Genomic DNA, 70,035 nt, shown 5'->3' on the forward strand with positions numbered 1-70,035 from the left:
GGCCACATCCTCTCCAGCATCCATTACTGTTTGTTTACTTGATAATTGCCATTCTAACTGGGATGAGATGAAATCTCAATGTGACCCTTAGCAGAATAAACAATTCTGGAGCTATAACAATACCAAATTTCAAACTACTACAGAGCAATTGTAATGAAAACAGCTTAATACTGGCTTAAAACAAGAAATTGGCCCAGGACAAATGGAACAGATGGAAGACCCAGAAATAAACCCACAGACCTATGGCCATTTAATATTTGAAAAGAGAATCAAAAACATAGGCTGAAAGATAGCCTCTTCAACAAATGGTTCAGGAAAAACTGGATATCCACATGGAGAAAACTGAAACTAGATCCTTGCAACAGTACAGATCATCTTGCAATATCACCTTGCAACAGTATAGATTCAAAATGGATCAAAGACCTCAATGTAAGACCTGACACCATAAAATGACTATAGGAAGGAGTAGGAGAAACAATAGAACTCCTGGTCACAAGAAAGGGCTTTCTTAGAAAAGATTCAGAAGCACAACAAATGAAAGAAGGACTTGATAAATGGACTACATTTCTACTATGACAAACAACTGAAACTCTGGACTTGCTAACTCTGACTGACACTTTTATTCCTACTTGCTTAGTTATTGCTTGAATTTGTTCATTGAGAAGAAAACCACAAGAATGGACCCTGGTCTTTATGCTTTCTCAGCACCTATTTCCATTGCAGGTCACAGTCAAAGCTTGCTGAACCAATGGGCAAGCCCTACACCACACTCCCCTCTAGAGAGAGGAGTTGCCAAAAAGTTCTGTGGCTGCCCACTCATGGATCTACAGATTCCTAGGGGTTTGGTTTCAAGGGCTCAGAATTCTAATGTTCTGCTTTCCTTTCTGCTGAATTCATTAAGTTTAATGGTTGATATTTAATCTTTTTTCATGCTACAGTAAACAATAAGTTGGATATGCAACTCCATCCCTCTCTTTCTCAGTCACCACACACACACACAGACACAGACACACACACAGATACACACACACACACACACACACAGATACACACACACACACACACACAGATGCCCAAGGCCCTTTGTATTATATGTAAAATACATGACTGAAGTTGGTGGAAGGCAGTGAAGGACTTTTACCTCACAGCAATGCCTAAAACTTCCCAATGAAGTCAACAACCAAGTTTTAACTTTCTCTGGCCACTATGCTCCACTACCCAGGTCATTTTGCCACCATTTCCTCCCATATAGCTCCAGGTGCAAGCTGTCATTCTGTTCCTCCTTTTCCTTCTCCACCTCCCCTCCACCTCCTTGAAGCAAACTGCTCTATTTCTAAGATGGTTATGTTTGTGGTCCATCTTTCACATTCTTCTACCATGTGACCCTGCCACTCTGCTCTCAAGAGAAGGGAGTCTCTGTTCCCTTCCAATGACTCTAGGCTGTCTGGCTTATCTAAATAAGGTATGGCAGAAAGCATGTCCATATTTTCCTCCATTCTGCCATGGATGAGACATCACAACAGCCTTCACAAGATTCATTGCCTGACTTTGGACTTCCTAGTCTTCAGCATAACTATAAGAAATAAACGACTGTTTAAAAAATAACAATACATTATTCAGTGTCAAGTATTCTGTTATAGAAGGACAAAACACATTGAAATACTTGCTTTTGGAAACCTGAGCTGACACATCAGGGTCCAACTCAGCTGAGGCCATGGTACTGAAAGGATGCCCTGACCCCACCCAGGGTCATGAGGATGCCAGGTCCATCCTCCTCAGCTGAAGCCACATCTACAGAAGGTGCAGAGGGAAGGCACAGATTGATGGCCCCAGCAACCCTCGTTTGAGTCTTCCCAGCGGAGGCCAGTCATTGGTGACTAGGGAAGAGGCCCCTTCTGGGCCCTGTCCAACTTTCTGACTCACAGGTTTTTGGGAGCATGATAAAACTGTTGCTTCTTGTTTCTGGGCTTTGGAGCATTTTGCTTTACAGTAATACAGAAACCTACACTTTCTTGCCTGGCCCTTCCAGGCAGTGAATACCCCCATCCCCACCCCACTTCCCTAAGCAGAGCCGTGTGGTCACTCTTTTTATCATCTGCCTTGCCTTCCAGTCTCATATTTTTGCCCCAGGAGACTCTTGGCAATATTTCCCTAAACAAAACCCTCTCTGAGGTCCTCTGATGCCAGCAATTAAAATGGCTAAAGAGTTTTGTCTCTGCCAAGTCTTGAAGCCCTTGGCACATTGAGATGTTCAATTAATGTTAGTTTAATTCCTTTCTTCTTTGAACCCCCTGGGGAGCAGGAAGATGAATGGAAGGCTGAAGAGAAAGCATAAACAAAGTCAGGATTCTAGAAATCTTCCATTGGCTTAGACTGGGCCCAGCATCTCGGTCAAACAAGACTTAGCAGTTGGCTCCTACCAGGAAGCAGAGCAGAGGAAGATCGGTACTGAGAACTAGGTACTAGTACTGAGAACTAGGTACCATGGGTCTGGAAGAGATGGAAAGTCTTATGTGCAGGGTTGCCAGCTACAATATAAGATTGCAAGTTAAATTTTCATTCCAGACAAGCAATGATTTATTTTCATGTCAGTGCACGTCTCATGCAAATGTGGAGATAACTAGACTCAAAATTCTTTGCTGCTTATCTAGAATGCTAACATAAGTGGGCTTCCTGTGTTTTTATTTTCTAATTCAGGGATCCTTACACAAGGCATCTCCTCCTCCAAGCCAGAGCACCAGGATGCTTCCTTTCCTCACTAGTGGGCGCACCTGAGGTAAGGAACTGAGGCTGCCCTGTCATGTGAACCCTGCTGGCTGGCATGGCCAGGTCCAGGAGGAGATGTGGCAAACCCCACAATACCACCTGGCTTATCAAGATGGGTGCAGTTTCCAGAAGGCCTTCCAACTTCCTGTCTTCTTATCTCCCTCGGCCTCTTCCTTCCCATCAAGAGTCCGTGGTAATTGTTTTGTTGTTGTTACGTATTTGTTGGTTTGTTGCCCTAAGGAAAAAACTTGCTGGATGAAAATCTAGGTTAGAAAAAAAATCTATAACCAGCTTGTGTTTTCATCCTACTCTGTGAATTTTTTTTCTTAAGGGTGGGAAAAAAAAAGAAAAAAATACTATGACTAGCCAAGAGCCATCGGTAAGGAAGCCTGCATAATATAGTTGGTAGAAGTCAGAACTGAGAGACAAAGGCAAGACAGTACAAGAGTGAAGTGTCCGCACTATAAACCTTCTTATTTAAGAAAAAATACACCATTGGATGTCTACCACCACTTTTTAAGTCTACATGATGTTTCTGGAAATGCAGACAGTGATCTTGACTTCTTCTTTCCAGTTCTCCACGTTCTACAAATGAGTATATCAAGGTTTAGACAGGTTAAACAATCTGCCCCCAAGTCACATAAGGATGGGACAGGGTCACTTCCTTGCTATACCAGTAGGAGCACCTCAGCTCTGCAGCAGGTGAGAGGAAGGACAGAAGTCAGGAAATCACTTGTGGGCACATCCATCACAAAGGATGAGTCTGGAATAGGTGCCATCTTGATCCACGCCCAAGTGACTGGGCTCACACTACACGGGAAATGCCTTCTCCTTCCACTCTTCCTAAAAACATCAAGCTCATTCACTCAGTCAACCACACATGTTGGTATCCAAATACAGAAAGATGGATAAGAACTCCAGCTCTGGAGTCTGATGCCAGTTGCAATCCTGAGACTGTTGTTTATTGTCTGTAGATGTGAGGCCAGCTAAGGCCACTTTGTCTTCATCTATGCAATGGAGATAGTGATAAGGACGATGATGATGATGATGATGATGATGATGATGATGAAGATGGTGATGATGGTGATGAGGAGGAGGAGGGGGATGTCTACTTTACAGGCCATGCCCCACACATATCTGCTACTGCTCACTGTTCTAGGTCACCTGCATGTAAAGGGCCAGCAGCCATCTGGCCCATGAATGTGAAGGCCAATGGATCCTTCCTTGGGAACCTTCAGCACAGTGCTAGGTACATAGTCTGTGCCTTAAAGATGTTGGTTCCCATTATCAGGAAGTGGTCTTTTTTTTTTTTTTTTTTGCCAGTCCTGGGGCCTGAATTCTGGGCCTGGGAGCTGTCCCTCAGCTCTTCAGCTCAAGGCTAACACTGTACCACTTGAGCCACAGTGCCACTTCCAGCTCTTTCTGTTTATGTGGTGCTGAGGAATCAAACTCAGGGCCTCATGCATGCGAGGCAAGCACTCTACCTTTGAGCTACCTTCCCAGCCCCAGGCAATGGTCTTGATTAGCTGTCATTCCAGGTTCTTGGTGTCTTGAAGAACTGTCCATACATAATGAGAGAAGTGCAGGTTTATTGGGTGAAAGTAAAGTAAAAGTAAAATGGGAATATAATTTATAGTGTGGGAATGGGCTTAAGCCAGAGAGTTCCAAGGCCATGAGAATGGTCTGGCACATGTTAAGGCTGGCTTAGGTTAAGAGGAGGCTGGAGGTCCCGTGCCTCAGGAAGGTTCTTCATGATGGATGGTTTTGAGCGGCAGGTAGTAGTTCTACAACAACATCTTCACTTTGCATGCCCATTCCCACAATGCCTTGTGTTGTAAAGACATGAATGATATTTGGTGCATAAACAAGAGTCTTCTGAAAGTTTGTTTAATAACATTTAAGTACAGGATTGCACATATACCACTAAGGGGGATTTTATTTTACTGAGCAATTGTCTTTGTTATTGGGACATGACAGTCCTTTGCCTGGACATCTCTCAGTACTTTTTGATGGTCATGGATTGAGGAGTTAGGAGGGGATCTTGTGGGGTGCTCCAGACAGGGGTGGAGAAGGAGGTCAGTCCTACAAGAGGCTTACGGTAACCTTGGACCCCGTTTTGTCTTCCTGCTTCAGTTTCTGTTATACATGTTCCTTAGGGTACAAAGCTGAAAATCCCTGTGTACCGTGTCATGGGGGAGTGAGAGGTGCAGGGACTGCAGCATTCGAGCTTGTTTTCCTGAGCACTGATTTGCCTCCTGTCATTAGCCCCAGGGCAGGCAGAGGCTGCCAGTCTGGCCGGCAGAGAGGTCAGCACTCTTCTTAGACCAGTGGACATCTGGTCTTGTAGAGTAGTAAAAGAGAAGGGCCTCAGAGGTGAGGAACAGCCCTGCAGAGGTGAGTGAGGAGCAGGGGAAGATATGGGGTTCAGTGAGAGCAAGAGGAGAAAGGGGCTGGTGCGGGCATGGAGACTGGGGTCAGCAGGCAGCAGATGTGGGCCCGGCCCGTGAGGAGCTGGCTCGTCCTTAGTGCTGGGCTGTAGTTTGTGTGGAGTTGATTCCAGGTCACTTACCGTGGCAAGGAGGGCAGGAGATTGCAAGCTGACTCTTCTGTCCATCGCAGACCCCAGCCTCTCCTCTGACCCCTTACTCCCTCCCTCATAGCACCCAGATGTGGAGAGTGCTGCATTCCAGAGCTCCTGCCCAGTCTAACGCCTCCAGAGCAGATTCCACCTCTGTCCCTCACCCTCCACACCCTGCCAGGGGCCCTGGCTGGGCTGGTTCACAAGGAGTTCTTGGCCTTCTGACCTGCTCCGCTCCTTCACCCATGTCGGTTTTGTGTGTGAACCCAGAGACCTTTGAAGTCTAAGGAAGGACATCAGTGCTGCTCAGGAACTCTGCATGGACCTCTTCCCCCACCCCTGACCCCTGACCCAAGGTGGAGCAGTGGCCTCTTCTCTAGAACTCTCTGCAACACACAAATATGACTGCAGAGGCCCCAGCCCAGGAGAAAGTCATGTTTGTGAGAACTTGAATTCAGCATGAAGGAATTGCCTGTGGCAGACTGAGCCTGATCTAGGCTGATCTCCCTTCTCAGGTAGACTCTGCCATGTCCATAGTCCCGGCCTGAGCACTTAGACTCTGGGATGTTCTTCATCCACTCAAGGATGGGGGAGCGAGACCACCAGAGGACAGAGCAGGAAAGGCCTCGGGAAGCATTCCACCCAAACCAGGCTGTAGTTTGTCCTCCAAAACCCATACACTAGTGGCTTTGTCTGGCTGTAGTGTGAGGGGACATGCAGGAACTATTTTTTTTTCATTTCTACAAATATTATTTTGCATGATCAGAGGCACAGAAGCATTGCACCATTTGATTCCTCCCCCAAGAATATCCTCCTTTGGTCTTACTGTGTGTGAATTCCTCTAGAGGCCTGAGTATTTTATTTATTCCTGTGGTATTTTAGATCTAGCTTCTGCACATGAGAGAAAACATGCACCATTGGTTTCTCTGAGCCTGGCTTAACTCATTTACCATGACTTTCTCTAGGTCCATCCATTTCCCTACAAATGACATAATATTGTTCTTTCTGATATCTGTGTAAAATTCCATTGTGTATGGGTACCACACTTTTGGGATTCACTTGTCTATTGTACGGGGCTGTTTGCATAAGTTGGCTGTTGTGCAGCAATGAACATGTATGTGTAAGCATCTTTCATGGTATCCTGGCTCATTTTATTCTAGGTAGATGCCCAGGAGCGGTATGGCTAGGTTGTAGGGAAGAGCTATGGTTGCTGCTGTTCATAATGGTTGTATTAGTTACATTCCTACCAACAGTGCACTAGGGTTCCACATCCCCATCAACATTTGCTGTGAAAATTCACAACGCTGGCCGATCTAACTGGAGTGAGGTGGAATCTCAGAGTTGTTTTGACTGAGACGCAGGAACTCTTAAGAGGTGGTCCTAGGGGGAGGAAGTTAGGTAGCTGAGCAAATGCTGTTGAAGGGGGGTGGGGACTGGCTCTGGTTTTCCCTGTGCTTCCTGGACACCATGAGGCAGGCAGTTACTTCTGCCAGGAGCTCCACCACAGTGCTGGGCCTCTTCAAAGCCCCAGAGCAACGGGACAGGAGACAATGGACTGAACCTGTGAACCCAAAGTAAATATTTCCTCCTGGTAACTTGCTCATCTCAGGCACTTTGACACAGTAATGGAAGGCTAACACACCGCTCACCTTAGCCCTGAGGTTCAGGGGTCAGAGGCGGTGTATGCGACCCTGTAGCACTGCTATGGTTAAGGACGGAGTCCCTGGTCCTCTGACTCCACATCCACTTTCCATTGACCTGTCCACCTGTGCAATGGACTTTTGAAAAGGCTCCTTTCCCCCTCCAGCCAGTCCTGGCTGAGCACCTGCTGGACACCAGGCATGAGACTCCAGCCAGAGAAAGCCAGAGAGACAGTCTCCTGATGAAGAGGTCCTCAAGGGAGGAGGCAGACAAGCAGCAAAGACACAATGCTCAGAATACGAGGTGTTTCGCTGAAGGCTGGGGATGTCCTGGGCTGGAGGGCTGGTGGGGGTTGGGAGGAGGTGTCTAACGCTCCGGCCATGATTGGAGAAGGTCATGGGTGACTTTCTAGAAGACTAGAAAGCTACTCCCAGGGAGCCACCACAGCTACCGGGTCCAGGACTGGTGACAAGGGGCTGGAGTGGGAGCATGGGTTTTCAGGAGCCCTGGGAAGTATCTGGGGAGAAAGACAACCCCCAACCATCACAGCTGCTCTAACGCCCCGCCACCCCGGGCCTGCCTCATCCGGACCTCAAGGTATCTGCCCGGAACCCAGTTGTGGCCCAGGACAGCTGTGACTCTGCACTTCCCACTTCGATGCAGAAAGTTCCGCTGGTAGAGGGAAGCCCGTTCATGTAACAAGAAGTCTGATTTCCAGGACGTGCAATGCACACTGCTCTATTTTTGGAAGGATTCTAAAGGCTTCGATTTCCTTAGAAACACACGAAACCTCTGTGGGTTGAGGGGCAATGAGAGGCTCGGCCTTCCTCTCCCATTGCTCCTGATTCTGATCCTCCCTCCCCTGCAATCCTAAAGACTTGCTGTCCAGAATGTGTAACCTGTACCCCTTAATCGTGGCTTCTGGAAGAATCCCCACCCATGGAACATGGTCCCCAGCAGCTCAGGGCCTTGGCCTCTGGCCAGAGGCCCAGCAGCACAGACGGCTCTTCCTGGATTGTCCTTCAACGCAGGGCAGTGAAGAATCCTGGTCTCACCTTTCCACTGCTACAGATGCTTGAGACGTTGAGCAAATCTTGTAATGAACTAGGCCTCGCCTATCAGCATCTAAGAGGAGAGTTGAGCCCATTCAACCCACATCCCAGGCCTCCTTTGACCAGATTTTGCCAGTGTGTGCCAGTGACTCATGCCTATAATCCCAGCTTCTTAGAGGATCATGGTTTGAAACCAGTCTAGACAGAAAAGTCTGTCAGATTCCAATTATCCAGTGAAAAGCTGGTCTGGAGACCTGGCTCAAGTGGTAGAGCACCAGCCTAGAAATCATGGGCCCCTGAGTTCAAACACCAGCGTTGCCAAAAACAAAAGATGTGCTTGTTTGTTACTTCATAGATTGTTAAAACAGATGTGAAATTCTGACAACACACAGTTAACCATGTGGACACACACTAGTTGTTGGCAAAAATACATCTATGATGTGTGACCACCGTATCTACCTAGTCTCAGAAGTATTTTCATCAACTCCAATTGTAACCCCTTATCTGTTAAGCAGCTACTTTTCACCCCCACTACCCCACCCTGAGGCCCCTCCCTACCCAGTCTCAGGACATTACTAATCTGCTTTTCGTCTTAGAGATTTATGCATGGACATTTCACGGACATGGATCCTGACCGCCTGTGGCTCTCTCTGTCTTCTTTCACCCCGTCATGTTTTGTGCGTTTGATCCACATCCACGTGAACCCGGGCTGTCGCTTCGATGGCTGAGTGCTATTTCCTTGGGTGAACGGCCCTGTGGCCTGCTGCTCTGTCTTCCTGTCGGACATGAGTTCTGTGTTCCCGTCCTGGCTGTCACAGACTGGGCTGAGCAGAACGGAACTGGGATCAGTGCCCTGCCTTCCACTACCCGCGGGTTATGCATCCAGGAGCAGGCTGCTGGGTCATGCTGGCGTCTCCATGTTTAACTTTTTGAGGATCTGCCAAACCGTGTTCTGCAGCAGCTGGGCCTTTCTTCATTCCCAGCACCCATGCACAGGGTTCCAAGTTCCCCCTGTCCCCGCCAACACCTGCAGCTTTTCATTGATGGCTTGATTACCACCATCCTGGTCACTGTTACCTCCGGGTAGTTTCCTGATGAGTCACGGTGTCAGGCTCTTTTCATTGTTGTCTGCTTGTATGTCTTCTTTGGAGAAATGTCTATTTTAGTTTTTAGTGGAGATTTGAACTCAGGATCCAAGCTAGCTAGGGTGGCACAATACCGTGAAGCCATGCCTCCTGCTTTATTTTTCCCTGGTTAATTTTAGGATAGGGACTCATTTCTCATCCCGATATGTGCCAGAGCCACAATCTGCCCACTCTTGTCTTCCTGTGACCTCTGAGATCACAGGCGAGTGCTCCCACCCCTGGCTTCCTGTGACCCCTGAGATCACAGGTGAGTGCTCCCACCCCTGGCTTCCTGTGACCCCTGGGATCACAGGTGAGTGCTCCCACCCCTGGCTTCCTGTGACCCCTGGGATCACAGGAGAGTGCTCCCACCCCTTCCTGTGACCCCTGAGATCACAGGAGAGTGCTCCCACCCCTCGCTTCCTGTGACCCCCGAGATCACAGGCGAGCGCTCCAACCCCGGTTTCCCTCCGTGGAGATGGAGTCAGTCTCTCGGTCTTTTATTCCCAAACTGTGAATCTCGCAATCTCAGGCTCTCCTGTAATTCAGAACAGAAGAGCTCTCTCTCTATTCTGATAGTAGACCATTTTCTGTAGGATTACATTACCTGCACATGTTTTATCCTCTTGTCTTTTAAATGGGTTTGTTTTTGATGCTCATTAGAAATAATTCAGATGAAGCCAGGACCGCATCCTCCACCCCCAAGGGGCTGGGGTGCCGCCCCGCCCCCATCCTGATGTCGCACGGTCCTGCACGCCAGCGGGCTCTCAGTGTGCCCTGCTGCGTGTCTGCCACATCTTCCCTGTCCATGCACCAGCTGAAGGACTCATAGGCCGACCCCATTTCCTGACATGGTGAATAGTGTGGAAAAGACCTGGGGGTTCCAAGACTTCGCATCCACACACTGATTTCGTTTTCCTGGCCACATGCCTGGAGGTGGAGTAGCCGGGTCCCATGGCCGTTCTAACTGTAGAGTTCTGAAGCTGTTTCCCATCATGGCTGCACTATCTTACCTTCCTACCAAGGACCAAGAGTTGGTGCTCCTCTTGATGCAAAATCCTGGAAAGGTTTAACCATAGAGACAGTGCCATCACAGGACCGTGCGGGTGGTCCTGGGTCTGAGTCCTTGGTGAGTGCCTTCAGCTGCTAGGCTGTGGCATCTCCTGATTCCTTCTTGGCTTTGCACCCAGCTGTCTATTCTGGTTGTCTCTGGTTATGACACATGGGCCCCAAGATGGATCCAGCTCACAAGCCTACCACAGAGTAGGCAGGTCCTCACGGGGTGGCACAGCCCTGCTCCACGTGATGTAGTCTGGGCAGCTCCACTGGCGCTGGAGAATGCCCTTCTAACATGGCCCACTCACAAGGCCAACAAGTTGTATTGGCCTAAGTTCCTGTCCACATAGCCATCTCCAGGGAACTTCTTGAGCTTCCTTATGCTATGGTGGCTCCTGAGTAAGTCTTCTGGGAGATGGGAACTGAAAGCTTCCAGACTCTTGAGGTCTGGCACAGGTAGCACAATTACATCTACCATTTTGTATCAGCCAAAGAGTTCCAGTGCTTGACCAGGTTCAAGGAGGGTGGACGCCCTAACCACAGCAACGTCGAAGAGGCTGGAGCTGCCTTTAATCCTCCTCCTCGTGTTTCAGAGGAGATGACCAAAGCCAAGTTTTCAATGTGCTTTGTTGGCGGGTTTTGCCCCCTTCCACATGTATGCTGGGCCAAGAAATGTCAGACACAATAGAGAAGTCCTGGATTGCTGAGGCCTGACGCAAGGTGGAGTAAGTGGAAGCCTGATGCAGAGACCTGCCGAGTTTGTTATAGATGTATGGGTTGTTACGCAGCAGCTGACGGATGCATTGACGCTTGGAATTAGGTAGATTAATTAGTAGTATTACTAATTATTAATTAGTAAAATACCAGCAACATATATTTCAAATTAGTAATTTATATGACGTTGATATTACCCGATTGAAATGTAAGGGCCAAATCTAGGTTGAGGGGGAAAGGCCTGGTGGAGGTGGGTGGGTCTGGGGGGAGGGAGGTTCCTGGAGGAAGGGTAGAAAGAGTGGAGGGGAAGGGCTAGGGGAGAAAGGCTGCCAGGAGAAGGGCTGATGAGAGTAAGCTGCTGGAATCTGAGGCTTATTTGTTATTGCAGCATTAGCTTGCTTCATGCTGACTGATACAGAGTCAACTGTGACCCCACAGACAGAAAGGACTCAGGACCCAGTACCGAGACTTTGCTCAGTATCTTCCATGTCTCTTAATACCATTTTACAGATTCAGACTGTATGGTTCAGAGAGGCCGCGACTCCCCCTCAGGTCACACAGCAAAGAAATAACAGGAGTGTCAAGGAGAATGGATGCAGATGGAAGGCCAGGAGAAACCCTCAGGCCTCAGTTCCTACATGTCAGCAAACAGTGTGCCACACGGCGTTACCAGACAGGCCACAGAGCCAGCCAGCCCAGCCATGCTGGCTTGGCATTTGGAGCTTCTCCAGTTGGGCCCAGACCACTTCTTTCAACCTGTTTACTGAGCTGAATGGCAGAGAGGCCGTCCTTATCTGGGAGGCGTTAGGTTTGTTAGAACTACAGCAGAGGCAAAGTCCTTTCAAGTCCTGACCTTGCACCTGAGCCCGTGCTGTCTGTTCCTAGGCCAGACTGCTGCCGGCTCTCCGTGGCCGGCCTCCAGCTGCCAGCCTTGCATGAGCTCCCGCTGCAGGTGGCTCATGGCGCCCTCTGGTGGTCACCAGCACCAGGTGCTCTGCACAGCTGCCTCGCCTAGAAGACTTCAGCCCTGAAACAAGCCAGCTCTACCAGCCGAACTAGCCTGTGGGGCTCACATGCAAGGGACCTTAACCTGAGGCATCCCTGCGCGTCTGCTTGTCTCCCCAGGGGACAGGGCTCTTATACCCCTCGCTGAGCACTCAGCCCTCACTGCTGAAGTCTTGCTGCACCCTCCACTCACCTCTCAGCAGCTCCCCTCCTGACCCAGGGTTTCCATCTGCTGTCTGCCCAGGCCCCCACTCTGCCACCAGTGTCACCGGGCTGCAGGCATCCCCAGGGCTCCAGTCCCCTCCCTGCCTGGCATCAGGGTGTATGGAGATGCTGATTATGGAGACAGTGAAATGTTTGTAAACCCTGGGTAGAGGCGAATTGGAGCCAGTGTACGCAGGGGGTGAATGAGCATCCTAGAGGCCTGTCTTCAGCCCCAGGCACTTTCCTGGGTTAACTCTTTGCCAGAGACTCTGGCTGAGGCCCAGGTGCCACTCAAAGCACAGGACCAAGGGTGACTGGGTGACCTGCTGACCTATGGGCCGCAGGGAAAACACTGGTGTGCTTCCACCTAGTGGCCACTTGTGCACATTGCAGCTATGAAATGCGCCAACCTATATTAAGTCTGGGGAAAGAAATCAGGGTGGGAGCTGTTAACAACAGAGCAAGCAAGCCTGGGAGTGGAGACAGGGCCTTCATAGAGAACTGCTAGAGGAAAGAAAATTCTAGACATTAAGAAACCACTTGGAGTGCTGGCAGCTTCCTGGGTGCCAGAGGCCCTGCCAAGTCCATGGCCAAGGCAAACTCCTAGTATCCTCAGGAAAAGTGTTCATGTAAGCGTTGAGGCACCCCAACTTTACCTGATGAGGAAGCTGGGCCCAGACAGGCTCCACAGCCTGCTCCACTTCACCCCCAGCTCATCAGCCTGGGCCCATGATACAAACGGATCTGCACACTTTGCTCCTGGATTTGCACACTTTGCTCCTGGCTTTGCACATTTTTGCTGCAGGGAGACCTCCCGAGTGGGCCGTAGGAACACTGCGGGCTGCGTACAGTAACTAGGAGGCAGCTGGGTAGACAGGAAGCCTAAACCCCACCTCTACTCACCACCAGTCTCTAGCCTTGAGAATTCAAGTTCCTGCCCAACAAGGTGGTATGCAAGCTAGAAAGCACCACACATACCATGGACACCAACACCAACTTTATCCCAGACTTGTGCTTTGTTTTGGTTTTTGTTCCAGTAGTGGTTTTAGGCCTCAGGGCCTGCATGCTGTCCTTTAGGTGTTTTTTTTCTCAAGCTTGGTGCTCTGCCATTTGAGCCATAGCTCCACTTCTGGCTTTTTAACACGTTAACTGGGGATACCATCTCATGGACTTTCCTTCCCATGTCAACCTCAAATAGAGATCCTCAGATCTCAGCCTCCTGAGAAGCTAGGCTTACCCTATGTGAGCTACTGGTGCCTGGCTTTTTTCCTCTTCTTTTAAAATGAGAGATTCATGCCAACTTTGAACCTGACCTGTATGTCCTTCCCCGGGTGCAGTGATCTGTCACGAGTGAACTCTTCCTCTGTACATTACTCTGTCTGGCCAAGCAAATACTCAGAGCAGCTGAGCATCCTGAGCTTTTGCTGGTGATTTCACTCTGCTCTGTTGGTTCTCATTTGACCTGAGACTCAGAGAGGTCAGGGGACTCACCAGTCACACATCAAGGAGCAGCACGGCTGCACCTGGAATGCTCTGCTCCTCCCAGAATTCCCTGTGGGCACTTGGTGGGGGAGGACCCTGCCCCAGGGACTCTGGGGAGATGGAATGTGGCGCCATTTCTCCACTCAACCCATCAGCCCATTGAAACATCCTATGTAGAACCAACCACACCCAGAGCCCTGGCTAGAAAAAAAAACACCAAACACACCTGAACAATAAAATAGCTCTGTTTTAATTCACTTTGATTCGGATCATTGTAAATATTCAACAATAAATAAGACAGCGGGGGCGGAAGGCGGCAAACTAGCTAATGTCATTCAAAAATACACCCAGAGCAACTGACACGCGGCTGCAAAATGAACAAAATGAACATGGGGAGAGAAAGCAAATTTCATATCACTACCAACCAACCAGAGGACATGGCAGAGAAAGAAGAAAAAGTGCTCAAGTACGTTTGGCTTTGGAGGGAGTTGTGATGAAGAGGACCACACCCTCCCTAGCCTGTGAGGGGAGGGGACAACACACTCAGGTTGAAAGCTTAGCCCTGCTCTGGGCCCTTGACAGGGAGCAGCCAATGGGGGAGGGGGGGTAAGAATCCTGACCCTTAACCTGGAAGGAAAAAGTGGCTTTGAAGCAGGCTGGCTGCTTTGTTACGGGGTCACCTAGGCCTCAGCTCAGGGGCCCTAGATGGACACGATGACATCTAGAGCTCATGAGGGCAGGAGCTGGCCACTGAGAGCACATGGCCAGCGTCCAGCCTCACAGCTGCTCCAGGGCCACTCTGGGCTCGGCTCCCGGGATGGCCATCATGGCCAGGTAAGGGAAGCTACTTCCTATGCTCCTTGTTTCGGGGGCTCCTGGAGCAAATGTCACCATCTGAAAAGTTCTTGTGGGTTCCAACCCCTCCCACTGCCCCATCCCAGCTGCTACGGCCCTAAGACACTCCCAGACTTTCGTGGTCCTGTCTTAACGCTGCCCATGAATCCTTGGTCAACAAACTCCTGGTTTGGGACTTGGATTTTTGGATGTAGCTCTTCCTGTCAAGCCCTGCCCATGTTCTCCCAGCCTGCCTCGGGGTGCTTCCTGTCCCACCTCCTGGGCCGCCGGAGCCCCTCTGTCTCCCCTCCACGGCAGGGCAGGGCCGAGGCGCAACCTGTCAAAACTGACTCCTGCTTCACTGGGAAACGAGGCTGGGACAGAGGCTGCTGATTGGCCCCAGGATCCTGGGCTGCCCCTGCGTTGGGGGCTTCTGGTCTGGCTCCTTGAGGAGGGCATGCTGTTCTCTGCCCTGCAGGCCGCCCTGTGGGGTATCACCCCTTCCTCCTTCAGCCAACCAACTAAGCTTATAGGTGTATCTAATTCTGGCCACCCAGACTGGTTTTTATTCAGCTCAGCACCCGTTGCTACAGCGATGAGACACACAGGTGGGACCTGGTTAAGAGATGTTGGCTTGGCTGCCAGAGGGTGGATGGACTGAGCCGGGCATGCGCAGTGTCCTGGGAGGGCCTGAGGATGGAGCCAAGAGCCCCTGGGCGATTTAAACAGAGCCAACTCTGTCCTGCTTTGGCTCAAGCTCTTTGAGCTGTCCATGAGCACAGGGTCTCAGAACAAGCCCTGTTGCCTGTCTGGGCCCTTGTTTCTCATAGTAAGGTGGACAGTGGGCTCGTGGGCTGGAGGGGTCACCCTGGCGCATCCTCCTGGGGAGGCACGGGAGGGGGGCAGGCAAGCAACACAGCAGCATGAGCTCAGGGCAGCTGATCTGCCTCTGGGGCCCGTCCTCCCATGGTACAACCCAAGGAGCCACAGCCTGGCCTGAGCCGGTCCCTGCTGCCCTCTCCCCTCACCCGGCCCGTGGCAGGAGGGAGGGCTGGGGCTCACACAGCCCTGGAACCCCAGAGGTATGGTCCAGATCCAAGGCCTCACTGTGACTCATCCACCTCTTAGTCTGAAATCTGAAAAGATTGCAAGGCTGAAGCAGGTTTGTATTTAAGAAAACAAAAACCATTGGGTTATGAATCTTCGAGAATCTACTAAAAGCTCTAATAAAAATGCTCTGATAGCGGGGCGCTGGTGGCTGATACCTGTCATCCTAGCTACTCAGGAGGCTGAGGTCTGAGGATCAAGGTTCAAAGCCAGCCTGGACAGGAAAGTCCATGAGACTCTCATCTCCAATGAACCACCAGAAAACCAGAAGTGGTGCTGTGGCTCAAGTGGTAGAGCACTGGCCTGAAGCTGAAGAGCTGAGGGACAGTGCCCATGACTGACCAAAAAAAAAAAAAAAAACCCACAAAAAATGGCTCTGATACAGACTCAGGAAGAGCACACAACCTTGGTGTGCACTTTCTGGAGACTCTCACCTATGACCTAAAGCCATGTGTGGCCCCTGACCAACGCGCCTTCCAAGGCGGTCATCTTTCCCGGGGATCTGCAGAGGGGGCGTGGCGAGGGCAGAGCCCGCAGATGCAGATGCGCGGCTCCGCTGCCCAGTGCCTGCCTCCGCCTCCCCCAGCCCCGCGAGCAGCTGCCTGGACGCAGGAGATTCCCAGCCTGCAGGAGGCAGAAAGAAGTAAGGGCACAGCTCATGTCTGTCATCGAAGCCACTCGGAAGGCTGAGCTCTGAGGAGGTGGCTCAAAGCCAGCCCGGGCAGGACAGCCTGCCAGACTCCCATTTCCAAAAAAGAATTTAAAAAAAGCCAGCAGTAGAGCTGTGGCTCAAGCAGTAAAGCACTAGCCTTGAGCAAAAAGGCTAAGGGTCAGTGCCTAGGCCCTGAGTTCACGCCCCAATACTGGCAGAAAGAGAGAGATGGGCAGAGGCGGGGAAGGAAGGAAAGTAGGGAAGAATGAAGGAAGGAAAAAAGGGAGGGAGGGAGCACAAGCTCATGCACAGATCATTTCCCGAACCCCGGGGCTGCACCCCCTCACACCCCGAAGCCCCCGTGAGGACTAGGGGAGGGGCCTCCTTCAGCTCCCCGCTCCGAGCTCTGACGCTTAACGCAACACCGGGAGCAGCAGAGCCAGCGCATGCGCGCCGTGTCAGCTGAACTTGCTTAAAATACCAATAAATAACCAGGAAGGCAACGAGGCGAGGCGAGGAGCGCAGACAGGACGGAGGGAGACGAGGTATGTAGAGAGCCGGTCGCCATTTCGTGGGTGTCCCCACTCCGGCCCCCAGGAGACCACAGAGGTGGCCCCTACTTGGCCCAGACCTGAGGCCCCCGGGGGCAAGGCTGGCTGCCGGGGGGTCCTCGTGTGGCTTTCGAGGGTCACAGACACCAGGCTGGACGGTGTGTCCAGCCCGCGGACCCCGCCATCCTAGCTTCATTCCAACTCCAGAGCTGGCTCAGAACACTGGGGGGAGCAAAGGACGCCGGCTATGCAGCAAAAGTCGGGGTGCTGGTGGAGCCCCCCCTTTCTGGAGTTGGAGCTTTGGCCTCCTTTCAGCCAACGCATGCGTGTCTCCCCGAGTTCAAAGGCACATGACGCGGGCAGGCCCCTCCGGGAGCTTTGGAAACAGAGGGGGACCGAGGGGTGGTCACACCAAGCAAGAGGCCAGGCTTCGTGCAAAGGGCATCATGGTCGCCCTGTGCCTGGATGGCCCAGCGTGGCTGTCCTGGAGGTAACGGTCACTTACAAGCATCCCGGCGCGAGCTGGGTGCTGAGTGTGCACTGCAGCTCTCCCCGGGAGTCAGCCTCTGCCCACTTTCCTCCTGGGAGACTGCCTGGCCTTTGGAATAGGGGAGTCCACTGTGTTTTGTGCCCTGAAATCCAAAAGCCCCAATGATTGTCCTCTTTGAAGCTTGTGTCCTTCCCAGCATCTTCCCACCTTGCCCCGGCCTGGGGACCGCTGCAGGGGAGGGGCCGGGGCCTTCTTTGCGGCCCTGGCACACAATGGGGCGACTTTGATGTCAAAGGTGGAGATGCGAGAGGCCAGGAGCACGCTGGAGCATACCCAAGGCCGGCCCTGGAAGCTTCCAGAACGGATTGGCTCCAGCAAGATGCTGTGGTTGTGAGCAGAGAGAGGTGCGAGGTGGTGCAGGACACCCCCAGCCCCCCCTGGGCGTCATCTCCCCTTGAAGATGCGGATTTTGTTGATGGCCGCCAGGGCGGCGGTGACGTTGGACTCGAAGTCCGCGTCGTGCACCCCTGTCTTCCGGAAAGCCCCCGCCGATGGGTTGTTCTCCCAGTAGTGGTGCCAGTTCCCTTTGCTGTCTGCCCCAAAGCCGTACAAGTCCACCTGCAGGAAAATCGGATGTCAGAGACAGACAGCAAGGAAGAAGAGCCTGAAGGAACCATGGGAACGGGCCCCAACTCCTGCACAGTGACTCCCCAAAATGCCTGCTGAACATTTTAGCGTCAGAGCTCAGGAAGAGGTGGGGACACAGAGGCTGAGTTCTCGGGGGAAGCAGCCCCCGAGTGAGCCCCTCTCCACCTCGCCAGCACACTCACGCATGCACGCACGCACGCACGCACGCACCTCGTCACAGACGTGCATGGAGAAGATGACCGAGAGGATGCCGGTGGACGGGTACCGCCCGTGGCCCTGCAGCCAGTTATCGAAGACGTACTTGATGAAGGCCGGGTGGTAGATCAGGATCTGGGGACAAAGATGGGGCCTTGGGTGAGTTCAAGTCAGCAAGGAAAGGGGTCAGGGGTCACTAATGGGGTACCCTGGCCACGGCAGTACGGCTGTAGAGGATCCTGATGAACACCCTCCTCCACAGTGGGTTGGGGCAAGGCACACAGCTCCATTCCTGAGAGGTGAGGAGAGAGCTAAGCGCGACACAGAGAACTGTGGCCACAACTCCTAGAAAGAGAGTCCCCCAGGGATGGTGACACTGAAATAGAAATCCCAGGAAACTCAAGAATGAGACCTGAGATCCCCAAACCAGGGGTTTCCCTGGGGAAGAGAGCGATGAGGAAGGATTGGTGGGTCTGCCCGGGAGAACTTGCTGCACCCAGGAGTGATGGTCAAACTACAGCCTGGAGGGCAGGCGGAAGGCGCTGGATCACTGGGTGGCCCGCCCAGGGTGGGCTGTGGGCGGGCGTCTGTGTGGTTGGACCGAGGACTTGAATCTGTGTAAGTTTCCCCTGCTTTGTGGGTCTCTCCCCTGCAGCGAGGCCATGCTGGGTGCCCCTGCTTGAAGACAGTCTCAGACTCTCTGTAGCCCAATGGGAGGCTGGGAGGAGGCAGCTGGGAGAAGGCAGGTTGAGCCCCACGCACCTTATCCTGCTTCACTTTGATCTTCGGGGGGACGGGGACGTAGGTGCTGCGGTTGGGGAGAGAAAAGATGGTTAGTGTGGGAGAGGCCACCTGGGGACCCTCTGGACAGTGAGGCCGGACCCGGAGAGCCTCTCCAGCCTCCACTCCTGCTTTCTGAGCCACCCTCCTGCAGCAGCCATGGAGGACGCCAGGGGGCGATCTTGGCTGGTTTCGGGATGCTCTGCAGTTACAAAGTTAGATGAGGATTTGCTCCAGGCACCGTGTGAAGAGTACAACACCTGTGCCCAGCTGCAGAGGAGCTGGGTGATGGGTGACTCAGTCCCCGGTGCTCACCCAAGACGTCTATGAAATTAGACTTACTGGTGCCATCCAGGCTGCCAAGCACCCTGAGGGACCAGGCTGGAGAAGATGGCCACTCAGAAGGCTGCCTGGCCGGCTCCTCCCTGCCAGGTTCTTCCCTCACTCCCAGGAGGCACTGCCCTACGCAGTTCCAGGAACACAAGGTCCTGGGTCTGACTGTGTTCCCAGGAAACCTGGCCTAGGACCAGGAAGGCCTGAGGACCTCTGGCGAATGGAAGCCAAGACTCACTGAGAAGAGTTAGCTAAGACCTTAAGAATTAGATCCAGATGGCCACATGGGCTCTGGATCAAGTGGTTTGGTGGAGACTAGTGCTAAAGACAGTGAGGATTTGGTGACAGATAAATCTCATGGACTGGGTGTGGTGCATGATGGGAAAAGTGCTTGCACTCTTAGGGGACAAGCACTTACCAGAGCCGGGCATTAGAGGCACAGGCCTGGAGGCCTCCTTGCCTCTGATCCTTCCCTGCAGAACTACCACACGTGGAGCCCCTTCTAGTACATTCTAACCAAGAGTGCCCTGGGAGTCTGGGCAGCAAGGCCCTGGCAGAATGCTCTGGGGCCTGAGGGCACCGTGGTCAGGCCGGGCCCCCGCAAGGTGGCCGGGCTTGTATGTGGTCAGGGGACAGCACGGTGGGACACGGGCCGTGAGGCCGCGCGGAGGGACTCACTGGGTGATGGTGCCCGTGGTGGTGGCGCTGATCACCCACTGCAGGTCTGTGGTCTTGAAGGGGACCAGGACCATGCTGACGTTCTCTCCCAGCTCCCGGAAGCTCTCGGGGTACACGAGATGGTGGGTGGTCTTGCTCCCCACGTCGGCCTCAAACCCCATGGTGGGTGCCTTGTTCATCCTGGGGGTACAGAGGAGACAGCGAGGTGGCCCTTAGTGGGGCCCGGAGCTTCAGCTCTGCGGTGACCTCGGGTGAGCAACCTGCCTCCGTCTCCTCATGTGAACAAGGGGACCCCAGCCTTCTTGTTTGGCTCTTAGGAGCTCTAGTTGAGCTGACCTATCTCTTTCACAGCTCACCGGTCACTAGCAACCACGCCCAGTAGACATCGTACAGTCCTTCTGTGTGACCCAGGAGACCTGAGCTCAGAACGCACATCCCAGGCCTCGGGGCCCACAATAGCGGCCTTGAACTTAGTTCTCTGTGAATCTGACTCTCCTCCTCAAGGGGACCTTCCCTTGGACACTAGGAGAGGGTCTGAAGATAGGGTACCGGATGAATAGAAACACAAGACTTTTCTAGAAGGCGGGTGGGCGACAGGCTGCCCCTCCTTGACCTGGGACTCGATCTTGGGAGTGGTGTGGTGAGGAATGTGTGACCTCCTAGGGTAGACTCGGGGTCTCTTCCAGGGGTGTTTACTTGGGGACATGGGAAACACATGACATTAAAAGCATATTGGTTCTGGGATGGCCTAGGCTGTGAAATGGGGGTGAATTCCAATGATTGCCAGCTTGAGTTGATTTGGAGGAGTCAGGGGGTCATGGAGCTTGAACTCTGGGCCTGCGCACTGTCCCTGAGATCTTCAGCTCAAGGCAAGCACTCTACCACTTGAGCCACAGCGCCACTTCCGGTTTTCTGGTGGTTAATTGGAGATAAGTCTCATGGATTTTCCTGCCTACCCTGGCTTTGAACTATGATCCTCAGATCTCAGCCTCCTGAGTAGTTAGGATGACAGGCCTGAGCCACTGGCGCCCGGCTCTTGCTTGAGTTTTTGTGTGGTCTCCACACCCAGAGGTGTTTCTCCATCTTTCGACAGTGAGGGGACACTGAGGCCCAGAGTGTGCAGGGAGTCCAGGGAGGGAGCCTTGGCATTCTGACCTGAGCTAGGACCTGGGCGTGGGGAGGGGCGGCCTGCGCAGGGCACCCACCTGAGCACGAAGTCATGGCTGTCTATCTCAGCCCCGTAGAAGGACTCCCGCAGGTTGCCCGAGTTGCCCACGACGGCACAGCGCCGGCAGCCCACCACCCTCTTCTCCAGCACCGGGTCCACGTCCCCGGGCACTATGCTGAACAGCTCCTGCACGAGGTCGCTCAGGTTTCTGGGCTTCCGCTCCCGCTGCAGCCTCTGTGGCGAAAGTCGGGAGACACCGTGAGGGGAGTGCTGTGCTGACCGCCTGGTGCGTTGTGCAGCCGGACACCGAGTCCCCAGGCCACCAGCCGTGGATGGCTGGGTCCCCTGGAGACCCCAGGAGTCCACACGGGAGACCCGGGGAAGAGCTCACACGTTCACTCTGCATGGGTTTGTTGTGTACCTACTAAGCGTGAGGACCTGCGCTAGCCACGAGACAAGGACGCTGACCAACCTGTGTCAGGTGCCTGCTCTGGCAAAAGGCAAGCCTCTCACCAAAAGGGGTGTCACTGCCATCCTGCTCCTGATCTCCCCACCCCCCCAGCAGACTCTAGAGCCTGGGCTGCAGGGCTTGTTTATTATGCCTTTCAACAGAGTAGCAGCAGTAGACTGGTGGTGTTGGCTCACGTCTGTAATCCCAGCTACTCAAGAAGAAGCTGAGATCTGAGCATCTCAGACCAGGCAGGAAAGTCTGTGAGACTCTTATCTCCACTTAACCACCAACATGCCACAAGGGGAGGTGTGGATCAGGTGGTAGAGTGCTAGCTTTGAGTGATTTGAGGGTCAGTGCTGGGGGCGGTGCATGATATGAAGACACCCCTGTACTGCTACACCCCTTCTCTCGCCAGGGCCGGGCCGGGGCCAGGGGATTATCATGACACTGAGGCTGGACCAAAGCCACCACCGCAAAGATGGTGCAAGAAGAAGCAGGACTCGGTGAATGGGGAGACTGAGGTCCAAGAAGGGACTCGGCCGAGGTCACCTGGGGGAAGCCACCATGGCAGAGCTGGGAGCACCTGGTGTCTTTCTACAGGCTAGCTCCCCAGGTTTCCCACACATGGCGGGGCAAGCTCCAGGGGATTTTCTCTGTAGTACCCCATCGGCTTCCCCGGAAGGAATGTTCCACGGAATAGAAGTTACAAGAGAGGGAGGTGGACGTGGCAGAAGATGCCCAATTCAGAGACCCCGCCTCCTGCCATCCTGACTAGCTTTGCATACCATCGGTGTGCAGTAACTGATGTCTGCTGCTGGTGATTCCAGCTCCTTGAAAACGCAGGGTGGCCTGGGCTGTGGTGCTGGGCCAGGGAGGCAAGCGTTCAGAATGCATGTGGGGCATGAGCCGGGGAAGGCATGCAAGGGGTGCTGTCTCCATGGGGTGCAAGGGGCCGCAGCCTTGACTCCAGGAAAAGGTGGGGGGAGGTGTCAAGTGCATCACCCCACAGGGCAGCCCTCTCCAAGTACCACCTGAGAAGCGGCATTCCACATCTCCTGGCCTTGATTACACCCAGATCCAAGGGCACGCATCTCAAAGAGGAGAAGGAGGCTGGGCACAGCCCGGAGAGCCAAGGAAGGAGGCTCATGCAGGGCAGAGGCAGAGCAAGACACAGAGAAGCCCCGGAAGTTGGGGGCATCACGGAGGAATGGATGCACTCCAAGGGTCTCCAGAAAGAATCACCCTTGCCAACGCCTCCCCCACTTCAGACCACTGGCCTCTGGAATTGTGAGACCAATCATTTCTGTCATCTCAAGCCACAGGCAACTCATCAAGAACAATTTGCTCGGACTTCCAAGCTACAGCTACTCAATAGTACTGAGTGAGTGAATGAGGGAACACACTGCGATCTTCTACCTCCCGCCCAATGCCTGGCAGCACCCGGGGGGGGGGGGTGCCCACAGATCTGAGCACGTGACTCTGTGCCCCGCCCCACCCCGCCCCTCAGCTCCCCACCCCGCTCACCAGCCACCACTGGTAGGTGTCCTGGGGCATGAGGGCGTTGTGGGCATTCATCAGCGGCTGCATGGTCTGGTTGAAGCGCTGGTCGAACCAGGCTGAGACCCCGTGCTGGCTGAGGCAGCTGGCACAGGTGCACGGCTGGAATTTGATGAGTTTCCTGAAGTTTGCTGAGAGCTCCAGGACCATCTGCTTGGGGAACCAGGTGGTGGGCACCCCGGTGTGGGAGTAGTTGAGGAAGAAGGAGGTGAGGAAGATGAAGAGCACGAGGAAGGTGAGCAATTTGAGGGTTCGCTTCCTCATGGCCATCGCCGTGGCTTTCCGGGGGGCGTCCCTGCGAAGGTGGGAGGAAATCCCACCCAGCTGAGTGGAAATGGGAAGCAATTCCCAGAGTCACCGTGCGATCCAAGTGGCCAGGGGTCCACAGAGGCCGCGGGGGAGGGGGACTGCTCAGGCTGACGTCAGTGTCGTGGAGAGGTGGCCAGCCTGCGTCCGACGTCCCGTATGTCATCCAAAGGCCATTAGAGGTGTGCTGGCTGGCTTCTGTCTCTGTCCTTTAGGAAAAGCCCAAGATAATGCCTCTCAGTGAATCGTGATGACAGTGACTTCCTTTCTCACTCCAAGGGGTTCAGGGGTTGTTAATCCTTATGGCAGGCCAGGGACCCTCGGGGAAGGAAGCCAGGAGGACAACTCTTGGGATGGGGTGCAGAGCCACCAGCTTGGCCACCGTCCTGTGTGAAGTGGGGCTGGCAACGGTCCTTACTTACTCAGAGCTTTACCTGTTCCGGAAGGTGGGGGTTAAGCAGGCATCTTAGTGAAGAGACACAACCTGTCTTCTGCAAAGAAAAGAAGAAAGAGACGTGAGAAAGGCGGGCACTGGTGACTCATGCCTGTCATCCTAGCTATTCAAGAGGCTGAGGTCTGAGGATTGCAATGGGAAGCCAGCCAGGGCAGAAAACCCAGGCAGATTCTTATCTCCAGAAGAAAAAACAAACACAAAAGGAGAGCTGTGGGTCCCGTGGTAGAGTGTCATCCTTGAGGAAAAAAATCCAAGCAAGAATGAAAGGCCCACACCTATAATCCTAGCTTATGTAGGAGGCTGAGATCTGAAGACTGTGGTTCAAAGCCAGCCCAGGCAGGAAAAGCTGTGAAACTCTTGTCTCCAATTAAAAACTGGAAGTGGCGCTGTGGCTCAAAAAGTGCTAGTCCTGAGCAAGAGAGCTCAGGGATACACCTAGGCCCTGAGTTCAAGCCCCAGGACCACCACCACCAACAACAAAAAGAGTGAAAAGCCTTAAGTTCAAGCCCCAGTGCTGACACAAACAACAACAACGAGATATGCATGCTGTGATCTCTCCCAACCTTCCACCAGGGCCTGCCCTGGCTTCCTCCTGCAGAGACCAGCCTGGCAGGGGCTGTGGATGGCTTATCGGCTTCCAGTCTGAGTTTTCAGTTGCATAAGAGAATAAATTGCTTGTATTATATAAAGCAGACTGTTTTATTTGTGACTAGGAGCAACATGACGGAACCCAGGCCACAGTTGCTCCTGCCTCTGGTTCCTGTCCAGAAAACACAGCTCCCTGGCCCCCAGGACTGGACCTGGGGAAGACTGCCCACCCCAGAGGTGAGTTAGGGGCTTCCTACGAGAGCCCCTGTGTGTCATGAGCTAGATGCTTTGCCTCTCTGATGGTTGGCTCCTGAACCCACAAAACGGCATGGATAATGGTCACGTGGAGACTTGAGGTAGGTGACGTGACTTGGAAAAACAAGTGACCAGACCAGAGTAGGGGTGTTACACAGATTAGTTCTGTTCCTCCTCCCCGTGCGCCACACTTGTCACCCACAAAAAGAAAAACAGAAAAAGAAAGAGGAACAAGGCTAACAGGATCCTGGCCTGGGCAGATTATTTAAAAGCACAAAAGGAATCAGGCTGGGAAGTGGGCAGCCGGGGGGTAAAACAGCCACGATTCTGACCAGCTGCTCTAGCTGCCGCAACTCCTCTAGGCCCTGGACGGCTGACCCTTTCCTGCTTGCTGCCGCAGTGGCCTGGGGCTCCAGGACCTTCATGGAAGGTCTCCAGGGCAACAGCCAGGCCTCAGGTAAGACCAGGAGGCAGCAGGGCTGTGAGAGAGCGTGCGTGTGGGTCCTAGGGCTGCAGCCAGAGGAGGGCTGCCAGGAGGGCTCCAATCAGTGGGTCCAGCCAGCTTTGGTTCCTGGAGAGAGCTTCCTCCAAGTGTCACGGTTGGTCGCCCCGCCCCCTCCGCTCCCACTTGTCCGGTGCTCTGAGTTCTCCTCCTGTGGAGTGCTCGGGCTTACACCTTTGCAGTAATGGAACTTTCCAGGCCATGGCTGCATGGGGCTGTCAGGTCATTCCCACTCTTCTTACTGTTCGCACACCAGTCCTAGCTGACACTGGTAGAGGCTTCGGGAGCCTTGTGCGCTGGGTGTGAATAGTGTAGAAATGGCTGGAATGTACTTTGGCCGCCACATTACAAACAAGGAAACTGAGGCTAAGAGCAGAAAGCAACTTGCTGTGTCCATCAGGAAATGCAGCACTGGCTTGGACTAGGCCCTTCCTTATCCAGCACAGTGCCATCTCCGATCTGGGACCCGTTTCTAGCCGTCCCTCCCCCCTCCCTTCTTTGTCTGTATAAGACATGTCTTTTCTGGGCTAGGCCAGGGTTTCCAGGAAGAAGATGCAGGCCCTAGTCACTGCATTCCCTGGGTGGTGAGGCAGGGCTGGCTGTGTCTGACTTCTGCTGTAATCTGTCATTCAGTGATTCAGAGCTACGCCTGGCTGCGGTGGGCAGACCCAGCCTTGCTCCGGGGACTCCAGCCAGCCCTGCATCTGCTCAGGGCCAGGAAGCACCTCGGGCCTCAGCTGCGGGGGATGACGGGCCTGCTCCTTGCTGATGTCCATGCTCCCTGATCTATGTGATAGGAGACATTCAGAAACCCTCCCCAACTCTGCAGACATATAGGTAAGGCCAAAGAATGGGGTCAGGGATGATGCAGGACCTGTCTTCACACAGCCCGATTCCTATCTGTCTTCCAATTAGTTGTTCTAGATGTAAAGTCCAGATGCACAGACCTATCTGTGGCTGAAGATACTGTCCAGTGGAGCTGGAGGCTGTCTCCTGCCTCCTTGCTCCCCATGGAGCTGCAAGGACTGGACGCCTCAAACTACATTTCCCAGCTTCCCCTGCACAGACGGTTTTAGTTGAAATCAGCCAATCACATTTAAGTTAGTGGTCAGGAAGCGGAAGCCAGGGCCTCCCTGCCAGTGGTGAAGAATGATACAGGCCTGAGCTCTGTACTCTAGGCAAGACCTGCTTCTCAGCTTCCAGGCTAAGCACAGCTGAAGATTTCTGCCCTGAAACTTCCTGCCCTCAGAGTCCCAGGCCAAAGCAATGCATCTAAAATAATCTAGGGCTCTCCCCACGAGTCATTCTTTCAAAAACTTCGTGAGCACAGATACTACCTTAAATCAAATCCTTCTGCTCCACATCTGTGCCTCAGTTTCTTCTTCATCTACAATGTGGTGGTGTGAGCAATGGCTCCCAGGGGCGGTGGCACAGAGAAGCTGAGGATCCACCACGGGGAGCCTTTCAACGTTGTGCTGGGCACACAGTGTGAGCACTCTTGGAGCTCCTGAGCATCACGTCTCACCACCCAAATCCCTCCACAACTTGCTTTCTTGCATGGAGCAGCAGCCAACCAAGCCCCCAGCCTGTGTCACATTTGTGTTTCACTTCAACTGACACACATAGGAACCAAGATCAGGAGAAAGGGGAAGTGACTGGTTTCCAAGGACACACAGCAAAATGGTGCCAGTGCTCAAATGAGAAGTAAGTCCCCCAACTTCCAGATAGGGCCCACTCTGTTCTCCAGGCTGGCCGGCCCATTTCTCCTAGGCCACCACGTCGCACCCTCCCTCAGAAAGGATCCCAGCAGACACCAAAGGCTGGCAGTAAAGGAGGACCAGAGGCAGAGGCTTGAGGTAGACGGGACAGGGAGTGGGTTTGGGATCTGCTGCACCAGGATGGGACTGCGTGGAAGATCCTAAAGGCGCTGAGCCCTTTGCTGGGCCTGAGGCTGGCAGGGCTGCCTTCCTGGTCTTTCATCTACACAGTCCAAGTGAAAACCATCCCTCCTGAGATGGCCACGTCAACCAGCAGTGAGGACGCCCACCAGTTACCTCGAGTCTCCTGGCTGCCAGACCTGTTCCAGGCACGGTATGAGATCAAAGTGCTTGTGACTACAGCCTCCGGCCCAGCCAAGGTGAGCCCAGTGTGGTGCCTGGCTGAAGCTCCTTCCTGACCTGAGCCTTGGCCCTGAAGTGTGAAAGGCAGACGCATCATGCTCACTCCATGATGGCGGCCTGAGTGAGGACAGGGTGTTCGAGGATGCCCTGGGCTGGGTGAGGCCAGCAGGAGCCTTGCTTCCCCTCATCTGCTTTGTCTCTGATCAGCCGCCAGCTGGGTGTCCCACCCGCTCTGAGTCACTCAGGAAGCGGGCAGCTGGCTGGCCTGGCTGATCTAGGACTGGATCTGCTCTCCGGCCCCAGCATGGGATCAGCCTTGGCTGCTGTTGGACCTGTTTTCACTTCCTCCAGAAAACCTTAGCGTCCGGAGAAGTGGGGCTTGAGAGGTGGATGGCCCCGGCCAGAAAAGCTCATCAGGTGAGTAGGCTAGGATGGTGTCTCTACCCTGCCACCAGCCATCCACTGCCCTGAGGCAGCTGGGCCTGCAGAATGGCTGGACACAAAGTCACCTCTGACTGCTAGGCAGTCCATCCTCTCTGTAAAGGGAGGAACGGTCCAGACCCTGCTCACTCTGGATTCCAAGGTGACCAGATGAACGACAGCTCTGACAGTCCCTGTATAAAACTCCACGCATACGGCAAACATTTCCCGTGCATAGCATTGATGTTGTTGGATATAGAAAGTTCCAGGAACAATTCCTGACCCCCAAGAATGGACATTTAGTACCAGGACTACCACTTGACGCGTGACGTTTTGTTGGACGGCAGACCACATGGGTGAGGCTGGCTCGTAAGATGGCAATGGAATGGATTCTTCCTGTTGCCTGTGATGCTGAAGCTACAGCGTGTTCCATGTGTATGCCATGGCCCATTGCACACGCATGTCACGGCTCATTGCACATGTGCCTGTCACACCAAAGCACACCCATACACGTGTACATAGAGACACTGGCACAAACCTACTGTGCTGCCAGTCACACAGAAGCGGAGCAGACAACCATACAGTGAGAATCGACCTATATGACCGTGTTACAGGCTTGTACATTTGATATATTATATACTTTTTCTTTTGAGAAAGGAGCTCACTGTGTAGCCCAGTCTGGCCTCAAACTCAGGATCCCCCTGCAACAGCATCCTGATTGCTGCAGTTACAGGCACGTGCCATTACAACCAGCTTCTGTTCTACTGTTTATCCCAGCTTCTCACCACACCAGAAAAGCAGGTGGTGTCACACCTGCCACCCGGGCTACCCTGGAGGCTGAGATCCAAGAGTCACAGTTCAAAACCAGCTCAGGCAGACAGATCTGTGAGACTTTTATCTCCAATTAACCAGCCAAAAGCTGGAAGTGGATGTACGGCTGAAATGGAAAAGCACCAGCTTTGAGCAAACGAAGGCATGTGGGCGCACAAGGCCTCAAATTCAAGCTCCAGTACTGTCTGTCTGTCTGTCTGTTTCCCTCTCTCTCTCTCTCACACACGCAGCAGGTAGTGGTCTGTGGGAATTCTAGGTGTCGTTATGAAAGCCAAGTGGCCTCAGCAGGTGAAAGCGGGGAGTACAAGGCTGTGAGGGATGGCTGAGCACAGTGTACACACAGACAGTCACACAGAGATGCACACAGCACACCCGGAGCACTGCAGCCCTGTCTCAGCCACTCAGCAAGTCTGTCTCTCTGGGGCCTCAGTTTCCCTGCTCCTTCCTGCACCCACATTCTCAGAGACGCTGGGTAATGGGAGAATCCCCTCACAAGTCTTCCTCCTGTCACCCCCTGGTGCCTCTGGGAGTGCAAACGGTGACTCGGAGCGGGCGGTGTGGAGACGCGAGGAAGCATGGCAGCCAGGTTGCGTCACGTGGGTGAGGGCCCGGTGTGTTTTCACGTTCTCAGCTGCAGATGAGGAATTTAAATCCTCAAATCTCCTTATGTGCGTGGGCTAGGGCGCTCAATCTGGAGTCTGCAGAATCCAGACAACACCTGCGGCTGCTCAGAAACAAGGGGTCCCACACGTGTGCCCCCAGGCCCTGACTTTCCTCAGGAAGAGGCCGATGTCCTGGATCTGAATGGAGGGGAAAATCACAACAGAGCAACGCCTACTCAGGGCTTGACAGTGGACTCAAGAGTTTTACTGTCCGGGAGAGGGCAGGAGTTCTGCGTGTTGAGCTTCCAAAGATGGCACTGTGGACTAAAGAGGTTCTCCTCCTCCACGCTCCCTGACTCGAAAGGAACACTTCAACCCCTCCAGTGACAGGGAAGTCTCTCAATGAGGCAGAGAGGCTCTAGTGGGGCTCAGCAGGGGAATTCAGCCACAGCATAAACCTAGCTGCTAACACAAGGGAGCCTGTCACCCACCAGCAAGCGTCCGACGTGAACCATCTCCAGACATGAGCTGCGGGGGTGTGACAGAGCCAAGGGCTGGGTGGGGGTGAAGCTACCCTGACCAGCCCTCGGAAGAGAAGGGCAGAGCTCACTAGGAAGCCCCCAGGTCCCATCTGCAGCTGGCCAGGCCCAGGCTGCATTCCGTGGCTGCCCTTAGGCTGGCGCTCACCCATGGCAATGGATTGGTGAGCCGTCCCCTGGGAGAAGTGGGGCACAGGGTGTTTACACAGCAGCTGAGGCCAGATGGCCTGGGGGAGGGGGGGCTGGATGGATTAGGGAATAGGAAAGAGCCCTGCTGGCCAGCCTGGCCAGGAGAAGCCATGGAGCAAGCAGGTCAGGAGAGAAGAGGCTAGCAAGGAGCTGTGGAGCATGTCCAGAGCCTGAAACAGTCAAGGAGACAGGAGACTTGGAGACAAGATAGTAGAGCGATGTTGGCAGTGGCATCCCCCATGTACCCTGCAAGGCTCAGGCTGGAGAAAAAGGTGTGCACACACCTGCTGGGGCCACATGAGGACTGCCCCAGCTTTCAAAGGAGTGGGGCTGGGGAGATTCTGTCCCTTGTGCAGCTGAAACATGGAGGCAGAAGGTTGAGGTCACAGGCTCATGGCCACATCATGAACAGCAAACCCAGGTGCTTCATGTGGGCAGCACCACCGTGCCTGGGCTGGGGGGCGGGAGCAGGGTGATGCTGGGGGCCAAGGACACCCCAATGCCTGTCTCCCTCTGCTGGGACTGACAGCCCTGTGGTGTCTCTTCCCACTTCGGGTAAGGAATGACCATGGCGACCTGCGATCGGTCTCCTGGTCTACCATCTGCTTGACCAAGGTGGCTAGGGCTGCTCTACGACTCTGAAGTAGAACTCAGGTCTGGATTCCGTTTCCACGGGCAGCAGTGGGAAGAAGATAGGTTCAGAACCCTCCTCCTCATCCGCTGTGTGTGGCCTGGGCAAGCCAGGCTGCCACAGCCAGCCGTCCCTGTCCTGGTTTGCAAAATAGAGGCACGCGACCACACTGCTGCAGTCTGGACAAGAGGGCAAGGAAGCATGGGTGCTGGCACCCATTCTGGTCCCTTCTGGCAACAGCAGCTCCTGCCGTGCACCTCTCTGTGCACCTCTGTGTGCGGAGAGCTCCAGGGGTGTGGGGGTTTATTCTGGAATGATCAACACACCTGCATTACAGGAAAATGAAGCCCAGGGTGCTACTTCTTACTGATTCAGGGAGGGGCTGACAGCTGATCCAAACAGCCTGGCTTCACAGACAGGGTGGGCACCTGCCCCTGAGCCAGGGCTGGTCAGTGCCAGGGCCCCTGCAAAAGGCCCACCTCCCACTCAAGGGCACGTCCACGCAGAGCAGATGGGACACACAGCTCAGCCCTGCGCCTCCCAGAGTCATCACAGAGCGCTACTCACCCTCCATCCGACCCAGGAGAAGTGTGGAGGGGGAGCGGTGCCGGGGACCACGGCCGCCACAGGAGACCCTTTCCGAGGGCGTGGGAAGGGACCAGCCTGTCCCAGCTTTGTCAGCTGGCTGGCAGGTGGGCACTCCACACCCCAAGGTTCTCTTTCTGGGGGACAGAAGGACCGGACAGCTTGTCCCAGACTGCCCATCAAAGGGCCGCCGACGGCAGAGCACAGTGGGGAAAACAGGCTCGTTCTGCCCATTTGCTTTAAAACTCACAAGTTCCCCTTCTGCCCCCCTCCTCCGGGAGGCCTGGGGGAGGTGCCCCTTGCCAAGCCTGGCTGCTCTCCTGGGGTCTGGGGGAGGAAGCAGGGGGGATATCTCAGGACGTTCCTGGCAGGGGGAAGCATGCAGGACAGGGGCCAAAGCCTCAACCCACAGCCCAGCTCCAAGGCTGCACCTGGAGAGCTCAGGGAGGCTCGGTCTACCCAGAGCCCAGTGCAGGCCGCGCCTCTGAGCGCCGTGACCACAGGGGGCAGGTGAGGGGTGCTCACCAGGCTGGCAGCACGGGGCTCACGCTGCATCCACACATGGCAGCCCTCGAATTCTTTACTCTTTTTTTCTTTGTCGGTCATGGGGCCTGAACTCTGGGCCTGGGCTCTGTCCCTCAGCTCTTCAGCTCAAGGCTAGCGCTCTACCACGAGTCACAGGGCGCTACCTCCAGCTTTTTCTGCTTATGTGGTGTTGAGGAATCCAACCCAGGGCCTCATGTATGTAAGGCAAGTGCTCTACCACTGAGCCACCTTCCCAGCCCCTAATTCTTTACTCTTTTATCCCTTTCCAGATTGCTACCTTTTGTTGGGGAGGAGACCAGCATCGGCAAGAAGATTTTAGAACTGCACGTGTCTGTGTGTGCCTGTGCGCGTGTCTGTGTGTGCCTGTGCGGGGGTGCGGGCATGTGCGCCTGGAACACTGGCGCTCTTGACAAGCACCATTACTCTCAGGTAAGAAACGAGGCGCTGGGACCCTGAGAGGTAAATTATTGGGTCAGTTTGCCCTCTCTGGTTAGTGCAGCAACAAGCACTTGGGCTCTAGATCCACGTGTTATTGATGAGGTCTCCACATGATGCCTGGGCACCAGCGTTCTCTATATCCTACAGGGTGTGTGTGTGTGTGTGTGTGTGTGTGTGTGTGTGTATACTGGGACAGTCAGCACCGCAGGTCAGCTGTGAGCTAGACAGAGTGTGAGCTGGGAAGCTCTGAGGGGGGGCCCTGGGGTCGCAGGTGTCCCTCCAATTGAGAAGAGGGTGCTCCGAGTACCAGAGTGCAAGGCGGAGGTTCCCTCCCACTGCAGGGCATCTCCTGGATCTGACCCAGGCTCTGCTGTCCTCTGCCAGGACCCTGGAATACCAGCAGGCAAACCTGAGACCCGGCTGGCCTGCTGTCCGCCGGTGCCCAGGCCCCCGGGGCCGCCTTCCTGGGCCACCTCAAGCTGACCACGCGCAGGGCCGGTGGGGACCAGACTCTGTTCCCTGCCAGCGCCTGCGTTCCCAACACCTCTGCCTGAAACACGGGGTGACAGCCCCAAGCTGTGGGGTGCATCGCATCCCTCTGCCCAGCAAGGACTTCCTTGCAGCTGCATTTCTCCAGCTCTGGAACGTTCTTTCAATCCCCACGGTGCTCCTGGAAGAGGACCTGGAACAATGATCCCCATTCTGTGGCTGAGAAAACAGAGTCTAAGGCCAGCGACGGTGACAGCAAGCGACCACATCGCACACTCAGCCGGCTGGAGAGACCAGGGCTCCAAGTCAACGCCAGCCTGCGTCTGGGCGACCTGTCTCCTTGGATGGCTCAGGAGGCCTGGCTTTTCCTCCATACCTGGGTCTGTGACAGCCAGTTCAGAGACCTAAGGCAAGGGTTGCTGGCTCCCCAGGCTGGTCAACACTGCCTGGCCAGGCCTCCATCTGAGCTTCATGCCTCCCCCATCCCCCAGAGCTCAGCGGGTGAGGGAGCAGCGCAGGTCACTCGCTCTCTGCGGGGGAAGACAGTCCCTGCTTTGGGCCCTCAGCCAGGAAGCGCGCAGAGCCCTGTGCCTTGGCTCTGCCAGGCAAGATGAAAGGAAAACGTCCGGGACCATGCCCATCTCCGCTAATGGCTCAGCCTCTTCCAGCCCCGGGCCGTGCCTGCCCGCCCCCAGGGAACCTGCAGCAGCTGCTGGGTTGCTGCTTAGGGCAGACCAGGGGCAAAATCAACATGACTGAAGGAGAGGGATCAGCGCAGAGCGTTGGTTAGGGAACGCAGAAAGGATGGAGGCAAACATTCTGAATGTTTACATCCAGGGAACTAATGGAAGAGTGAGTCAGGCCAAGAACTCTGAAGTCTGGCGATGGGGCGAGGGGTCAGGGGCGCCTGCACCGCTGTGAAGGGTGAACATGGGGTCACTGGGCACACACTGGGCCTGTGTGACACAGGTGCCCCATTGGCTGCCCATAGGCCGGGGCGGGGGGGAGGGGTGGCAGGGGAGAGGCCACGGCAGGGCTGGACCCACAGCCCAGGCCCCGGGTTCTGGGAACCACGCTCTTTATAAGAAAGTTGCAGGAGCTCACAGACCAGTGGTCAGGCGGAATTGCTTCTGATGATTCTTTCTAGCTGAATGAGATTCAGTTAATGGAAGACTTAATAAGGCTTTCTGAGCCCGAGGTGAAGGCCAAGCTGCAGCTCCCGGAAATGAGTTTTTGGCTGGGGAGCTGCAGGTCTGTGTGAGGAGAGGTGAGAAGGGCCGGAAGCCCGGCAGGACCGCAGGCACAGCCCATCCCCGAGCGCCGCCGTGCGGAGAATCAATCCTGCCAATCGGAGTGCCCGCAGGAGGCCGGGGCCCGGGGACAGGAGGCTGCACTGAATATAGACCCTGGGGTCTGACAGCCAGGTACGGCCGGCCAGAACAGACCGAAGGAGCCCAGAGGATGGGCCAGGAGTCTGGGCCTGACTGAGATTCCAGTTGGAGGATCTGCTGGCCTCTGCCGCCCTGTGGCCCAGCCTTCACCTGCCGGGCCTCCATCCCCAGGCTCAGCATCAGCCTCCAAGGTACCTTGGTGTATTTTCTTACAACTTGGGAATCTGGTTTCCCTCTGATTTGATTATGAGCCACAAAGGGTGCACTGTAGCGTGCTGGACACACCCAGCTTTACTTAAAAAAAATATGTGCTGAGAGAATAACCACAAAGCAACAACAAGAAGCTATTTTAAAGGTTGCCACGAAGTGCAGTGTGCAGAAAACTGAAGATGAAAAACAAGCCACATCCGGCTCTGTCTTTCTTCTGTCCCACCCAACTGTCTTGTTCTGTTTTCTTGCTGTACAACTCCTTCAACTACCACCATCACCACAGTCCTACTGACATGGAGGTAACAGAGGAGAGTACTGAGCAGTAGCCATGTTGGGGGCGGGCACCGAGGAGAGGCAAATACAGAAACACATCCTCTGTCTCAGGACCTTTGCATGTGCTGTTCCCACCATAGGAATGTCCTTACTCCTGTTCCTTCGTGACTCCTCTCCTGTCAGTCTCCCCTGCTGGAAGTGTTAGTAGGCCCTCAAAAAGTAAGTGATAGTGGATTGAGAGCCAGCCAAGCACTCACAGCCCAAAGAACAAAGGTTCCTTCAGGCATGTGTGTTGCACACAGCGTGGAGGTCTTGTATGCATCTGGCCTGAGTCCCATAGAAGACTGATGGTAATAATAATAATGGCAAACTTCTACAGGACAGTGCCTGGCTATGGCCACAGCGGCCCGTGATCGTGGGGCCCAGAGCGGGAGGCTCTGCTCCTCTCTGCTCTCCTCTCCTCCGACCTGACCCTAGCCAGTTAGATCAGGAGGGAAGGACGCACTGAGCCACTGGACTTCCTCTGTCTTGCAAAACCAACGCAACCAAAAATACTACAGACCACACTACGCAACTGTGCACTGCTCAGGGCGTCACTGGGGGGGGGGGGGTTGCGGCTGGCCCTAGAGTGAGCCCAGGCTCTGCTTCCTAGACAGCCTGCCCCTCAGAAGGACTTCCCTGGAGACAGCCGCCATCAGTCAAACATCTCATCACTGAACCTAGGGTACTGGGGCTCTGGGTTTGTCTGCTCAAAGAAGCAAGAGTCCTCTGCTGAAGATCACCACACACAGAAACAGCCCTGCTGGGGTGTCCATCTTCCCAAGCCCCCCCGGAAGGAAAAGAACCAAGGGCTTACCTGCTGGGTGACCTCAGCGGGGTTATTTCACCTCTCTGAGCCTCTGTTTCTTCATCTGAAAGACAGAAATGCTCAGACTGACCACCAGGAGAGGACATGCAGAGGGCCTGCCATGGGCTCAGCCCAGCCGTAAGTAAACACTAACTGCGAATGCTGAGTGACTGGCCCGTCAGCTGCCCGGCGTGAGAATGGAGCCGACCTGCGTGCGCAAACTTCCTGTCACAATCATGAAGAGAAAGCTGTGCACGCAGCACGCCTCAGACCACTTCCTGCGCCCAGAGACTGGCGTCCCAGAGAGCTGGAGAGCGCGCCGGGACGGGGAGGAAGCAGTCCACGCTGCAGGAGCTTGAGGAGGGCTGGCTGGCTGGCTGGCGGAAGCGGGCCAGGGTCTGTGTGCTGCGCGGGGCCAGGTAGGTCCCAAGTCCCACTGCCCCAGGAAGGGCAAGAAGGACAGAAAGGTCTGCGCAGAGCCCAGCTCACGGGCCCACGGCCGCCGCGGGGCCGGTGGCTGGTGGAGGTCACGCTGGAGCAGGGAAGGGCAGGGGCTTTGCTTCTAGAGCATTCTTCTAAGAGGCAGGACACAAACACGTTGTGGGTAAGAGAGGATGTGGATCTGGAAATTGGGTGAGGTTGGTTGCCGGGTCTCATCTGAGGTCCCATACGCAGTGAGAACCTGGGTGACGACTCCCCGTGTCCCTGCCAGTGACACCTCCCGTCATCACCATCATCACCCCCATCGCCTCCTCCCCCACACAGCCTCCCTCAGCCAGGCACAATGTGCAGAGCAGCTCTGGTCCCCAGCTGCAGTTAACCCAGCTGGCGCACTTGCGGAGGAACAAGATTGGCTGGTCACGACCGAGCTCTGGGGAGTGTTTGTTACGCAGCGAGGCTGGCAGACCAATGGGAGGAGCCTTTTCAAGCATCTGTTTCCTGCTAGCAGACATCTGGTGGGTAAGACCCGAGCTGGGGGCAGAAGGCCTGCCCCCGGCCTGGGCTCTGCCTTGACCTCTTCACTGCTCTGACCCCACCTCCCCCGCTTCTCCTCCCGCATGCTGGGGATGGGAAGTGGCCCATCGCACGCGGTCACGAGGCCGGAGAGACGTCAGCGTCCCCACCACAGCTCTGCTAACGGTTCTTCCTGACAGGGGACAGGCTCAGTTTGCTGTGTCAGCCTGGATTCCAAGCAGGTGCTGCCCGGCAGTCACTGCACCCTGACAGCAGGGGCCCTTGGTGCTGGGCCGGGGCTGGGGGCTCTCCTTGCTCAGGAAGGCAGCAGGAAGCGGGAAGCGGGAAGCAGGCTGGGAAGAGTCAAAGGGAGCACTGTGCTTGGGAGGGGAAAGCTACCCACCCACTGCCCACTGCAGGCACAGACACGCAGGCCAGAAGGGAAGAAGGGAAGGCTCATGGTCCTCTCCTTCCTCCACTTTCACTGCCTAGAGGAGGGGCTGAGGCTAGCCCAAACTCACGCACCGGGCTAGCCTTAGAGCCTGGGAGGAGAACCAGCTGGGGCCTCTTGTCCTTGCCTCCCACGAGCGAGCGCAGCGGGAAGGAGGCACACCCTCTGCGCCGCCTGGGAGGCCAGGGCCAGAGCCAGGCGGACTTTGCCAGAACCTTGTAAAATGTGTCGAGCTCTTCTTTGAGTCACTTGGAAACATCTGTGTTCCTTTTCTGGGAAAGTCTAGCTTTCGCTCACTAGAGGCCGGGGTCCGGTGTGGGGGGGCGACCTGGGAACTGGGAAGCCAAGGGGGGCACAGAATGGCGGGAAAGGGGCGGGGTGGACGGGCTCTGGTTTGGATCACGGCCTGGTCTGATGGTGAAGGTCACACGAAGGCCCAAGGTCAGCTCCCAGGGCCGAGCGAGGGCAAGGCCAGGGTGGCTAAGTGGAGGGGAGGTAGGGGGTGGCTGGCAGGGAAGGTGGGAAGATGGTGGAGACACGGGACGCCAGGGTGGACGGGCTCGGGGCCCACAGGCCGCTCGAGGAATGTATTCTCGTCTTGGAGAGAAGCAGGCAGCCATGAGTAGGAGAATCCAGGGACTGGGCGAGGCTCGGTTTCCCCATCTGACTGAACCCCAGACCCCCAGGGGAAGCGATGCGTGCACCGGGGCTGTGACTCCCTCCCATGTGTCTTCTGAGGCCTGTGGCCTGGCTGGCCTCTAGAGAGGTGAAGAGACAGGGCCTCTCCCACTGAGGGCCCAGGCTGGCTGGGGTCGGGTATAACGCCCCCCCCCCAGTCCCCTCCCCTCCCCATGGCCATCTATAAAACAATCCCACAGAACTCAGCTGCCTTGGGTAGCTTGACCCGGCCAAGGAAATGCAAACCTGACACCCACCTCTCCAGCCGGGCCTCTCTGGGGGTCACTGGAGTAATCTGCTACCCCAGGAAAGTCGGCCGAGGGCTCTTGATTACCAAGCCCTGTCCTCCAAGTTGCTCAGGTTCCCTGCCAAACAGGTCTGCTTCACCCGGAGACGTGACCCCCTGCCCTCCCACCCTGGATACCCCCTGGGGCAGAGGGGCACCGGCTGCAGGGTGACATGGGACTCGGGGCGGTCAACTCCAGAGGGGAGCAGGGTGTGTCCTGGCTCAGCAGCTCCTCTGCCCAGCCTCGCCCCCTTCCCCGCTTCCTGAAACACTCCTCAGTCATCCACTGGCCCCAGCCCTGCCTCTGCTCCCGCAGGGAGGAAAGGACACCTCCTTGAGCTGGGCTGAGCGCACCCATCAGGAAATAATGTCACAGAACCTTCCAGGCTGACTCAACTTTTTGTTGTACTTGGGGATTAGGTCTTGGCTTCACAGGAGAGACCAGAAGCCACAGCCCACTCTGCAAAGAACTACTGGGCCCCAAGCTAGAGAAAACAACAATAAACAAGAGGTGCCATCTTCGAGGGACACGGGCAGCTCAGGTGTCCTAGCTACTCAGGAAGCCTAGAGGATCGCAGTTCAAAGCCAGCCTACGCAGAAAAGTCAGTTATTATTATCTCTAATAAACTACTCTGAAAAAGCTGGAAGTGGAGCTGTGGCCCAAGTGGTAGAGCGCCAGCCTTGAGAAAATGAAGCTCAGGAACAGTGCCGAGGCCCAGAGTTCAGGCAAATAAACCAAGTCCCTTCTTAGCCCATCCCTTACGCCTGAACTGTGATCCTCCTATTTATGTTCTCTGTCTCGCTGTGCTGAGAGGCATTCCCATGCCCAGATTTTTCTGGTAAAGTGAGGTCTTTTGAATTTTTTTTGGCCTGGCCTTGAATCACAATCCTCCCCCTCTCGGCCTCCCAAGGAGCTGGAGTTACAGCCTTTCCACGGGTCTTCAGGCTGCCCGATGTGGTACGTGTAACGGCCTTTTGTCTCTGGTCCAGGGGACACGAAGTTCTGCAGCACTGGCCAGGACGTCCATCTCCTTTGCCGTTCTTTCAAGCTCATAAAGGGACTTGCCTCATGTAGCTGTTTCTAATTAAAATTCAACTTCTGGTTTAAACCACATTTCTTCAGCTGCACGAATCGATTAACCGATCAGGGCAACGAATTGAATGAACTAATTTAATGAAAACTACATGTAAAATTAAGGTCCTTCAGGTGCTAGCCAGCCTTGTGGTTAGCAGACATTGGTGAAGACGGGGCAGCTGCAGAATAGCCCTGTCCCCAAGAGTTGTATCGATCTGCCAGGGATTAATAGTGCAGAGCTCTGGCCTGACACTGGGGGCTGTGTGGCCTTTAGCAGGTGATGGACCCTCTCTGAGCTCTGCGTCCTTACCCATAAGATGAGAACACAGGGCCCAGCCCTGGAGGGAGAAGGGTCCAGCGAGGGTTGTCCGGCCGGGGCCTGTTGTGTGCTGTGTGGCCCCCAGGGAAGCGGGGCCTGACCTGGTCAGTGCCGAGTCCACAGTACACACAGCACAAGGAAGGCCTCCTCAAGTTTTGCAGGTCCAGCCCCTCCATCTGGTCTGAGTCTGTCCTCACCGAGTGCATGTGTGCCAGAAGTATGTGCACACACACGTGCACATACACATCCGAGAATACACTCTCACAATGTCCTTCAACTGCACTTAGAGCACCGAGCTGCAGGCTGCTGAAACACATCAGCCCGGCTCACACTCAGCACACCCTGAGCACACGCTCAGTCCATGCTCAGCACACCCACGCTCAGCCCACGCTCAGCACATGCTCAGCACACACTGAGCACACGCTCAGCCCACGCTCAGCTGACGCTCAGCACACCCACACTCAGCCCATGCTCAGCACAACTCAGTCCACGCTCAGCACACTCTCAGTCCCTACTCAGTACACTGAGTCCACACTCAGCCCACGCTCAGCACATGCTCAGCACACCAGCACACACTCAGCCCACGCTCAGCACACTCTCAGTCCCTACTCATTACACTGAGTCCACACTGAGCCCACGCTCAGCACACATTCAGTCCACACTCAGCACGCGCTCCGTCCGCACTCAGCCTACGCTCAGCACACACTCGGCACATGGCAGGCTTGCCACTCTGCCTGGGGAGAACTCGCTCCTGGGCGCTGCCCGCCCACGGCCGGACAGCCACTCCCTGCTGCTTGGCATCCAGTCAGCCTTGGCCTGTGCTTAGCTTCTGCTTCGCTTTTATCAAAACCATCCCAGGGTGGCGTTGAGCAACATGGGCCGGACAGTCCCTGGCTGAGGGCGGCAAGCCCAGGCCCCTGCCCCGCTCTGCCCAGAGAAGGCGGGGCGGCGTCTAGCATGGGACACAGGGGACTCCCAAGACTCCCTGAGACGTCAGGCAAGTCAGTGAATTCTGAGCCTCTGCTTCCCAGTCCGTCCACACTCGACTCGGTCTATGCCACGGAGACCGGCCTCGGGGTTAGGTTTGTCTGCGACACTGTAACTAAGTTTAAATTGCGTCTTCGAATGGCAGCTTTAAAATCTCGACATTTCCTGTAAAATCCCAGTGCCTGGCTCGCTTCCAAAACAAAAGGGCAGCAGGAGCAGCCGCAGGCAGGGCTCCTCGGGGTTCAGCGGCCGCCATCTCCTCCCAGGCCAAGTCAGGCCTCACAGTGCACCACAGGCCCTACTGCTACGTCTGCAGCCCTACTCACCCTCTACTTTGGACATGTGGCCCCTGTCATCATGTGAGATTGGGACCCCAGACTGGCTGTGTATCGTCTCAGCCCGGCTCTCTGCTCCTCACTTGTTTGATCCATCCCAGGGTAGACAATTGCTCCGCTTAGGGGTGAATCCTCTAGAAACACTCTCCCCAACTGCTGGAAAGACAGACCTGTCTCAGCCAGGATCCCAAGGCCCTGGTCCTCAAGAAGACAATGGCCTGGAAATGATGGAGGCAGCCGGAGGCCAGCTCCAGCTCAGCGCAGCGGCCTAGGCCACAACCTCCTGTAATTCCCTACCACAGGGAAGAAAGGCCCATTCACAAACCTCAGCAGAGGTTTTTCTCCCCTAGTAATTTCCTGCTCAGAGAATTTCAGGGTTGAAAGGGACTTTTATTAAAAAGCAAAACATTCCACTGGGTCTCAGTGGCTCAAGCCTATAATCCTCTACTGTGTGGGAGGTTGAGAAAGGGAGGCTGGAGGCTGGAGACCAGACAGAAAAGTTCAAGAGACCCCTTCTCAACCCGTAGTCAGGCGCAGTGGGAAGCTGAGCTTGCTCGTGTGGAGGTTCCAGGCCAACCCCGGCAGGAACATACTGGGAAGAGTCCATTCTCCATGCAGGGAGCTGAATGTAATGGTGTGTGCCTGCATTCCCAGATCATGAAGCCTAAAACAGGTGGATCACACATAGCTCAGATGTGGAGTGTGTATGTGTGTAGGGACCGTATTCTAAAATAATCTGTGAAGAACAGGGCCCAGTCTAAAATGCTTGGGGGCCTGGATTCAAAATCTCAGTACTATCAGAAGAAGATGGAGGAGGAAGAGGAGGAGGAGGAGGAGAGAAGAGGAGAGGAGGAGGAGATACGCAGATACGCAGAAAACAGGTATCACCACTCTGATACCTTTGCACCCGAGGTTCTCAGTCATCGTGCCATGTTTAACAGCATGAGCCAGAGTGCTTCTGCCTGCCCCCAGCTAGGAAGTGAGGAAGTCAGTAGCTCACTCCGAGACTGGATGGACAGTTCCGCATCATGAACATGCTTAGGGCCCAGCATGGCAGAGCACGCCTGGCGTGCCAGCTCATCAGGAGGTCCAGGTGGGGGGGCCTCAAGGCCAAGTCTGGCCTGAGCAGAAGTGCGAGACTATCTAAAAACACAAACTAAAGCGGGGAAGAAAAAGAAAACAAAGCGTTGGAGGTGGCTCAAGTGGTGGTGCGCCTGCCTGGAGTGTACAGGGCCCTGAGTTCAACCCCTGTACTGCCAGAAAGAGAGACAGACAGACAGGAAGGGAGGGAAGGAGGGAGGGACGGAGGGACGGAGGGAGGAGGGAGGGAGGGAGAGAGGCAAGGAGGGAGGGAGGGAGGGAGGAGGGAGGGAGGGAAGAAGGAAGGAAGGAAGGAAGGAAGGAGGGAGGGAGGGAGGGAGGGAGGGAGGGAGGGAGGGACGGAGGGACGGAGGGAAGGAGGGAGGGAGGGAGAGAGGCAGGGAGGGAGGGAGGGAGGGGGGAGGGAGGGAGGGAAGAAGGAAGGAAGGAAGGAAGGAAGGAAGGAAGGAAGGAAGGAAGGAAGGAGGGAAGGAAGGAGGGAGGGAGGGAGGGAGGGAGGGAGGGAGGGAGGGAAGAAGGAAGGAGAGAAAGAAAAAAGGTTACTGAGATCTCAAAACCGCAGGAGGCGCTGTGTGCTGCTGAGAGCCAGCGTGCGCTCTGGCTGACACTCATGCCCTGTGTCCAGGGGCGCGGGCGCGGTGGCATCTGTGTGTTTGTCTCTTCCAGGCCTTTCTGTTTTTCTTAGCTTTCCAGTCACTGTGGTCTACTTTCCTCACTGGAAAAGGAAACTAACAAGCAAATAAAAATCCTGAAAAGCCAGCACTTCTGCGGTGCATCTCCTCCGGCACTCCCAGGCCCGACCAACTCCTGGGGCAGGCCCCGGGCGGCGGGAGGGGCCGCAACCACAGAGGACCCTGAGGAAACCATGGGAGAAGGAGCCAGGATGCCAAGACCACGTAAGCCCTGCAACATCTGAAAACACAAACGGAAAGCCGGGACTGGCTGGCTCACACCTGTCATCCTAACTACTCAGGAGGCTGAGATCTGAGGATTGCAGTTCAAAGCCAGCCCGGGCAGGAAAGCCCATGAGACTCTTATCTCCAGTTAACCGCTAGAAAACCAGAAATGGCGCTGTGGCTCAAGTGGTAGAGTGCTCACCTCAAGCCGAAGAGCTCAGGGACAGCGCCCAGGCCCAGAGTTCAAGCCTCACAACAGACCAAAAAACCCAAAACACCAAACTCAAACACAGACAACAAAGGCTGCCCTGGTTGGAGGCTGGACAGTCCTGTATATGGATTCTGAGCCTAGTGAGCGCCATGGCCCAACCCTGGACGTCAGCCTTGTCCCCTGTATGGACAGCACTGTCCCTAGAGCCCTGTGCTTTACTATCTACAGGGCAGTGGACTACAATTCCACATCCAAGCTGGGGTTCTCAGGTTCAGAGAGGTCCATCACCGAGCCCCAGGAAGCATAGCTTGCATGGGGCAGAGCAGAAGAGGTCCCACAGCTGTGCCAGCTGACTTCTGCATGCCCTACCCCACCACAGACAGACAGGGAAAGAGTCAGTACCTTGCAGCCCTGAGATCTTGGTGGTCACTCTCTAGGGTTCATCACCAACCTAATGGAGGCAAGGGGTATGGTGCAGACACCTGTAGTCCAGGACCACACACTGAAGAATGTTGGTACCTCCTTTTGTCCCCATTGCTGTCCTGGGACACACTGTCCTGCCTCCCAGCCACCCTTCCAGCCACCCCGAGGGCACAACGCCGCAGCCTGGTCCAGTGACATCACTGCAAAGCTAGTGCACATGGAGGAGTTCAGCCTAATCCCCGAAGCCTGAGGTGCTGACACCCCCCGCATTCTGGGTTGTGAAGAGGAGCTGGTGAATTACCCACTGGACCCCGTTCATTCCACATCCGCTGACTCACTCCACATCCGGGCCGAGGCCCAGGCTCCGTGGGAGCGTGCGTGTTCAAGGCCGGCCACAGCACAGACCGGCACAGGGAGCCGCACCACCTATCTCTCCCCGTAGCCTGGACCGTCGGGCCGGGGCTCAGCCAACGGTGCTCCAGGGCCAAAGCTGCCATCCACTGGCTTCTGTGAGGGACGGATCCCACGGGAGCTGAGTGGTCAGAAGACGGTCTGTTCTGGAAAACCTTAACGGGTGACTGTGTGATCCTTTATGGAGCAGGTCAGCCACCCCCCCCCCACCCCCCACCCCCCCCCACCCCCCCCACCCACCCCCCCCCTCATGGCCACCGGGGCTGAGCGCGAGCCACGCCCATCCTGCCCACACGGCTGGGCGTGGGGGAGGGGGGCCTGGAGTCCAGCCAGTCCCGACCTGCGGCCACAAGGGCCGGGCCGTGGGGATGGCCTCCAGCCAGGGCTCAGTGTGTGGTTGCTGAAACATGAAAGCGGTTGACTCCGCACAGGCAGAGCCGCGCACAGGCGATACAGGATCCCAGGAGGATTCCGAGAGGTGCGAGAGTGCTGGGCAGGGCAGGCACACAAGGCGGTGGCTGAGCATGTCACCCTGCTGGGACACGCCACCAGGGAATGGCTTTCTAACTCTCTCCAGGCAGCCTGGGACCAGGGTGGCCATTCTGCTTTCTAAGGCGGACCCCATCCTGGCCTGTGGAATTTAGCATCTGGTGAAGCAATCATTCTGGATGTGAGGGACAGAATCCTGCCTGAGGACTGGCTCTCAGAATAGTCTCCCTCTCGGAAGCGATGTGGAACGGGTGCCCTGGCCCGAGTCATCAATGAGCTCTCTTGTTGGTTTTAGCGTATGTGCGGCACGTGTGCAGTACGTGTGATATGGATGTTATAAACACACACGAATGTAGGTTCCTGTTGTGTGTCACATATGCATATGCACAGGTAGGCAGCACGTGTGTGCAGCATGCATACACTCAGATGCACATACTATGTGTGTGTAGGTGTACAGATAGATCGGGAGATACAGCTCACACAGCATCTCCTGCGCACCTGGTTCTCGGCTCTTTGTGCTACTATGTCACAGTAGTACTGTAAGTAAGTACGATACCCATTTTCCAGCAGGTTGGAAGGGAGACAGATTCAGTACCTTGCCTGTGGTCATCTGGCTTACTGGAGCAGAGCAAGAAGGTGACCAACCACCTCCTGCCCTAGAGTCCCAAGTAGCCTGCTTTAAAAAGCCAGCCCCTTTCCCAGCATTATCTGTGGCTCTCCTCTATCCTTCTCCGGGGAAGGTAGAGAGGGGAGAGGCGGGAAGGAAAGGAGGACAAAGAGAGAAGAGGAAGTAACAGGTCTGGTCATGTTAGAGCACCTCTAGTTTTGCTAGCACTCTCCGGGGTCATCCATGATGCCAGAAGCATCTTCATGCCACCGAGGTGCAAGTCCTTTGCTTTGTCACCCATTCTTAAGGACAGGTGATGTCTGATGTCACCAGTGGACGGAAGCAGAGGCAGAGAGGTGGGAGAGGGCCTGCAAGTGCTCCCCGAGCCAGACGCTGAAGACAATACCCACTGGCTTACGTTTTGGTTAAGTAAGTTCTGACTGCTATTGGTGGATGGTACCACGTAACTTTTAGATGGTAAAATAAACACTGTCGTAGCTTTTTGCTTTTTATAGCTAAGAGGATACACAGAAATAGCCAGGAGCTGTGCAAATGTGCTTGTTGAGATGATCAACAATCGGTGTCCATCAACAAACACCTTACAATGTTGATCTCCAGTGGGTAGACAGAGCCTCCTGGGCCCCTAACCATGGAGTCCCTGAGTCCCATGCCCTTCCCCGCATGTGTGCCGGGTGACCCCTCCCTCCCTCCCTCCCTCCCTCATTTCCTCCCTCACTCCCTCGTGCATCCATTGACCCCATGAGTGACAAGTCACAGAGCCATTATAAATTAACTCATCCTTTCTGACTAGATTTCCTGCCCAGGAAATAAGCCCTTGGGACCTGCTGGGTGCTGGGGCCTGGGAGCCCCAGATTCCTATGGATTCTGCCCACTCTGTCCCCCCTCAGCCCACAGGTGCTTAGATTCCACATCCTGGAATCCTCCACATCCTGGCACGGACGACGGATCTACATCACAGGCCTTCCCTGTGGGCCTTTCCCCTGCAGGTTATCCACATCCTGGGTTTGAAACAGCCCTGGCTCTGGTCCTGCCCCACACACCTAGTGCTCACCCCATCTCCAGTCACCATATCGGCAACCATAAAAACAGAGGCTCAAGCACAGGCCCTCGCTTGTGTGAGGACCGAGTTCTCGTGCCAACCTCCAGCCCCTCCCTTGCTGCGGCCCTGGCTCCTTTCCTTCCTGCCCTGGACACCAGGCCGCCTTGGGAAAGCAGATCCACTTGTCACATGACCCTGCTGCTGAGGGATCCCTGGCCTTTGCCCTCGGTTTCTTCTCCCAGACCCAGGGGATCATCTTCCAGCTCCTGGTCCCCAACCCCGCGTCCTGGTCACACGTGGGGACGGGTAGCTGGAGCCCTCAAATTGTTTTCAGTCTCTCTCTCCTGGGAGCTCATCCCAAGGCCAAGGAAATGCTGAAGTGACACAGGGCTTGTGACAGGAAGACAAATGCTGAGATGACAGGGGGCTGAGGCCCTGACACGTGTTACGCACACTGCAGCCTCGGGACGGCCGGGGGCTGAGGCCCTGACACGTGTTACGCACACTGCAGCCTCGGGACGGCCGGCGACGTCCACGTGCCCCTGGCAGTAGATGGGATATTACAACCACAGCCACAACAATCACGCAAGCTCAGGAGGTGACGCTGCCCCTGCCCCTCGACCAAAGCACTGGGCGGAAGACCGCTGGATGGGAGGAGGCTCCCGCCGAGAGAGAGCCCACCTGTGGAAGCTGATGCATTCTAGAAGCTTCCAAGTCTGTAAGAACAAGAGAAGCACATTCATTTTCCCAGCCACAAAGGCTTTCCCTTCCTATTTTTCTAGTTGTTGTTCCTCCCGTGCAGAAGGTAACCTCAATGCCAGAGAGAGAGAGAGAGAGAGAATGTGCATGGGGACTTGTCTTTCCAATGCCATCTGGATGCACGTTGGTACACAGAACAAACACTTGCTAATGAATTTCAGGCAGGCTGGCTTTGGTTCCTGCCCAACTCCTTTCTCCTCCGTGCCAGGCCATTGATTTGAAAAAAGGGCAGCAAGCTACTTGGGGCATGGTGTTTTGCTTAATTTAGTGGGAAGCATGAGGAAGTATAAACAGTAAGCAACGGCCCACATGCAGACAGAACCATCACAGAGAAGGGGCCATTGCCAACTTCAGGATGCCAGGCCAGAGACACCGGCTCATGGGTTGCCAGGCCTCCCAAAGCAGAGGCAGGGAGAGACGGGAGGAGAGGTGGAGGGGGCTGGTGGCTGAAAGCTGGAGAAGAAAGACGTGCTTCCACCCTGCAAGGAAGCCAGCCCGGCTCACAGCTGCCCGGCTCACAGCTGCCCGGCTCACAGCACAGGTCCAGCCGCCAGGCCAGCTGTGGGCCGGAGACCAGTGCATAAACTGTGCCTGTACTGTGACTGTCGTTCTCAGTATTAGAAATGCAAAGAGGTGCCGGATAGCCACAGGTGCACCGGGCCTACTAAGCGCTTGGTGAGTCTGGAGAAGAACAAGGCATGAGCTCTGCTCAAGGAGTCCAGCACACAATTGCTTACCACAGGACGGCACACGCACAGGGGCCTGGAGAGATGCGGAGGGAGGAGCCGGGGCTGGGGTTGGGGTGGAAATGGGGGAGACGGGGATTTCCAGACATGGAGACAGGTGCTCTGAGTGGGGAAGAAGGCAGGGCAGACGGCTCCCCAGGGAGCGGGCGTGGGGTGGGGTGATGAGGGCTCAGGATGTACCCAAATCACATTCCTACCACAGCAACGCCATAGCTACACGTCCTCACCCGACAGGCTGTCTGTCCTGTCTATTCTGAGGTCAGGACAAGGCACTGCACACAGCTAGTGTGTGAAGTGGATTCACGGAGACCACACGGGCTGTTGCTCTGGGATTGGAAGGAGCGGGCTGAGGAGCAGAGGTTAGATGGGACTTCAGGCTGGGAGGGGCTCCATTATGGTGAGTCTCGTTACTATGTCTGGACTCCGTCCCAAGGCCATCAGGAAGGAGGAAGGATGCATAGATGTCCCATGCAAGCAAGGATTATCTGCAAACGTCCAAATGCTTCAGCTGCACCTGACAGCATAAGGATGAGTCCTTTGTGAGGGATTGCACCTGTGGGATGAGCTTCTAGAAGCACAAAGAACAATTCCTGGTGGTCCTTTCTCCCTGGAACACTGGCACTGTTGAGGGCTCTGGGTCTGGCTGCAGGAAAAGAGTGGGGGGGTCTCTTTGTCCTGGAGAGATGTCTCTGCTGCTGCAGGAAGGTCCCCGAGCCCACAGGCAAGCAGGCTGTGCCTTCTGCCCCTGAAACTCTAGAACATTCCATCTCACCTGGCTCAGTGTACTAACAATATGGTCACATCATTTAATCCTCATGAAACCCAAGCTGGTAGGCAGTAGTACTGTCTTACAGATGGGAAAACAGAGTCTCAGGAAAGTAGAATACCTGTTCAAGCTCCACAACTGGCCAGAGACAGAAAACAATGGCATACCAGTTTCCTTGAGCTCCAGCACATGCTTTTGAACCCTCTGTGGCTCACCCATCCATCTCTCCTGGGGTGGGAAGGGCCCACTTCACCAAGAAAACCACATGCCAGGGATTGTGGAGTTACACAGCTGCTGAGCGGCAGGTTTGACAACAGCTTTGTTCATAGTGTCCAGGACACATCTCCACGCCAGCTGGCTGTAGGGCCAGGCTGAATCTCTGTGTGTCTAACTCAGGTTCCCAGGATCTCCGCTATAAGGTACCTGGCCTTTTAGAGAAGAGGAAGCATGAGGTGAAGCTGCAGACCTCAAGCCACCAGCTGGGAGTTCATGGATTCCTGGTCTAGTCTACAGATGGGGTCCAAGGCACCGGGAGGTGGGAGTTACTTCTGGTGCCTCACTGAGAGGCGAGATGAGGCTGTGAGCGTTCAGCAGGCTGGATGGGGAATGCTGTCCACTTGGAAACTATGTTCCTGTCCCTTGCTATTGTATTCACAGAACAGGGCAGGAGAAACTCTCAGTGGTCCAACCCTGGTGGCTCACACCTGCAGTCCTAGCCACTCAGGAAGCTGCCATCTGAGGATCGTAGCTGGGAGCCAGCCTTAGCAGAAAAGTCTGTGAGACTCTTGTATCCAAGTCATCAGCAAAAAGAAAATACACACCCACACCCACACCCCCCCCACACACACGTGTGTGCACTCGAGGTAGAGGTGTGTTTCAAGTGGCAGAGTGCCAGCCTTGAGCAGAAAGTCAAATGAGCATGCAAGGCAGCCCTGAGTTCATGCCCCACCACCAGCACAAAGTACAAAGCGGCAGCTCTGAAGTTCTCAGTGAGCCTGGCGACGGCTGTGGGGGTGAGTGGGTTGGCCACCGTGACCTGGCAGATGGAGCAGAAGTCTGAGACAGGCCTTGGCACTGGAAACCCTAAGTCTGCCTTGTTCTGGCCTAACAAGGCTTCCCACCGCTGCATCCCACTATCTTGCAAAACGTCTATGTATGAGTCAGTTCCAGGGTGTCTTCCTAGCCTCTATTGTCAGGTGTTTTCGGTTATTAGACATACTCCACACACAACCCATGAAAGAATTCAGCAGCAAGGATCACAGGGTGCAGACGGGGCTCTGCTCTATCAACCCACTGTCACATTAAAGCCCAGCTCCTCCACCTGCTAGCTGAGCACCTGTGGATGAGTTACTCCGTCCTTCAATGCCTCAGTTTCTGTCAGGGGAAATGGCATCCGGGTTAGTTTGGGGCTAGTAGAAGTCAACGACTCTCAAAACACTCCACCTGCACTCAGCTAGGCTTTCTAGAGTCAAGTGGTGCTTAGGACTTGGTCTTGGATGTAGGATCCAGGTCAGGCTGAGAGCCTTTGAGAATCCCAGTGGCCCCAGAAAGATCAGGGGTCTCCACTCATTAGCCGAAGGACCCAGAAAACTCAGACTCAACACCAGTGTCCCACCTAACAGATAAGTGTTTGTCAGCTCCAGCAGGACACAGCCCACCGCGGCCAGTACTCCCTGCAAGCTCTAGGGATCCAACAGAGAAACTGCCGTGGCTACTCTGCAGATAAAAACCTACAGACCCAGGACCAGCATACACCCAAAAGGCCGAAGCTCTGGCCCCTCAGGGCATCCACTGACCAAGGGCTTGAACTTCATTTTCATGTTATGATTTTTGGTCAGGGGACTCCCCAGATTCACATCCTACAAAGCCAGGACTACACAGGTGCCTTCACTCACTAACTGGTGGATTCGTTCCAAGTTCTTACTTAGAGAGCATCGGTGTCCCTTTTACACACTTTTGCTTCTAGGGCTCAGCAAAGTACCAGGATGTCTGAATACATGAACACCTGGATGAATACATTAACAGATGAGTGAATGAATGACTAGACAAATGTATGAGATGTGAAGTGAAATAGCACTTGGGAAAAAGCTTTCTCCCTCTTTCACGCAACGTCTTGGACCCCCAGGAGCCCTGTAGGAATTAGTCCTTCACCATCAGACAGACTTGGGGATGCTGAAGACACCGTGAGCGCTGCCTCCTCCACCTGCTGCTGCGCCCCAACTCTGACCCTCCCCTCCAAGGTCATCGGCAAGGGAAATGCCACCAGCCGGGCACTTCCTCCCTGCCTGCCTGTCCTCTTGTCCTCTTATCTCCCGGACTCGATGCTGGGCCAGCAGCCGGTCCCTGGGCTGGCTGATAACAAGGCCTGTTGTTTTTAGAGGAAATGCCTGAGTTCTGAGGGAACTTCCAGTGTGTGACACCCTGCAAAGGTAACAAACAGGCTGCCTCTCCATGGAGTCCAGCTCCCCTGAAAATGAAGAAACATGGCCGGCCTGCCCTGTGATCAGAAGTTCCCCCCCACTTCTATACCTCAGCTCCAGGCTCCGAGTGCAGGCCCTAACGGCCACACGCCAACTCTGCATTGGCCCTGCTCCCCTGCCCCCACCCTGCCGCTCACATGTGTGTGTGTTTCTTCATCTCCTTCTCCACCTCTGACTACGATGGAAACTCCCAGGGGTTTCGTCTATCAGGAACCACGTGTGGCCCATGGAAGAGCTCAGAACACCACCATCACCCCAAGAGTGTGACAGTTCTTCTTGGGGCTGGGGATACAGGGGGGCTTAACTGAAGACCTGTATGCTAAAGCAGCTCTGGCCAGAACAAAAGGCCAGGCCAAGAGAGGAAATGGCCGCTCTGCAAAGATCCAGGGCCTGTGGTCACAACGGCACTCCGACGCAGAACTCAGATGGCGCAGGACACGCAGCCATACTGCCCCCGTGCCGTGCCCGCTCACATACACACACACACAACCCTTCCGTGTGCACATAGTGCCCACACCCCACTTCTGCTCTGGCTTGTCTCCTGAGCTGGTGATGTTTGCCCGAGCCTTTGGATGGGCTGCGGTGCCAGCCATCGGGGTGCTGACGGTGGGCTGCCACCCCGCCTGGCTGCGTAACCTGGCCCAGGTGGCTTCCTCAGCAGGGCCAGAGGCCCTGGGTGCCTATCAGCAATAGATTAGAGCAAACCAAGGACCTGGAGCGGAGGTGAATAAATGTCCCAGTTCTGGAGGTGTTAAGTCAGAAGTGAAGGGGTGAAGATTCCACAGCAGGAAGTTTTGAGAAGGTTCTAGAAGTCAAGAGTGCCGGTGCTTGGTTTGACTAAGAGGGAGGTCAGTTTAGAAATGCTTGATGAGGCTGGGAAGGTGGCTCAGTGGTAGAGTGCTTACCTCGCATGCATGAGGCCCTGGGTTCGATTCCTCAGCACCACATAAGCAGAAAAAGTTCGAAGTGGTGCTGTGGCTTAAGTGGTAGAGTGCTAGCCTTGAGCTGAAGAGCTGAGGGACAGTGCCCAGGCCCAGAGTTCAGGCCCCACGACTGGCAAATAAATAAATAAGTAGAAATGTTTGATGAGAGCCAGGCACCAGTGGCTAATATTAAGTGTTGGGAAAGCTGGGTGTTGGTGGCTCACACCTGTAATCCCAGCTACTCGGGAGGCTGAGATCTGAGAAACATAGTTCAAAGCTAGCCTGGGCAGAGAAGTCCCGGTGAGATTCTTATCTCCAATCTCCAATTAACCACAAAGAAAGAAAGAAAGAAAGAAAGAAAGAAAGAAAGAAAGAAAGAAAGAAAGAAAGAAAGAAAGAAAGAAAGAAAGAAAGAAAGAAAGAAAGAGAAAGGGAGGGAGGGAGGAAGAGAGAAAGAGAGAGAGAGAGAGAGAGAGAGAGAGAGAGAAGGCAGGCAGGCAGGCTTGGTGATGTATGGGGAAGTGTACATTTATAACTGTATGTGTCCGCCACCTCCCTTCCTTCCTTCCTCCCTCCCTCCTCTCCCTTCCATCCCTCCCTCCCTCTCTTACACACACACACACAAGTTTTCTGGCGGTACACTTGGAAGGCCCAGCCCTGTAACAATAAACCCACTCAGAGATGAGGTCTTGATTTCTTCACACGCTTTCCCCCTGAGCAGCACCAGGACTCCTTGACCCACATTGATTGCACAGCCCTAAAAGTGACCATTTTCAGACCTGTGTGCACAGGACACGCAGGGAGGGAAGCCCGTCAGATGTGTCCCTGAGCCCCGTGGCTTCCCACCAGACCCAGAGCACAGCAGAGTTCCTGCAGCCCTCTCTGGGCGACAGCCACTTCCCATGCCAAGAAGCACCCAGTCCAGTCCTTTACCGATCTGTTTTCAGGGGAACTCTATTTTCCCTTTAGGGAGGCGGATGGGCACTTCAGAGGGGGACGTGCTCTTTGTCACAGGGTATCCTTGGTTTAGAAGGCCATGTTCAAAGACACAGAGAGACAGGGCAACATCTCTCCTCTCCCGGTGACACATCACCCACAGAAGGGTCTGGAAAAGTCTCTCTTGTGTGGGTGAGAGGTGGTTGAGTCATCTGCTTCGGAAAGCTCTGACCCACAGGGGGAGCTGTTCCTCCAGCACAGTGCGGGTGCCGGCGCCCAGCTGCTGGTCACCTCTCACTGGCATGTCCACTTCTAGAAGGTCGAATCTGTACATGTTAGCGAGGAGGAAAGCGGGAGTCAGCGTGGACTCAGGCACTGCCTTGGTGAGAGGACTGGAGACAACCACGGGGCCTGGTCCCACGTGCCCACCACTCGCCCCACATCACACCTCACGCGGGCCTTCCAGAGCACTGCGTCTGTTCCACACTCAGAGCGGGGACAGAAGGCTGGGAGCTCACACGGCCTGCTAATGAGTGCGGCAGGGGCACACACAGACAAGCGCACCAACCACTCGGAGAAACGGGCTGCGGGGTCCAAGGGACGAGGAAGCAGAGATGAGCTTCCAACCACTAAAGTGAGAGTGCCATTCTGAGATGCTATTCTGGCCCAAACAAAAACACTCAGGCTTGGGGAAAACAAGTGTGTAAGATGGGAAAGAAATGGCCTGAGGTGGGGTGTCCTCAGACCCTGGAAGGTTTCCCCGTCTCCACCCTTTGCATCTGAGGTCAACCTTGGCCTTGCTTTGTTCAGTGGCACGGCCGCTAGCAAGCGGGACACAATGAACAAGTTCTTCACCTGGAGTCTGCGAGTGTGGCCAGCCCAGTGGTAGAACACGTGCCTGGCATTCACAAGGCCCTGGGTTCAATCCCCAGTGCCCTCTTACTCAAAGAAAAATGTTTCTGTAGCAAGCCCACCTTTCTCATGGCCTGTCACGTTGACAGACCTCAAACAGGCCTGCAACAGGAAGAGAGCAGCCTGGAAAGGCCTGAGGCTTCCCACCCAGCCTGGCGGAGCCCCAGAGGTGGTGTGAGCCCATCACAGGTCCACGAAGCCTCGGCCAAGCTGCACAGACCAAAATCAACACTGGTGGACGCACGGCGTCAGGAGTCCTCAGCCAGGCGGGGTGTACAGGTGGGGGCTGTGGTCTGCCAACCATGGCTGTGCTGAGCGGTTTCCAGGCTAGCCAGGCTCTGCAAACCATCCGCCGTGTTGACTATAAAAAGCATGCTTGAAGCCCCTAGAGGGACAGGATGTTTACAAGGACTCATACAGGGGCCAAAGTTAAAACATCGGAGGGGGGGGGGGGGCGGTAACTGCACAATGCACCATTTCTCCCAGCCCTGTCTGAAGTCAGAACTCAGGAAAGGGAGGAGCCCCGTCCCACGGCCTCCACCTTTAAACTAGCCCCTCCCCCAGCGCCACCCCCTTCTCCAAGCCAGCCCCCTCCACAGCAGCGGCCCACAGCCCTTGGCCAGGCAGCTTCATCCCCCCCTCCCCCCCCCCCCCACTTGCTCTTCACATTCCCCTACACAGCCCTTTTACCGGCCACTGAGATGCCAGAGGCAAAGAAGGGTCTCTGCCCCCACCTCCCCCACCTCCCCCACCCCTCCGAAGGTTGGAGAAAGCCAATGGAGATGCAAAACTTATCACACAAAACGGTGCCAGGTTTTCTTTGATGGATCTTCCGCCAAGCTCCCGATGGGGGCCAGGGCCTCACCTTGGGGGGTCCCTGTGTCTCGGTCAGGGGAGGGGCTGTGCTCCACCAGGGATGGGTTTTCCCATTTCCACCCCTATAGGCTACTGCAGGGAGGAGCCCCCCCTCACCGTCAGTAATTAGCGAATGAATGAGCACCTAAGTGAGGGGTGAGAGATGAACCTCCCAGAATCAATGGGGGGGGGGTATAATCTTGCAGTGGAGTTGAGTCGAGTTGGTCCCTTAGGTAGCTGCAACCTATGAACAATGGAGAGCCACTGTATGGAGGGCTATGCGGTGCCACCATCTTACCCAAAGACAGAGGGAGAAATCTGAGAATTAAGTGCTCCCGGTCCAGCCTGGACACTGTGGATCCACCGCCTGGCACCTGTGACCTCTAATTAAAGCCCAGCCCTCTCCTTGGAGCAATGCACAATCCTGCACCATTCCAGTCGTTAGTCTTAGTTGGCTTTTACAAGAAAGCTGAGTTGGCCATCGTGTTGAATTCCAACCTCAAGTGGCGAGCAAGCAGGGCCACGTCTGAAGTCGGATCCCCCCCCCCCCCCCCAGCCTGTTTTCTCAGCTCCCTCCACACAGCACCGGGGTGTTAAACACACCAAAGGGCAGCGAACCCACTGTCTTCCAGCTGCTGATCCAGGAGCAGCCTAATCAGCTGCCCTGCCGTCCCATTTGCATTAACGAGAGCCCTGCAAACCCTTCCTGCTAGGCCACATCCGCCCTCCATTGCCAGCAAGCCCTGCCACCGAGTCCTGCCACCGATGTTGCTGCTTCCCCAACCCTTCCCAGAGTGCTTCTACTCAACCACAACCGTGCGCTCGCCGCTGGGACAGCACTGGAGTTGGTTCAGACGGGGGAATCGTACACGCAGGACAGATCACACAAAGCACCCCTTCTCTGGGGGGGCCCGGGAAAGCTCCTTGACTTGTCAAGACCATCAGTGAGCTACCTCCCGGCCGGACACCGGTGTGGCTCAGCTGTGGATGTGGGGTTCAGACTCCAGGCCGTGTGTGTCCCATGCCAAGCTGACTTTTGACATTCTGCCCCGCCCTTCCATCCCTTCACCCTTGCTTATCTACCTAGAAGTCAGACGTTCTAACCAGGATCTTAGCAGGGCGATTCTGGGCTTCAGCCAGGAAACTGGAAGCATTCAGAACACCACCTACCAACTCTAGCTAGAGGATAGAGCGGGGCAAATCGCACACAAATCGCCGGTGTGTTCTTGTCTCTGTTCTTGTCTCTCCCGGTCTGGATCTCTAAATCGTTTCTTCTTTGACCCTAGGAGTGCATTTACCATTCACAACCCCCAAGTGCCACCTGACATTCCTGTCCACTGCACAATAGAAAGCAACACATCTATGAGAGAATTTTACTCTCTCATCTTGTTCCTTCTTAGGGCTGAGTGAGGAAATGCAAGGAAAGCTTCATGGCAATCCTGGACCTGCCACTTAGCTTAATAAATTAAGGTGTCTCCCCCTAAATGGGAAAACAACCGTCCGAATAAGTGTCTGGCTGAATACTATGGCTGCATGTGTGCATTAAGTGGCCTGTGGACAGGCGGTGTTCCAAAACAGCGCTGTGGCCCACGGCTGGGCGGGCTGACCCCTCCACTGTGCAACTGTACACAAGCTGTCCTCTTCGGAGACTCGCATGTTGGTAAGTCACCAAGTAAACCTGCTTCAACTACTCTTCAGGACCGTGTTGAGAGTTAGAAGTAAACGGAAGTCTTGCATAAGCTCACTCGGACAGTCCAGAACAAACACAACTTTCTCCCCATGAGCCTTGATCGAGTCCTGGCCCAGGCTGCGCCCGGCACCATGGCTTGTCCCGATGGGGACATCGGTGCCTCCCTGGCCCCTGTCCTTGTGGGAAGGGAACAAAGGCTCAGATGCTGGAAGTATGTGACTCTCTACCCTGCCGAGGGCAGTGTACAAGCGGGTGGTATCCTAACCACCGACCTGTCCCAAACAGGATGCTCATGGAGAATCAGAGACTAGGAACCACTTGGAGCACGTCTGGCTGGCTCCATCTGCAGAAGGAGAGCTGACACAGCAGGGAGCAAGCTCAGACAGAACCTGGCCTGGCAAGGGCCAGTGCCATGATCCCTTTCCTCTGGCTAAGCCCAGGGTAGGGCTGACAGCAGGGGTGTAGGGAGTCAGATGACCGCTCCCTCCTGGGTGCGCTGTTACCCAGGGGCTCCAGGCAGAGGGAGGACAGTAGGGGCGGCTGACGGACAACTTCAGGCCGGAAGCGTGTGCCCCTGTGGGCGGGCACCTTGAGAGGTGTTCTCCAGCCGCTGTCTCTCTGAAGGGGGCTGGGCATGTCTGATGGCCCACACCCACTCTGCCTCCGCGGCTGCTGCTGCTGCTGCTGCGGGAGGGTGTCCCGGCCGCCAGTCCATCGTTCAACAGCCTATCCCTTCTCAGGGGCTCCTTCCGCTCCACCTCTGATTCACGCTGACTCCCACATGGTGAAGACCCGCAGCACTGCTCGTGATCGTAGCTCAAGTGGGAAGTGAGTGCGACGGGGAAGTCGTCTCTTCTGACTCCTCTGTTAAGGGGGGGTGGCCAGGCCTCCCCGAAGCCTCTGCTCTCGCTCCCCAGAGAGGTGCCTGGGCCCAAGACGCCCTTGGCCTTCCCCGCTTCTTGTGGGGTGCACCACACTGGTCCTTAGCAGGGCGAGGCAGAGTCGGGCTGAGCCGCGAGGCCCTGGGCCGTGGCCCAGCACGGGGTCCCTGCGGGGACCAGGAGGAACTGTGACACACAGATGCGTCCATTGCAGGCTGACCGTGTGGTCCGCTAAGAGTCTGCTGGTGAAGCTGATTTGTAGAGGAGGGAAGGCTGGAAGAAAGCCCACTGAGCACGGACACCCTGGGCCGCAGTTCAGTGTTAGCACCACACAAGTGTCCCTGGTGACAGTCCCCAGAATGCCACCCTTGACGCTGCCACGTAAAGCCCTGCAGTGTGGCTTGGCGGGGGTGGGGGGCTCAGCGCAGGGAGCTGGACAGGATGGACAGTGCCGGGCAGGATGGACAGGGTGGACAGTGCCGGACGGGATGGACGGCACCATAGGCTGCATGCAAAGGGTGATCAGTGCAGCTGGAGGACTGGTTCCAGAACTTTCCACCATGAGTGGGTGTTCCAGGGACAGAAGTGAGCTTGTAGACAGGGGCGGAGCTCCCCTTCACCCCACTGTGGGGGGCTCAGTGAGCCTCATTCCTGCACCTGTCAGCAGTTAGAACCATGTCAACGGATGCTAAACCTTACCTGGAAGGTGAACTAATCCAGACATACCCCAGCCCCACCTCTGAGGAGGAGAGAGGACTGAGGAGCGGCAGAAGGCACAAAGTTAGCACACACCTGCCTGGGGGGGGGGGGGGGTGCAGGGGTGCAGGGGTCACAGCAGGCCCTCCACCTGCAGGGGGCCTGGGAGGCTCAGCAAACACAGCAGCAGGACCCGGAAGCCAGCTCCACTAAGGGGCGGGCCACCTTGCAGTAGAACCTACTCTACTCTGAGCATCTTCTGAGCAGTAAAAGAGGAACCAGGGTCCTCATGTCCAGTTATCACACCCTAGTATCTCAGAGCCAGACAAAACCACTAGGTTTAAATTTAGACAGCTCCTCCCTTCTGCCTCCTCCCGGAAGCCCACCTGGTAGAAACCTGTCTGAGGATTGGCTTCTAACCCACAGAACCTCCCAAGGTTCCACAGGCCACCGTGGGGCAGAGACCTCCCTGTTGCAGGGAGGATTTAAGCGGGATGAAGGAAGGTTAGACAAAGAGACTCAGAAAAGAAAGCACCCCATAGAGACTGAGCAAGGAGGTTCTAAATGGGGATGATGGTGACAAATGGTGGTAGGTTGCCCAGAGCATACGTGTAACCACGCGGCCCAAATGCTCCCCAGTACCAACTCACCTAATGTCCCTGCCGCTAGCACCTTCTCAGAGATAGGTATTATTCCAATCCTTGTTTGACAGATGTGAAGACAGAAGCACAGAGAGGTTAAGCAGGTGGCTCAAGGTCACACAGCCAGGAAGCAGCGGACCCAGTACTCTGATTAAATGAACCAATGAGTCAATGAGCAACTCAGGAGATGAACTACTGAAGTGCTGCAGCCGGAGAAGGTTGCACAAGGACAATGCCAAGGCTCGTTGCAAGTGAGATTGCACGATTCTTTGTTTCATGCTAAGTGTGCAACCTTGTAACTTCTTGTAACACTGTACCTGGGAGATGGGGAGGCAGACATCTCCCAGACTGTCCCCTGGTAGGTTTAAAGCTGTATTTCTGACTCCACGGCCAGCCTAGTGCCTCCCCCCCTCCCGACACACACACACACCTTGTTTGGTGGTTGGCATTATACAGGGCTTCATTTCATCTGTAAAAAAACATCCTGTGGTTCATGGCTCACAAAGGCCTTGCTCCATGCTTCCCATGCCACAGGTAGAGACAGAAAAACAGCAGCCAGCTCTAGGCTGTAGCCAAAGGGCTTCTACTACTACTTTTCTCCTCTCCTCTTCTCCCCTCTCCCACTCTCTCCTCTAGGCCTCTGATCCTTGTCTTTGACTCCACTCAGTAGCCGACTTCTCTCTGGGAATAAACGATTCAGGATGGGCAGGTAGGGGAGCTTGCCCTCTGGGCTCTTCTGTGCCACCTTGTGAAGGCCCAGCCTCTGGTCAGTAAATGCAGTCATTGCCTGTGGCCTGCCTGCTTGAGGCTGGCCAGATGTACTTCCAGGTGTAGACTGCAGGTGGCGCTGTAATGTGGACCTGCTGTCCTGTTGCTTATGTTGGTTGGAAGACCAAGTTGGTAATTCACAGATGGAACTTGGATGTGTCTCTTGTGCACCCGCAGAGGGGGGGAACACCTGTGAGGTGCAGACTTGGGGTACTAGGAGAACGCAGATGGCTTTGGGGTCAGAAGGCAAATGGGCTAGCTTGTGCCTGGAGAGAGCCTAGCAAGTACAAAGGGAATTTCAGGCCACAGAAGATCAGTTTGCGGAGGCGTGACCTTGGCATTTCACTTCCCCTTGGAGATGTGAACTTGGCATGTTACTTCTCCCTTTTATCTGCAAAATAGGAAAGCTATCCTCCAGAGGAGCTTGACTGGGGGCCGTCGAGGGTCTTGGCTTCAAACATGACAATGGCTGTTTCCCAAGGCCTTTCACTCCCAGACACCCCTCCGGCCTCCATCCCATTATGACTATAATCCACTAAAGGGACCAGGGGACAGGGTCTCTCCTTTCTTATCCAACAATATCAGACTTATTTGGGGTACCCATACCCATCCAGTCTTCTCAGGGTCTAAGGATATATTTGGGGCTCTTTTCTTTCCATGGAACTTTGGATTCTGGAAAGGTACATGTATAATTAGATGGATTTTTGTCTTTCTCACAGAGCTGTTCTAGTCTTGGGCATGAAACGGTATTTTGGAGCCTAGCCATCTTCTGACAGAATCGGCTTGGTTTGCTTTGGTTGGTGTTTTTTAGTTGGGTTTCCTTAAGTCTTCAGCTAACTCAATAATCAGGAAGACAATTTTTAGCTGCTTGGCTCTATTAGTTTACTGTGCTTTCAAATGGATATTTGTTGTTGTTTTTGTTTAATGTAGCAAAAATCAATTTGAATGACATTTATTTATGTTTGACTTTTTTTTTAACTGGGTAACAAAATTGAGAGAAAATACTTTCTTTGCATATGTAAATGTAGGCTTTCTTAGAGTTCTTGCAATCCTTTTTTAATTCTGAAATAATTTGAATTCTCAACTGCTCTGAATTATTTTCAGCTCCTAATTTGTAAGGTTTCAGCTTCTCATAACTGCTCAGATATCCTTTATGTTAGAGAGAGAGAGAGAGAGAGATCTATAGACATATATGTATATATACACACATATAAATCTATCTATATATGGAGGGGGTAATAGAGAATCAGAGTAACTGTTCCAAGCACCTTAGTTCCATTGGCAGCAAGAGCCTTAAAAATCTGCAAATATTCCAACGATATGACTTGAACTCTGAATAGGTTAAAGGTTTCCATGGAGTCCAGCCACCCCACACCAACCTGTGTGCACCTTGACCTTCTGGGAATGAAAGCTAATTTTTTTTGAGTCATCCTCATGAGTCAGAATCTATGAATTTCATAACAAATAAACTTGTTTGTTTTCCACATCAGCTGTATCAATCTCAACCAGACGACAAAAGAGCAGCAGAGATAGAGGGTACAGGAAAGACATGCAATGAGGTCACAGTGCAAGTGTTAGGACTAGAACCCAGGCCAGCCTTACACTGAAGCAATTCAACTTCCCAACAGGTATCCGGACCTCAGGGTCTGCTGTTGTCAGAGTATGGCCCAAATGGGACCTTGAAGGGCACAGGTTGGAAGCTAGGTCCCAAGGGGGTGAAGAGACAGGGCCTTGTGGGAGGTCACCAGGCCGGCTCCGACCTCGCTCACAGACTTCCTGTGTCACCGTCTGTCACTTTCCCATACATTCCATCCCAGACACCATTTCCAAGACACATGTAGACGATGGGGCTGGCTCAACAGGGCCAAAAACTGTGGGCTAATAATAAAAAAAACCTTTCTTCTTCATCCATTACCCAGCCTTGGGTGTTCTGATATAGCAACCAACCAACAAACTGTCAGGGTCTGAATCATATCTTAGATTGGATGCATTGAGCACAGAGAGGGCTCAGCTTTTGAGGTCCACCAGCTCCGAGGCCTCAGGTGAGGACTTGCACCCTCTTCCCTTCCAGCTTTTTTTTCAAGGGCTGTTGGGAATCCCAGAGTACCCACCCTTCTCCAGATGGCCCCAAGGTAAAAGAGAGAAAAGGCTAAGCAGTAGATAGCAAAGTCCACACAACTGATACCCTCTGGGTTTATCAGATCTCATGAGGGGAGAGGCTCCCCCAGGGAACCTGAGGACTGCTGACCCCTGGAGACTGGGCTAGGGTCCCCTGTGGCCCTGGGCCTGGCTGACCCGGGCTACGGTTTGTCCCCAGGGTCTCTGTCCACAGGGAGTCTCTCTTAGCCTCCCCTTTCAGATTCTGGGACATCCCTGGGGCTGATTTCCCTGAATGTGGCTCCTTTCGCAGTTGCAAAAGGCCCTTTAGTTATCTGGCCATCAAGACTTCCTGCTAGAATCCCAGGTGATCAAATGTTTAAATACTTGTGTGTTTCTGGGGGGGGGGGGGGGGGGGAGGGAGAGCAGGACACGAAGCTCTTAATACCTTGTAATTGCTGCTCAAATTCTTCTAGAGGCAAGGGTCTCCACTGACCTCTTCTGGCAGGCTCCTGCCAACTCCCTGGTGATAAGCCCTTGCTGCCCCCTGCCTGGGACATGGAGGGCCAGATATTTGGGATCCCCAGCTAGGGGTGTTTGGGACAGGCCAGGTCCAGAGCCCAGGAGTTTGCTGTGAGTCCCAGGCCAAGCGTTTCCCTACCAGGCTCATTCGGTTGGGACCAGAGCCTGAGCAAGCGTGCAGGTGCCCAGGGCAGACTGAGCCCACTCCAGACCCCGGAAACTTCACCCCACTCACCCTCCTCTGTGGAGCAGCCAAGCCTCCGGTGGCTTAGTCAGCTGGCCCCAGGCTGGGGATGTTGAGCGCCCCCCCCAACACACTCACACCACACACCCCCATTCTCTTCTGAAGTTTGTTCCTGGTAACGGCACTTCAGGCCACTTCAGGGGCCCTGTTGAGGCTAGTAATTAGTTCTTTGTATTCCGCCACTGGGAAGCAGAAACTGTAAAAGTTTTATGTAAGCCACCGGAGTGAGAAGAACAGCCCACTCCAGTGCTGCCACAAGGCCTTGGGCTTCCAAGGGCGCACTGCACAGCCATTTTACCTGATAGCCAGCTGCCTAGCCTCTGGGGTCCCCCCACGGAATCTTCCCAAACTTTTTGACTCCATACCTCCATTTCACACTGGCTCTGGGCCGACCCACACTCTTTTCTCCAATTGGCAAACTTCATTTGGCCAGAACCAGGAGGGTCCCGGGCTGGCAGGTGAGATCAGCCTCAGAGCCCTCTCCATTCATCCTCTCATGGTCCTGGAAACCATGGGGGCTGGCATCAGACCCACAAACCGGGCACACAAGGTACAAAGCCTCCATTGCTCACAGCTGGCCTGTAGGAGGTCACCGATGATAACCCAGAATTCCCCATGACTGCCTGCCTGCAGAGCCCTTCCACCCTCCCTAACCAGCTACTCCAATCCAAAGGGAGCTGAGTTTTATGGTATAAGTAGTTACTTGGGGGCTGGGAGTTCACACCTGTAATCTCAGCTACCCAGGAGGCTAAGATCTGAAAATCATCTTGAGAAACCAGCTGGGGCAGGAAAGTCTGTGAGACTCTTATCTCTAGCGAAACACCAGAAATCCAGAAGTGGAGCTATGGTTCAAAGTGTTAGAGTTCAGAGCACTAGCTTTGAGCAAAGGAGCTCAGGGACAGTGGCCTAGGCGCTGAGTTCAGACCCCACAATCAACAACAACAACACGATCCGCTTAGCCTAACCCCTGCCCTTCCACCTCAGGAGCCCCTCCACTATCTTAGGCCTTGCTGTAGAGTATGGCCAAAATCTGGGGACACAGGCCTTTCCCGGAAATTAAATGACTCAGAACCTATCTTATCAGGTGACACAGGCAGCTGCAACCATGAACCTCAACCCTGCCACAAGCAAAACCCCTGCTCTCACTCACCTCACAAGTTCACAAGCTCCAAGTACCACAGAAACCAGACTGAAGAGTCCTACCCACCCGCCCCTCGTGAAATTCTCCACCCCGGGCCTAGCCCTACAAACCCCCTTGCTCAAGGACAAGTGTGGTCCCTGCCCGAGAGGCTCAGCCTCTCAGCAACTTTGTTGTACATGACTCAGCGTCTTCTGGGCTGAGGCTTTCAGGTTCAAAGCCAGCCCAGACAGAAAAGGCCAAGAGACTCTCATCTCCAATTAACCAGTAAAAAGCCAGCAGTAGAGGTATGGCTCAGAAAAAGCCAGGCAAAATCACAAGGTCCTGAGTTCAAGTCCCAGTACTAACACACACACACACACACACACACACACACACACACACACACACACACACAGTATTTAAAATAGAGCCAAAGGCTATATATATGATCATAGTAAAGGAAAAATAAGCACCAGCCTTCACATGCAAGCATTCTAAGGCCCGAAGCTCATGTAAGCTCATACCATGAGGGTAGAGACTTGGCTGCAATAATACATCCCATAATATCATCCAGCAACCAGGATACACTGAATGGAAACTGGTATCAAAGCAGGGAAGATGGCAGGCGCCAGTGGCTCACGCCAGTAATCCTAGCTACTCGGGAGGCTGAGATGTGAGGTTCAAAGCCAGCCCAGGCAGGAAAGTCCGTGAGACTCCTATCTCCAATAAACCACCAGAAAACTGAAAGCAGCCCTGTGGCTCAAGTAGTAGAGCACAAGCCTTGAGCTGAGGCGCTGAGGGACAGCGCCCAGGCCCAGAGTTCAGGCCCCGCCCTCAATCCCCAGTGTCCTTTTCTCTTGAGCATCCTACAGGACAGGCCACGTAGAGAGTGACTGTTACCTAACTTCTGCCTTTCTAGCACACACACAACACAAGATACCTATCTATGCTGATCCATGCATTAAAGAAAGTTCATCTCTGTTGAAAACTAAGAGCTACAAGAACCCCCAGGTTTCACAGGCTTTGTGGCCCAGCCCTATGTCTCCAGTGTCCTGCAAGAGGCTGGACTGGAGTAAGCTCCCAATAAAATGCCGGTTTAGCTGAGATCCAAACAATCCATGCACTATACCACTGCAATCAAAGAAACTACAGCCTTGAACTTTCTAAGTGTGTGTTGCTTTCCAAAAAGAAACCCAGGACTGAACTGAATGGAGAAGTATGAGTTTGGAAAAGAGAGTCTCAGAGTCCACCCATCAGCAATGTTACCACAGTCCTGGCTGGTGAGCCTCTCGCCTCATGCTTTTGTCCTAAAGCGACAGAATTACAGAATCAGCCCGAAGGTCATTTCCAGCAGCTGAGGATTGCCCACATCTTTACCCTGGGGGGAGCCTCCCAGAGGTCACTCAATGTCTGAAAGACCCGGGCCATCTCTGGCTAATATTAAGAAATGTTGGGAAAGCTGGGTGTTGGTGTCTCAGGCCTGTAATCCTAGCTACTCAGGAGACTGAGATCTGAGGATCAAGGTTTAGAGTCAGCCCAGGCAGGAACGTCCACAAGACTCTTATCTCCAATGATCCATCAGAAAAACCAGAAGTGGCGCTGTGGCTCAAGTGATAGAGCGCATGCCTTGAGTTGAAGAGCTCAAGGACAGAGCCCAGGCCCACAGTTCAAGCTCCATGACTGATGGGGGGAAAAAAAAAAAGTGTTGGGAAATAACTTGGCCAGGGGCCAGGTGGTGAAGTGTTTGATCAACACATGCAAGGCCAGGGCTCCATCCTTAGTGCATAACTAACTAAACAAATAAAACAATAACTTAGTGAGTGCAGGATCCAAAAGTTGCCCTGTGAATGGAGGGGAAATGGCCAGGGCAGGTGTGGTAATAGCCAGTCTCCCCAGGTAGGCTGGTCTGCCCTGCTGGCTCTGAGGAAGAATCCAGAGCCAAAACTGCAAGACACAGGAACTATGCTTACTAAGGAAGGCTTTCCTAACTGTCTATGGGCCCGCAACACCTCTCAATTTACAGGAGAACCAGGACCCAGAATAGCCTGGGTACCAAACTCCAAAGCAATTGAGCCCTGGCACCAGAATCTGAACCCCAATTCTCCCAGGTCCCCACACATGGGCTTCTCTGACCAACTGAGCCACAAGGATAGGAAGGAGAGACATTTCTAAACAGGTCATGTGATTCAACAAAGCTCCCTGTAGGCTTTGTTTCAGAATTCTTCCTGACCAAGTCTGGCCCTCCTACAGGACTGTGCACTCGTATGCATGTAGTACCTGCCGCTCCCTCCTCTGTGGCTTCTCTGTCCAGGCTTCAGTTACTTGCAATCAACCCCAGTCTAAAAATAGTGCATGGAAAGTTCTAAAAGTACACTAGAAGAGCTAAATAACTTTTTTTTTTATCACTGTGCATTGTTACCACTGGCCTGTTTTATTATTAGTCAATGTTAACCTCTTCATGTGCTTAATTTAAAAGCTTAAACTTTTATCATACCTATGTAGGAGAAAACAGTGCCTGTGTATCTAGGTTCTGCATTAAGGGCCCCAGCCCCCACCAGGGGGTCTCAGGACACATTTGGGGGTAGGGGATCGCTCTATTAGGATGACTGGTAGGTTTTATTTTTCTCTTTCTTGTATGTTTGCAGGGGGAGGGACTTGTATTAGACTCCTGAAGGACAAAGCCCTGTCTAATGAGGAACCTACAGTCAGCAATCTTCTAACAAGAGCTGACCCTGTGGGGGAGGGGAGCACCTCCAGGCTCTTTCTTGGGGGCAGGGGGGCTGCTTGGAGGGCAGGGCCATGGAAACCCACCTGTCATGAAGTTCACCCCCTCCCTGGGGCTCAGAGAGCCCCCATCCTTGTCCGGTACATCTATGGAGGTACCTTGGAGATACAAAGCTTCCAAATGGGCCCTAAAGTTTAGGAGGCGTGCTGGCAAGCCCAAGGGGGTTGGAAGCAGCCTGCAGTCTATCCCCAAGTCTCAACAAAAGTGAGTTTCCTCCTGTTGCCCGAGAGCTGTGAATGGACCCATTCTTAAAGAAACCTTCCTTAGCCAGGTGCTGGTGGCTCATGCCTGTAATCCTAGCTAGTCAGGGTGTGGGGGCTCATGCCTGTAATCCTAGCTAGTCAGGGTGTGGGGGCTCATGCCTGTAATTCTAGCTAGTCAGGGTGCTGGGGGCTCATGCCTGTAATCCTAGCTAGTCAGGACAGTGAGGTCTGAGGATTTTAGTTCAAAGCCAGGCTGGGCAGGAAAGTCTGTGTGAGGCTCTTATCTCCAGTTAACCACCCAAAAGCCAGAAGTGGCGCTGTGGCTCCAAGTGGTAGAGCACTAGCCTTGAGCAAAAGAAGCTCAGGAACAGTGCGCTGGCCCTGAGTTCAAGCCTCGGGACTGGCGAAGTTAAGAAGGAAGGGAGGGAGGGAGGGAGGGAGGGAGGGAGGGAGATAAATCAGTGCTTCCAGCAAGGCTTCCGGGCTCTCAGCAGGCGGTGGGTGGGATGCTGAGGTCTGCAGCTCAGGAAGGTGAGGCTGAGCGCTGCTCAGCCTGGGCTTGGGGCTGGCCGAGGCAGTATGGCCCAGGAGCGAGGTGGACGGAGCAAATCTGAGGTCTTAATCAGATTTTGATTTCTTTACTTACTAGAGCCAGGGGATGCGATCCTGTGTCCTGGGCCTGCCCTCTGCGCGTTCCTCCACGCGCATTCTGCAGGACAGCAATGGACTTCCTTACAGATAGAAAAAACAAAAACCGGACTCTAGGAGGCTGCTAGATGCTCCCAGAGGCGCGCAGGGGAGGGAGGTCAAGAGCGGGCCCGCACTCTGCACGTAGCCAGACCAGGACAGAAGCAGGGGCAGGGAAGGGGGTGATCTGCGGCGGGTCATGTCAGCGCAGCAGGGCCCCAGGCTGTGGAGCAGGAAGGGGAGGTGCAGGGCGGCGCGGGGCGCCCAGACCGCGGGTCCTCTCCCGCACCGGGGAGCCCAGCGGCGGTACCCGCGGCGGCCGGCAGGGGGCAGTGCACCTCGCCTTTTCGGAGAGAGCCAGCCCGGGCGCCCGGGAACCGCAGCCGCCGGTTTCGAAAGGAACTCGGGGCACCGCCCGCAGCCTCCCAGGAACGCGCCCGAGGCCGAGCGCGGCACACAGTAGGTGCCCCGGGGCACACGTGGAAGCCGGAAGGCTGGTCCGAGTGGATCTGACAGGGGGATAGCCATGGGGAGGGGGGCGGGGGTGTCCCAGCCGCGGCCAGCCCCTCCGATCTGGCGGGCGGGGGGAGGGCGGGGGCGCGGCTGAGAACCCACTACGTGCCGGCGCGCGGTGGCGACGACTGCACACTTGGTTCCCAAGTTCCAACTCCAGCTCCTGCCCGGCGGATCACCTCCCTTTCTACCCCCAGCCCCAGCTCAGAAAGGGAGCCATCTGGGCACGATTCCGGTGGGAGAAGCGAGGGGATCCCCCGCCTCCCCGCTGCCAGAAACCCTCCGGAACGCCGGGCCCGGACCAGCTGCGGCGACGCAGCGAGCTAGTTCCGGCCCTCGGGTCGCAGCGGCTCCCCCCCCTCCCCGCCCGGCTCTGGGAGTCAGGGCCCCGGGACTCCGGGGCGAGCGCAGCCCCCTCCCCGCCTCCCCCGATCGCTCGGGTGGCCAGGCGCGCACGTGTCCCCTCGCCCTGCGCGTGGCGGGCGCGGGTGGGACCCCCGGGGGTGGGGAGAGGCGGGAAGGGGTGGCCCGGGGCTGATCCGGACACCCGTCTCCAAGGCAGGGCAAAGGCGCCCCGGGCGTCTCCGGGCCAAGTCGGGCGCAGGCAGCCCCCCCCCCCCCGCCCCGCCTCTCCGAAGTTCGGCCGCGCTTCCTCCCGCAAGGTCAAGCGCAGACACTCCGGCCGAGAGTGAGGACCGGGCGGGGGGGGGGGGGGGTAAAGTTGGTTGCGCCACCGTCCCGGCGAGCGAGCGAGCGGCGGCGCCCCGCGCCAGCCCTCCCCGCTCCCCCATCCCCTCCGTGGGCTCCACGCCAGGGCGGCCCCGGCCCCGCGCGCGGGTCACACGCGCTCACGCGCAGACAAGTTGCTAACTTTTGTCATTTTTCGTTTCTTGGCAACCGCTCCACCTAACAGGGTTGGAACCGACTGCCGACTTTCCAAAGCACCCCCGAACCCACACCCGGGCCGCGTTCCCTTTGCCCACTCCGATCCCCCGTTTCGTACCGCGCCGCGCGTCCGGCTGCTGGGGTCCCCGGGACCCAACTTCTCCCCAGCCACCTCCCCGTCCCCCGCTTCCCGTCCCCCGCGACCCTAAGCTGCGCGCACACGGTAGGCGTCCCGGGGCCCGATCAGCCTCCTTTCCGGCTCGCCGCTCCCTGAGCACCGCGACACCCGCGGTCCCCGAGCCCGGGACCCCCCCGATGCGCTCCGGGGATGCCCGCGACACGCCGCGCCACGGGGCCCGCGCTCCCACCCGGGACCGCGCACCGGAGGGGCAGCGTTCCCGATGCGGGAGGCGGTGTCACCGGGGACCGCTCCCCGCGGGGCTCCAGGTGGCGTCTGGGGAAAGCGCCCCAGACCCCCCGAGCCCGGTCCCCCGCACCCCCCTCTCCGGAGACCCTGCCCCTGGCCGCGACCCCGGTCCCCCCCCCGTCCGTCCCCCGTCGTGTCACACCCCTCGCGGCCCCCTCCTCCCCGCCGCCGCGGATCCCGGCTCGGGACCCTCAGCCCGGCCCGGGGAACACTCTCCAAACTCGCGCGGGCGCAGTCCCCGCGCGCCCGGCAGCGTCCGGCTCCCGCGCCCGCTCCCGGGCTGCGGACGGCCGGAGTCGGGGAGGTGGGGGGGGGGGCGAGTAGCGTGTGCGTGTGTGCGGTGGGGTCCCGAGCCCTCACCCCGCGCCGGCTCACCTCGCCTCGGCCTCCTCCCCCTCGTTCCTCCCTCGGGTCCGGGGCTCTTTGTCTTGGCGAAGTGTCGAAACTGTCTGGCATAGTGGCTCCGCCGGCAGAGGCCGGGCCGGGGAGGCGACGGGAGCGGCCTCGGGAACACCTACCCCCGAGTAACGGGAGGGGAGGCGGGGCGAGCGGGGCCCCGCCGGGGCGGCACCCGAGCGCGCCCGAGCCCCGGGGCCGCCTCCGCGGCGCGCGGCCCTCCCCTGCCTCCGCCCAGCGCCCGCCCCGCCGCGCCCGGCGCCCCGGCGCCCCTCCCGCCGCCCGCGGCTCGGCTTTCCCCGCGCTCGGGGCTTCCCGCGAGCGCGACGGAGCCGCGCCGAGCCACGTGGGTCGTGTGGGGCCGGGCCGAGGCCGGGGAGACGCGCCGGGTGCGGGGCTTGGGGGCCACACGATCGCCGCCCGGACCCGGGGCTCGGCGAGGACAGCTCCGCCGGGCCCCGCGCTCCTCCGCCGGCTTCCCCTGGCGGGGCCTGGGGAAAAGGCGGCCAAGGGGTTCGGAGCCCGCGGGAGCCCGACCCCGGGACGCCGGCGAGGCCGTGGCGGTGTCCCGAAGAGACCCCAGTGCGGTGCACCGCGGCGAGAGAGGCCGATCCCTCCCTACCCCCGCTGGCGGCCGGGCCGGGCTCCGGACCGACTCTCAGGGCGCGAGACTCGAGGTGGGATTGGGGGGGCGGGGTGTCGGGGGAGCGCGGCGGGGCTAAGGGACGGGCGAGGCCTGAGCACCGGCCCGCGCGCCCGGGGATCGGAGCCGCGGGGTCCGCCCGGTGGTTCCCGCCGCCCTCCGCGGGGGCTTTCCTCCGTGATTCAGGGGCTGCGGCGCGGCCCAGAGTCCAGGGTTTGGGGAGGGGGGGCGGTGGTAGTTTGCCCTCCTCCCCTCCCCCTCCTTCCCCTCCCCCTCCTTCCCCTCCCCCTCCTTGGTGAAGCAAGGGCGGTGGAGACTTTACATTTGTGAAGGGCAGGGAGAGGAGAGTCTTGGAGGCTAAATGTGTAAGACGATGTAGGAGTTGTTGCTTTTCAGCTCGGATCCTCCCAACTTGGTGGAGGAATGTGAAAAGGAAAGGGGCAAAGCACGCCTAGGGGGTGGGGGTCCTTCCTGCTTCCAGACCCAGAGGCTCCCCCAGATGCGGCCTCGGTCAGTGGCAGAGGAGAGAGAGCGCCGCCTGGCCCCCAGCATCCCCTCATCCACGCGCTGGAGGGGAGAGATGGAGCCCAGGTGCCCGATCTTGAGCTGGTCCCCCAATGCCACCACCTACCAGCCTTTCCGGCCTAGCTGCCCCTCTCCGCCCACCGCTCCTCTCCCCCCCCCCCCCCTGCCCCAGGTCTTTGTACGTGTGGTGAGGTTTAGGTGGGGATGAGGGGAAGTCCTGCTTGCAAAACCTTGGTGCTTAGCATCTACAGAGCGCTCTAGCCCCCCGCTGGAGTTAGAAGCTGGGAGGGAGGAAGGGACTAGATTGATGGTCTGCCTGCAGGATAGAGGACCTGTGAGACTTGAGAGGAAGGGAGAAAAACTGATTTAA

General features: G+C 55.5%; 1 protein-coding gene across 2 annotated transcripts; it reads right to left on the reverse strand.

Annotated features, from left to right (window-relative positions):
• Window positions 1-16,436: 16,436 nt before the first annotated feature.
• St3gal1 (ST3 beta-galactoside alpha-2,3-sialyltransferase 1) lies at window positions 16,437-35,396 on the reverse strand. 2 transcript variants are annotated; one of them, XM_042699994.1, is made up of 8 exons: window positions 35,292-35,396; window positions 23,807-23,863; window positions 23,034-23,581; window positions 21,096-21,292; window positions 19,891-20,070; window positions 18,862-18,907; window positions 18,115-18,234; window positions 16,437-17,874 (listed from the first exon to the last, which is right to left on the reverse strand). In XM_042699994.1, the coding sequence occupies exons 3-8, from the start codon at window positions 23,334-23,336 to the stop codon at window positions 17,701-17,703; spliced, it is 1,020 nt and encodes a 339-aa protein (XP_042555928.1). In that variant the 5' UTR covers window positions 23,337-23,581; window positions 23,807-23,863; window positions 35,292-35,396; the 3' UTR covers window positions 16,437-17,700. The 2 variants fall into 2 exon arrangements, with proteins under 2 accessions (XP_042555928.1, XP_042555927.1); XM_042699993.1 differs by having other exon boundaries at window positions 23,795-23,863.
• Between the last annotated feature and the right edge of the window lie 34,639 nt (window positions 35,397-70,035).

This window comes from Dipodomys spectabilis, unplaced genomic scaffold (assembly GCF_019054845.1).
Source record: "Dipodomys spectabilis isolate Male_0828 unplaced genomic scaffold, ASM1905484v1 ptg000264l, whole genome shotgun sequence".
Lineage (NCBI taxonomy): Eukaryota > Metazoa > Chordata > Mammalia > Rodentia > Heteromyidae > Dipodomys > Dipodomys spectabilis.

Bases quoted from the DNA above. Each gene is read 5' to 3' on its own strand.
- St3gal1 (XM_042699994.1), bottom strand. From the start codon at position 23,336: ATGGCCATGAGGAAGCGAACCCTCAAATTGCTCACCTTCCTCGTGCTC. The intron at 18,908-19,890 runs GTGAGTCCCTCC...CCCCAACCGCAG, and splicing joins ACCACGGGCACCATCACCCA to CACCTACGTCCCCGTCCCCC. The intron at 18,235-18,861 runs GTGCGTGGGGCT...CTTTGTCCCCAG, and splicing joins TCAAAGTGAAGCAGGATAAG to ATCCTGATCTACCACCCGGC.